The sequence below is a fragment of the Chelonia mydas genome, chromosome 4, assembly GCF_015237465.2.
Source record: "Chelonia mydas isolate rCheMyd1 chromosome 4, rCheMyd1.pri.v2, whole genome shotgun sequence".
Taxonomy (NCBI): Eukaryota; Metazoa; Chordata; order Testudines; family Cheloniidae; genus Chelonia; species Chelonia mydas.
The window spans coordinates 100,936,023-101,008,111 of record NC_057852.1 but is presented as its reverse complement, the minus strand read 5'-3'; the positions used below and the strand labels follow the sequence as shown (position 1 = coordinate 101,008,111).

At 40.2% G+C, this 72,089-nt stretch overlaps 1 long non-coding RNA gene across 1 annotated transcript; it reads right to left on the bottom strand.

The window, feature by feature from the left end:
• Positions 1–23,405: 23,405 nt before the first annotated feature.
• Positions 23,406–42,324, bottom strand: LOC122465544. The gene is made up of 3 exons (XR_006290471.1): positions 42,080–42,324; positions 38,983–38,985; positions 23,406–23,416 (listed from the first exon to the last, which is right to left on the bottom strand). It is a non-coding gene; the product is annotated as an uncharacterized LOC122465544 (long non-coding RNA).
• Positions 42,325–72,089: the final 29,765 nt, after the last annotated feature.

The following is a 72,089-nucleotide window of genomic DNA, read 5'->3' as shown; positions in this document are numbered from 1 at the left end:
GTTTCCCTACTGCTCACTCTAACTCATAATTTTAGTTTGTTTAAAGCCAGTGTTGTTAATATAGAATCCAATTCTGTCCTCATTGTAAGGCAGTACCATGCCCCGCAAATACCCCATTCAAATCAGTACTGTCCTATGGCTCCAATCAGGCCCTATTGTGCTAGGAGTTGTTCAGAGAAGAAAACACAGACACTATGTCAAAGAATTTACAGTGTAATTAAACAGTATAAATACAAGTAGCAGCAAACACCGAGGGCTACTGACACACCCTTTAAAAAGCAACAAGGTTTCCAACTTCTTATTGTAACAAGGTGACTTTAGCACCTGGATTAGTTATCACAAGCCCTAGAAATACACGTCAAATAACTCAAATTATGATAACCCTTTTCATTATCAAAAGAACAGTAACCTTACACTCAGTTCAGGGATCTGCTACTACTCAAACTGTAGATATTCAGTTGGCATGGATATGTGTTAAAATATGCATAGCTGCTGACAAAGCACATCTTTTTACTGAAGGATCAGCATAGGAAGATTGTTTAGGCTGAATGCATAACTGTCATAAATATAAAGGGAAGGGTAAACACCTTTAAATCCCTCCTGGCCAGAGGAAAAACCCTTTCACCTGTAAAGGGTTAAGAAGCTAAGATAACCTCACTGGCACCTGACCAAAATGACCAATGAGGAGAAAAGATACTTTCAAAGCTGGAGTGGGGGGAGAAACAAAGGGTTCTCTGTGTGTGTGATGCTTTTGCCGGGAACAGAAAAGGAATGGAGTCTTAGAACTTAGTAAGTAATCTAGCTAGATATGTGTTAGATTCTGTTTTGTTTAAATGGCTGATAAAATAAGCTGTGCTGAATGGAATGTATATTCCTGTTTTTGTGTCTTTTTGTAACTTAAGGTTTTGCCTAGAGGGATTCTCTATGTTTTGAATCTGATTACCCTGTAAGGTATTTACCATCCTGATTTTACAGAGGGGATTCTTTTACTTTTTCTTCAATTAAAATTCTTCTTTTAAGAACCTGATTGCTTTTTCCTTGTTCTTAAGATCCAAGGTTTTGGGTCTGTGTTCACCTGTGCAAATTGGTGAGGATTTTTAAGCCTTCCCCAGGAAAGGGGGTGTAGGGTTTGGGGAGGATTTTGGGGGGAAAGACGTTTCCAATCGGGCTCTTTCCCGGTTATATATTTGTTGGACGCTTGGTGGTGGCAGCAATAAAGTCCAAGGGCAAAAGGTAAAATAGTTTGTACCTTGGGGAAGTTTTAACCTAAGCTGGTAAAAATAAGCTTAGGGGGTTTTTCATGCAGGTCCCCACATCTGTACCCTAGAGTTCAGAGTGAGGAAGGAACCTTGACAAAAACTATTAGCAGCCAAGTTTCCTCAGCATGCAAAGTCAAAGTTAGCTATAGCTAATGCTAAAAACATTGCCCTATGCCAAACCTTTGAGCAACATCAGTTTGATTAGGTTAGGTCTCACAAGCTAAGGGTGGCAGAGCTGGACAAGTAGTTGAATGGAAGAACTGCAAGGAACAGAGGCATTTCTGAAAGTGGTGTTGCTGAGTCATCACTGATCCAATGTTCAAAAGTTTGCACTGAAGCAAATCTGGTTCTCTCATAGTTGAGGCTTATTGTTTATTCTCAGAGAAGTTTCGGGTTCGATGGGTTCATGCCCAGCCTCATGGTTTAGTGATCATTTACTGGTTTCTCAAAGCCATAAATGGGACATGCCTCATACCTGTTGCAAAATAGAAATCTAATAAATCTCGGATAAAATTATTCTGTGAGGTAAAATATAAAACAAGACAGTTCTAGAGGAAGCACAGATATTTATCATATTGTTTTCAGAGTCAGATGGACACACAGGATAAGAGACCAAAAAATCTGTTTTTTCTAACTAGATCAAAAAGCTGTACTAAAATGCAGCAGCCTGTATCCAAGGAGTTAAAGTGGATTCTGCAGAGCTGGACTAACTCTGCCATTTGTCTGGAACAGGCTCAGGCAATCAATGACAGAGAAAAATAGCTATCTGATTTCTAGCATGTGATTTGCCCCATGTGTTCTCTTTCAAGGAGCCATGCCTCCGCTGTTAATCAGCTACTTGATAAAGTTCACAGATGATACACAGACTGAGTAAGACGGCTTATGAAAAGCCTGTACCAACTGCTGATGAACACAAATAAAATTTGACCTAACAACTGTTGGTTCACAGCTGAAGTTTGAATATAAGAATGGACATACTAGATCAGACTAATCATCCATCTAACCAGTGTCCTGCCTTCCTACAGTGGTCAATACCATGTTCTTCAGAGCAGGCAATTATCGAATGATCCATCCCCTGTTGTCCACTCCAAGCTTCTAGCAATCAGAGGCTAGGGACACCCAAAGCTTGAGGTTGCATCCCAGACCATTTAGCTAATAGCCAGTGATGGATCTATGCTGCATGAACTTATCTAATACTTTTTTGAACCCCATTATAGTTTTGGGCCTTCAAAGCATCCCATGGCAATGAGTTGATTATGCATTGCATGAAGAAATACTTCCTTTTGTTTGTTTTAAACCCTCTGTTTATTAATTTCATTGGGTGACCCCTGGTTCTTATGATATGTTAAGGAATAAATAACACTCCCTTATTCACTTTCTCCATACCATTCACAATTTTATAAACCTCGATCATATCCCCTTTTTTCCCAATCTGAAAAGTCCCAGTCTTTTTAATCTCTCCTCATATGGAAGCTGTCCCATGCCCCTAATCATATTTATTCACCTTTTCTGTATCTTTTTAAATTCAAGTATACTGTTTTTTTGAGATTGGGTTACCAGAACTGCACAGTAATGGTAGTATATATATGTATGGCTCAGACCAGAGTTCATATGGCTCTAGAGGTGATCTATGCATTTATGAAAATATTCATCCTTGTGGTAACCTCCATTAAAACCAACAGAGTAAGACCAGAGATGACCTTCACCCACAGTTTGTATATCCCTTAGGTTATACCTATAATGTGCTTTGGGATCCTTAGAGATTAATTGTCCTTGTGCTAGGCCATGTTATTGTTTTAGTTTTATTAATCTGTTCTTGCTTATATGTGACTTCAAACAACATGTGGCAGTGGGAGAAAAAGAAAGGGTTATATTTGATTTGAGTTTGAGTTGAGTTTCATTTGAGTGGAGTTTTGTTTTCATTTGATGCAACTCTACCCTTCCCTACCATATAGTATTCACTTCCACCATTCACTCCACCAATAGTAGTATTTTGCTTTTGACAAGTTCAGGAAGAACCGGTGTGGATTCTTACTCAGTTCCTAGTGCCACATGGTGATGCTCCTTCAGCTGTCTATTCATAAGGATTCCTGGTAGATGTTGATGCCTACCTCATTTCTGAGAGGGTCTTCTGGTGTGAACAGACACACCCACCTTGCCCCTTCACAGGGCAGCAGAAGGTTGAAAATACCCTTGTTTCAGCCACTCTGATGGACACATACCACAATGCAAAAGTATAGTTCATTGTGGTAAGAGGGACCCAGCCACTGTGGAAGACCCTATTATATATTGAACACTTTGATTCTTACCAGGAAATTTCTTGAATAAAATGCTGGAGAGAGAGACCATCTGGCATCCTCTGAAGAAACAGGGGAATACTCTGAGACATAGATGTCACAGGCTTGTCTACACTTCCAGGGTAAGTTGACCTTATGCTACTCCAGCTATGTGAATAATGTAGCTGAAGTCGACGTAACTTAGGTTGACTTACTGTGGTGTCTACACCATGCTGTGTTGACAGGAGATGCTCTCCCATTGAGTACTGGGTCAACTAGAGAGCACGCTGTGGGGGATTAAGTGGATCTTCACTAAACCCACTAAATCGATCCCTGCTACATCGATTGCAGCAGCATTGATCCCCGGTAATTGTAGCATGGACACAGACTCCAGTCTACTCCAGTGGACTAGGAAGTACCCAGTTTCTGAGGAGATATGCTAATGACCACGGTTGCATTTGTCATATCAAAAAGCAGCAAGGGAACCAATAGAACCCTGATGCTGCAGAGCATGCTGGGAAAGGACAGCACCTCATCCTCCCATTGAAGATGTGGAAAAAAATCCTTTTATATCTTGTGTAGACAAATCTCCTGACACAGCAATTTCCACCTTGTCTGGTTTCAGTCTCTACCTGTTCATTCTATAACAAATTCCTCAGCTAGGTCATGAGAAAGCAGATACACATCAGAACTGAGTGTCAGCTGTATACTGTTGACACTCTGGTCTATAACACCTCAAAATCTCTCCCAGCAGGGTAACACACACATTGATCAGAAGAAATGATAAGATCGAACCCTGAAGTACCTTGCACTTGAAAGCCCACAAGCATGTAAGAGGCAAATATATATATATATATATATATATATATAAAACAACAACAAACAACCAAATACAGTTCAGAGTTTTTTGTTTGTTTTAAGAAACAAACAAAAAAAAATCTATGGGTATATTATACTACTGATCATTGTATGTTTTCTTAGTAGATTTGTGGATGGCTCTAAAGACACTTTTGCTCATGCTGTGCAAATTCGTGGACATTCTCTTCCTGCCTATCTTTTTCTCTAAATTATAGCTTGAAGGAAGCTTTAGAACAGCTCCTTGTACCTGTTAAATTGGCTCAATAACAATCAGTATCTCTCACTATACATTATTATTTATTTCTTTTCCATTGCCTAAGTTTTACTACTGTTTTAATTTTTTAGGTTAAGTTTGGAAGGTGCAATTTTATCTTTTCAGAGTTCATTCACTTAATAGTGGTTCCTTTGCATGGTTTACGATTTTTACTATTCTATTTTTATATGCAATTACTGTATCCTTTTTGAATGGGACATTTCAGTCATTTTTTAGTATCATGTTGACAGAGAATGTAGTGTGGTAATAATTTAGCTTTCAGTTTACCAAGAACAACAGAACCTGAGGGACATTCTTAATAAGCCAAAAGACAAACTATGCACGTACTACAATGACAAAATTGTCTTTCTTTATGAAATCACCGCAGTGCCAAGTATATTGATGAAACAAAAGAAGGGATGCATGCCCAAACTAAACATGTTACAGGCATTACAAATAGAAATTCAAAGGCGTAAATGGCAAATAATATATACAGTTATAATAGGCTGCATAGTGAATGCCAATAAAGTTAGACTTGTAAACAGCTGAATGAAAATATTCCAAAGACAAATTACCTGTAAAATAGAGAAACGCGCAGTGAATTTTATAATTCCCTGGCATTTCACTGTCTACTCAATATTTGCCAGTGGGAAAATCTAGTATCACTTGTGTGTGAGTGTGTTTTCCAAAGGAGCTCCCTAATTAGGGAACATAGCCAAAAATGGTTTATCTATAGTTAAATAGCCATATAACTATACTGATGATTCCACATATCAGAAATTAAGCTGGGTTGAGTTTCGTCTCATCTGATGTTTTATTTTCTACTGGTATCTGTGTCCTGAACTTGTAGATGGCTGGACATGATGAATGAAGTCTTTTCCATCGCTAACTTCTTTGATCTTATTTGAATGGGTAGCCATCACAGAACATCAGATGTTGCCAGAAATGTTGGCCATGACAGTGCTGGCTCAGCAACAGCTATTCTTCCTTCAAAGCCAGTAGCATACCAATAGCTCTGCATATGCTTAGGGGACACTGAACTGCTGGAATCATCATCATATTGATTCCAGGGTATTTCCATATGATTAATGATTTGTGAGTGTCTTCACAATACATAAGTACTAATAAAAGTAACATGCTAATAATGGTCAGACACATCAGATTTATTTTACTTTGATAAAAGCATCTAACCATGCTATAACTTGAGCCAATTTACCATGCTGGGAACGCATTTCTATAGGAATTAACTACCTCAAACCTCATCACTTTCCATTCTAAATTCACACTTCAGAAATTCACACATCTCTATGACCTTGCCTTCATTAATAAAGGTTAAAAACAAACAACTTCTTCCTTCCACCAGACATAGGAACTGAGATGAATCCATGACATGACAGATGCTAGTCATGTTGTCCAATGCATCACTGAAAGGCCCTCAGATTTTTAGTAATAATAATTGTTATGTTTATATTTTGTGACCTAAACACCACAGCCAGATTGGGTCTCATTCTTTCAGTCACTGCACAAACATGTAACAGGTGATGAGTGTGGAATATAAATAGAACAGAACATGAGATGCTTTGTAGTGTGCCAAGATAAAGTATAACTGCTACTACATCTTTTGGGCAATATTTCTGAAGTGTACTGGTCCTTTGTGAATTAAATGTATTTAATATCCATGCAATAAATATAATTTAATTTCTACTGTATCTTTTACTAACTTTATTTTTGTTCAAATAGCTGCCAGAGATAAATGTTATGTATTTTTAGTAAAATATATAAAGATTTTAATTGCTTCAGTGTATTGAACCAATTTGGATGCTCCCATTGTTCAGAGGCAGCTGCCTATCATTACTATATGTCGGATCAAATCCTCAGTTGTTGTAAACTGATGTAGCTCCCTTGAAACCAATGGTGCTGTGCTGATTTACAGTTCCGGACCATAAGATATAATTGCATTATCTTTTAGACTTCGTGAGTCATAGTGAAATAAATACACTCATAACCAAACTATTTATTTCATTTTCAAGCCACAAAATTGATTGTGAAATTTATGTGAAAAAATAGAAAAAAAATGCAGCATTTATTATTTCACAAACCGAAATTTCCAATAATCTCCTATTCTTAAAGGATAAGGTTTTCATAGTAATTCATTTGTAAATACAGTCAAGATTATCATCATGCTTTTCCTTGGAAGTTACTCTGAAGAAATCTACTTTAGTTGTGTACCTTAGAATAACCACCAGTTTAATGATTAACATGAAACTACAGCCTGCAAATCCATCCAAACCATTAAAACTGATGTTTACTGTGGGATGTGATTCAAACTCCAGCTGCATTCCCTAACATATACAGGATCTTGATCACATTTATAATGCACGAATAGAATAAAGCCAAAACCGGTTTTACACACACACTTGGTGCTTTAAAAGGGCTAATTTCATAAAGCTGAAAACAATTATGAGCCAAATGAGCTGGAAAGATTAATTTAACCAGGAAAATGTGAATGATAATTGGGAATTGATTACCACCACTTTAATAGTTTTTAAACTCAACATCCATAGTTCCACAACTGAAGGACACACTGGTTAAAAACATGACCTGATTGAGAGGGTAAGTGAAGTCAGCTATAAAAGATAAATTTTATTTTTAGATAGAATCAAAGAAAAGAGAAGTTGATAGTAATGATATAAATCAGAAGCTAGGAATTATAGAAAATCTATAAGGGAAGCAAAGGGATACAAATAGAAAACTATGGCCAGAAGAGTTAAGGATGATAAGTGGGGTGTGTGTGTGTGTGGGGGGGGGGGGTTTAAAAAAAGTACATTAGGAAGAAAAAGAATCCTAACAATGGTATTGATCCATTACTAGACAGAAATGGTAGAATTATCAATAATAATGCAGAAAAGGCAGAGTGTTCTGTATGGCGTGGGGAGACCAGATAATGTAGTCATATCATATGATAACACTTTGTCCGATCCACTAGTATCTCAATAGGATGTTAACAGCAACTACTGAAGTCAGACATTTTAAAATCAGCAGGTCTGGATAATCCGCATCCACAAGTGTTAAAGAAGTTGGTTTAGGATCTCGCTGGAACATTAATGTCGATCTATTAGAAGACTGGGCTAGCCCAAAAGTCTGGGAGAAAGCTAATTCTGTGCCAATGTTTAAAAAGGGTTAATGGGATGAGTCCAGTATGTATGGGCCTGTAAGTCTGACATTGATTCTAGGCAAGATAATGGGGGCTCAATTAATAAAGAATTAAAGGGGAGAACATTTAATAAATACCAATCAACATGGGTTTATGGAAAATAGATCCTGTCAAGCTAACTTGATACCTCTTTTTGAAGAGATTATATATTTGGTCGATAAAGGTACTAATACTGATATAATATACTTAGATTTCTGTAAGATATTGGACAGGTATTTTGATTAAAAAATTAGAATATAAAATGAACATGGCATATATTAAATGGATTGAAAACTGGCTAACTGATAAGTCTCAAAATGTAACTGTAAAAGGGGAATAATTATTGAGTGAATGTATTAGGGGCTTCTTGTCAGGATTGATTCTTGGCCCTAAACTATTTAACTTTGTTGTCAATGCTCTGAAGAAATCATAAAATCATCACTGCTAAAGTTTCCAGATAGCACAAAATTCGTGGGGGGAATAGTAAATATTGCAATTGACACATCACTGATGCAGAATGATCTGGATCACTTAGTAAGCTGGGTGAAAGCAAACAATGTGTGTTTTAACACAATTAAATGTACATATGTAGATCTAGGAACAAAGCAGGGATTTTGAAAAGACTTCAGGGTCACAGTGGATAATCAGCTGAACAACGAGCTCCCTATGTGATGCGTTGGCCAAAAGGGCTAATGCAATCCTTGGATATATTAACCAGTAAAATACAAGTAGGAGTACAGAGGTTATTTTACCTATGTATTTGGCACTGCTGGTGTCTACAATTCATTAAGGGTGTTGATAAATTGGTGTGAGTTCAGAGAAGAGCCACGAGAATGATTAAAGGATTAGAAAAAAATGCCTTCAGTGAAAGACCTAAGGACCTCAATCTAATTAGCTTAATAAGAGAAGGTTAAGGGGTGACTTAATAACAATCTCTAAGTACTTAAATGGAGAACAAATATTTAATAATGGGTTCTTCAGTTTAGTCAAGCAGTTGAAATTAGACAAATTCAGACTGGAAATAAGACAACTTTTTAACAGTGATGGTAATTAACCATTGGAAGAATTTACCAAGAGTTGTGAGGGAGACTCCTTCACTGGCAATTTTTAAAATCAAGATTGGATTTTTTTCTAAAAGATCTACTCTAGGTATTATTTTGGAGATGTTCCATGGCTCGTGTTATACAGAAGGTCAAACAAGACGATCACTCTGGTCCCTTCTGGCTTTGGAATTTATAAGTCTCTCAATTTTTACTTGCAAAATAAGTAAATATTAATATTTCAATAATTTTAAGTTACAATTTCATACTTTATGAAATATCAGTGATTTAAATCATACACCTGAGATCAACAGTATAGCACAAAGGGGGATTTTGGCATTGCGTGACTTAAGCAGCAATCTGCTAGGAGGTATTAGGACTGAGGTGCTTGAGCTCAAGCCCCGCTGTTGAAATTTAGGCACCTTGCAGACTTTAAAGGTGAAAACTTAGGAACCCAGTGAATTTAGGCATCTTTAGGGTTGGTGGCAGCCGAGAGGGGCTTTTGTGAATGCCTGGGAAATCTAAATGTTAGATTTATACGTCTGTAGTGCAGTTAGGCGCCTACATTCCTTTGTCAATTTAGCCATAGTTCCTACACCACCCAGCTCTAATACATTTAGCTTAATATGTTCAGGCCTGCAAATTGCATTTCTCAGTAAATTTTATATTCAGATATCGTAGCAGAGCAAATTGCACAATGAAATTATTTAAAATATATTATATGAGGGGTCAGTCCTGCAGTGTTGAGCACCCATACTCATCTTGGGCCAGATTCTGCAGTCACAGTGATGTAGTTCTCGAGTGCCTCCTTGGACTACAGTAGAGTTATTCTGGATTTACATTGGTGTAATGAGAGGAGAACCTGACATGTTGTATTCAATGGGAATTGAGTGTGTTCCCCATCTACTGAGAGGAGCTCAGCTATTTTCTGGCTAGGGTGTCTCTGGCCGCTATTGCTTCCGCCACTCGTCTGCAAATCTGCAGCCAACTCTGGTAGTAGCTGGGTCATATCTTTCACTAACAAACCAGGATGATTCAGCAAGGCAGTGTGTATGGGTTGGGGAACAATAGCATATCAGCAGTAGTTTCAACTGTTATAGACCTGCCAAAGCTATGGATATTAGCCTGTGATGTTTAAGATCCAACTTGTGAATCTAGGCTGAAAAATTGAAAACTTTGTTTTGACATTTCTGATTTTTTTTCCTCCATTTTGAGCAAAACAATTCACTTCAATCAACATGCATTCTAAAAATGTTTTGGTTGACCCAAACCTGCATTTTTTGATGAAAAAGAATGTTGTGTCTGAAAAATTTCACACACCTCTTATGCTCTTCCCTGAAGGAATTTACAATCTAGAAAAGAGACAGATAAAAGGTAAAAAACATTTTATCCTCACTTTTACAGATGTGGAACTGATACACAGTGATGTTAATTGACTTGCCTAAGGTGCCATAAATTGGTGGCAGAGCTGGGAAATATACTCTGATCTCCTGAGTCCCAAGCCAGAACTGTAAGTGAGACTACAAACTGTACATAAGTTTTTAAATACTTTTGTATCTATCTGGAAGTATACATCCATTGGTCATTACCATTGTCTCATTCACAAAATCTCTCTCTCTCTCTCTCTCTCTGAAGATAAAATTATATCGGTAAGATGAGAAAGAAAGCAACAACACAGGGAAGCTTTGTGGTTTCATTAGAAACAAATACAAAGTGACAATTTTCAAGAGGTCATAACAAGTAGGCTTGAAATTAGATGAAGGTTTCTAACCATCAGAGGAGTGAAGTTCTGGAACAGCCTTCCAAGGGGAGTCGTGGGGGCAAAAAACCTAATTTGTTTCAAGACTGAATTTTATACATTTTTTGAGGGGATGGCATGTGGCCCATATGCAACTGCTGGTAGCAAATTTATCCAATGGCTAGTGATGGGACACTAGATGGGGTGGGCTTTGACTTACTACAGAGAATTCTTTCCCAGGTGTGTGGCTGGAGGGGCTTTCCAACATGGGCAGGGTTTAACTGATTGCCATATTTGGGTCAGAAAGGAATTTCCCCCCAAATCAGATTGGCAGAGACCCTGCTTTGGAGGGTGGGTTTGCCTTCTGTTGAAGCATGGGGCATGAGTCACTTGCTATTTTAAACTAGACTAAATGGTGGATTGTCTAACCTGAAGTCTTTAAATCATGATCTGAGGACTTCAGTAACTCAGCTAGAGGTTAGGGGTCTATCACAGGAGTCGGTGGGTGAGGTTCTGTGGCATGCGATGTACAGGAGGTCAGACTAGATGATCATGACAGTCCCTTCTGGTCTTAAAGTCTGTGAATCTATGGGACTTCACACCAGGCTGGGCACCAGTGGCAGTTGTAGATTTGGTGAGCCACTGTCAAGAACCATGCTGTCCAGGGAGTGCAGCAAGCCAGAAAGGTTTTTCAGCTACTGGGAAGTTGGAGCAGCCTCAGATTCATGAACCCCATGTCCCACCTCTACAACAGAAGAATTCAAAAAATGCTCTGCAAGTGTCACAACCCCTGTGCTGTTTTTTCCCCAGGGAAGGGAGAAAAGAGCTCTAAGTTTAATACAAGAAAATACAGGATGCAGGGAGAGGTGACAAAAGGCATAGGGAAGGTAGGGAAGAATCCACAAAATAGGATCATGAGGTTATTTACACAGAATTATTTATTTATTCTCTGTCCACACCACACTTACCACTGTAGTATCTGAATACTTTTTTTTGTTTAAGTAAATTAAGACTGCTATAGTGTCTGTAAAACAGTTTGATTTCAAGCAAGAGATTTATTGGAAAGTGAATGTTGCATAGAATAGGGAATCAACTATAATAAATCAAGAGTAGGGGACATCAGAGAAGGCCTCAAAAGGAAGTGAAGAAAAATTGGTGGATTCTGTGCCCCAGTGAGATAAGATATAATCTGGGGTGAGATGTATCCGGCAGTAAAGATTTAGGGCAGGTCTTCACTATGTGGTTAACTCAACCTAAGATATGCAACTACAGCTACGTGAATAACGTAGCTGGAGTCAAAATAACTTAGGTCAACTTATCATGGTGTCTACACCACAACGGGTTAATGGGAGAAACTCTCCCGTTGACTTACCTTACGCTTCTCGTTCTGGTGGAGAACTGGAGTCTACAGGAGAGTGATCTGTGGTCGATTTAGCAGGCCTTCATTAAAACCACTAAATTGGCCCCCGGTGGATTGATCACACCTTCGATCCATGGCAAGTGTGGATATACCCTTAGCCCTGGTCTACACTAGGACTTTAGGTCGAATTTAGCAGCGTTAAATCGATGTAAACCCGTACCTGTCCACACGATGAAGCCATTTATTTCGACTTAAAGGGCTCTTAAAATCGATTTCCTTACTCCACCCCGACAAGTGGATTAGCGCTTAAATCGGCCTTGCCGGGTCGAATTTGGGGTACTGTGGACACAATTCGACGGTATTGGCCTCCGGGAGCTATCCCAGAGTGCTCCATTTTGACCGCTCTGGACAGCACTCTCAACTCAGATGCACTGGCCAGGTAGACAGGAAAAGAACCGCGAACTTTTGAATCTCATTTCCTGTTTGGCCAGCGTGGCAAGCTGCAGGTGACCATGCAGAGCTCATCAGCAGAGGTGACCATGATGGAGTCTCAGAATCGCAAAAGAGCTCCAGCATGGACCGAACGGGAGGTACGGGATCTGATCGCTGTATGGGGAGAGGAATCCGTGCTATCAGAACTCCGTTCCAGTTTTCGAAATGCCAAAACCTTTGTCAAAATCTCCCAGGGCATGAAGGACAGAGGCCATAACAGGGACCCGAAGCAGTGCCACGTGAAACTGAAGGAGCTGAGGCAAGCCTACCAGAAAACCAGAGAGGCGAACGGCCGCTCCGGGTCAGAGCCCCAAACATGCCGCTTCTATGATGAGCTGCATGCCATTTTAGGGGGTTCAGCCACCACTACCCCAGCCGTGTTGTTTGACTCCTTCAGTGGAGATGGAGGCAATACAGAAGCAGGTTTTAGGGACGAAGAAGATGAGGAGGAGGAGGAGGTTGTAGATAGCTCACAGCAAGCAAGCGGAGAAACCGGTTTTCCCGACAGCCAGGAACTGTTTCTTACCCTGGACCTGGAGCCAGTACCCCCCGAACCCACCCAAGGCTGCCTCCTGGACCCAGCAGGCGGAGAAGGGACCTCCGGTGAGTGTACCTTTTAAAATACTATACATAGTGTAAAAGCAAGCATGTGAAAGGATTACTTTGCCCTGGCATTCGCGGCTCTCCTGGATATACTCCCAAAGCCTTTGCAAAAGGTTTCTGGGGAGGGCAGACTTATTGCGTCCTTCATGGTAGGACACTTTACCACTCCAGGCCAGTAACGTACTCGGGAATCATTGTACAACAAAGCATTGCAGTGTATGTTTGCTGGCGTTCAAGCAACATCCGTTCTTTATCTCTCTGTGTTATCCTCAGGAGAGTGAGATATAATCCATGGTCACCTGGTTGAAATAGGGTGCTTTTCTTCAGGGGACACTCAGAGGAGCCCATTCCTGCTGGGCTGTTTGCCTGCGGCTGAACAGAAATGTTCCCCGCTGTTAGCCACAGGGAGGGGGGAGGGTGGAGGGGGTAGCCACGCGGTGGGGGGAGGCAAAATGCGACCTTGTAACGAAAGCACATGTGCTATGTATGTAATGTTAACAGCAAGGTTTACCCTGAAAGAGTGTAGCCAGTGTTTTATAAAATGTGTCTTTTTAAATACCGCTGTCCCTTTTTTTTTCTCCACCAGCTGCATGTGTTTCAACGATCACAGGATCTTCTCCTTCCCAGAGGCTAGTGAAGATTAGAAAGAAAAAAAAACGCACTCGAGATGAAATGTTCTCCGAGCTGATGCTGTCCTCCCACACTGACAGAGCACAGACGAATGCGTGGAGGCAAATAATGTCAGACTGCAGGAAAGCACAAAATGACCGGGAGGAGAGGTGGCGGGCTGAAGAGAGTAAGTGGCGGGCTGAAGAGAGGGCTGAAGCTCGAATGTGGCGGCAGCGTGATGAGAGGAGGCAGGATTCAATGCTGAGGCTGCTGGAGGACCAAACCAGTATGCTCCAGTGTATGGTTGAGCTGCAGCAAAGGCAGCTGGAGAACAGACTGCCACTACAGCCCCTGTGTAACCAACCGCCCTCCTCCCCAAGTTCCATAGCCTCCACACCCAGACGCCCAAGAACGCGGTGGGGGGCCTCCGGCCAACCAGCCACTCCACCACAGAGGATTGCCCAAAAAAAAGAAGGCTGTCATTCAATAAATTTTAAAGTTGTAAACTTTTAAAGTGCTGTGTGGCATTGTCCTTCCCTCCTCCACCACCCCTCCTGGGCTACCTTGGTAGTCATCCCCCTGTTTGTGTGATGAATGAATGAAGAATGCATGAATGTGAAGCAACAATGACTTTATTGCCTCTGCAAGCGGTGATCGAAGGGAGGAGGGGAGGGTGGTTAGCTTACAGGGAAGTAGAGTGAACCAAGGGGCGGGGGGTTTCATCAAGGAGAAACAAACAGAACTTTCACACCGTAGCCTGGCCAGTCACGAAACTGGTTTTCAAAGCCTCTCTGATGCGTACCGCGCCCTCCTGTGCTCTTCTAACCGTCCTGGTGTCTGGCTGCACGTAACCAGCAGCCAGGCGATTTGCCTCAACCTCCCACCCCGCCATAAACGTCTCCCCCTTACTCTCACAGATATTGTGGAGCACACAGCAAGCAGTAATAACAGTGGGAATATTGGTTTCGCTGAGGTCTAAGCGAGTCAGTAAACTGCGCCAGCGCGCCTTTAAACGTCCAAATGCACATTCTACCACCATTCTGCACTTGCTCAGCCTGTAGTTGAACAGCTCCTGACTACTGTCCAGGCTGCCTGTGTATGGCTTCATGAGCCATGGCATTAAGGGGTAGGCTGGGTCCCCAAGGATACATATAGGCATTTCAACATCCCCAACAGTTATTTTCTGGTCTGGGAATAAAGTCCCTTCTTGCAGCTTTTGAAACAGACCAGAGTTCCTGAAGATGCGAGCGTCATGTACCTTTCCCGGCCATCCCACGTTGATGTTGGTGAAACGTCCCTTGTGATCCACCAGAGCTTGCAGCACTATTGAAAAGTACCCCTTGCGGTTTATGTACTCGCCGGCTTGGTGCTCCGGTGCCAAGATAGGGATATGGGTTCCGTCTATGGCCCCACCACAGTTAGGGAATCCCATTGCAGCAAAGCCATCCACTATGACCTGCACATTTCCCAGGGTCACTACCCTTGATATCAGCAGATCTTTGATTGCGTGGGCTACTTGCATCACAGCAGCCCCAACAGTAGATTTGCCCACTCCAAATTGATTCCCAACTGACCGGTAGCTGTCTGGCGTTGCAAGCTTCCACAGGGCTATCGCCACTCGCTTCTCAACTGTGAGGGCTGCTCTCATCTTGGTATTCATGCGCTTCAGGGCAGGGGAAAGCAAGTCACAGAGTTCCATGAAAGTGCCCTTACGCATGCGAAAGTTTCGCAGCCACTGGGAATCGTCCCAGACCTGCAACACTATGCGGTCCCACCAGTCTGTGCTTGTTTCCCGAGCCCAGAATCGGCGTTCCACAGCATGAACCTGCCCCATTAGCACCATGATGCATGCATTGTCAGGGCCCATGCTTTCAGAGAAATCTGTGTCCATGTCCTGATCACTCACGTGACCGCGCTGACGTCGCCTCCTCGCCCGGTAGCGCTTTGCCAGGTTCTGGTGCTGCATATACTGCTGGATAATGCGTGTGGTGTTTAATGTGCTCCTAATTGCCAAAGTGAGCTGAGCGGACTCCATGCTTGCCTTGGTATGGCGTCCGCACAGAAAAAAGGCGCGGAATGATTGTCTGCCGTTGCTCTGACGGAGGGAGGGGTGACTGACGACACGGCTTACAGGGTTGGCTTCAGGGAGCTAAAATCCACAAAGGGGGTGGCTTTGAATCAAGGAGTAGTTCAGGCAGGAGTTCATGGAGGGTTCCAATAAGAAATGGTGCACCTAAGTTACTGTTCTTATTGGAACAAGGAGGTTAGCGTGGCCTCTGATTGATACATGGCTAGATTTAGCTCGCTGCACCTTCTCTGTGGGTGACTGCAGTGTGACCTAGAGGAATGAGTCCCCTAGACAGGGGAAGAGGCAAATGAGTACAAAACAAATCTGGTCTATTTCTTGTTTCGATCCACTCCATCTATCTTTTACATCTTTGGCTGGCAGCAGACGGTGCAGAAGGACTGCATGCCATCCACATCTCATGGCTGCTCGGCAGAAGATGGTACAGTACGACTGCTAGCCATCCTCATCTCTTGCCTGCCTGGCAGAAGATGGTACAGTACGATTGCTAGCCATCGTCATCTCTTGCCTGCCTGGCAGAAGACGGTACAATACGACTGCTAGCAATCCGTATTGCCTGCCTGATCACCATAAGACGGTTCAATAGGACTGACTGCAGGACTAAAGAGAATGACCTGGTCAAGTCACCAAAAATTTAGTCCCTGCGCCCATGTCTGCCCAGGCGCTCCCAGCCGACGTGGCCAGGAGCACCTCGGACACGACGAGGACGGGTAACAGTCATACTGCACCGTCTGCTGCCAGAAGGCAATGGGTTGCTGCTACTGTGTAGCAATGCCGTACCGCGTCTTCCAGCACCCAGGAGACATACGGTGACGGTTACCTGAGCGGGCTCCATACTTGCGGTGGTATGGCGTCCGCACAGGTAACTCAGGAAAAAAGGCGCGAAACGATTGTCTGCCCTTGCTTTCACAGAGGGAGGGAGGGAAGGGGGGACTGACGATATGTACCCAGAACCACCCGCGACAATGTTTCAGCCCCATCAGGCATTGGGATCTCAACCCAGAATTCCAATGGGCAGCGGAGACTGCTGGAACTGTGGGATAGCTACCCACAGTGCAATGCTCCGGAAGTCGACTCTAGCCTCGGTACTGTGGAAGCACTCCGCCGAGTTAATGCACTTCTGTGGGGACACACACACTCGAATATATAAAACCGATTTCTAAAAAACCGACTTCTATAAATTCGACCTTATTCCGTAGTGTAGACATACCCTTAGAAACTGATGTTGAAGGAGTTGTAGAGCTTGTGAAAGGATTCAAAGAGTAGGACAGGGCAGAATAGTGAAAACAAATTTGGAAGATCATAGCTGTATTAACCCCCATTACTTTTCTTGCCTCTTCAATCATTTGTTTGCGGTTTTTTAAAGCACCATCAAGTATTACTTACTATATTCCCTCTGTACATAACTAGGTATGGTGGAGCCAAACAGCCAGCTTGAGCCACAATTTTTATGGTACATCCCAGAGTCTTAATATTCCACCTGTCCTGCATGAAGGTAGGATAGATGTATAAGTGAGATTGCAGTTTGGTCCATGGTTTCTCTTTTATTAAATGGATAAGACAGAACATTTTAAAATCATCACTAAGTTCTACACTATTTTATTATCTACATGGCAACTCAACATCAAGCATCACATCCCCAGTTGATGTAAACCAGTATATCTCCATTGGTGTTAAGAGACCAATGTAAAACAGCTAGGGGTCTGTCCCTGATTCTGGAAAATGCAAGCATTCACTAAAAAGATGTCAGAGGATTAACATAATTTACCTTGATTTATGCTTCATTAGAAAGTTTAGGATTTAATTGAAAAGTTAAATGATGTATCTTTTTCCTGAAAACACATTTGTTGTTAATTATAGAATAAGAGACTTTTTTAAAGTCTGAAATGTTTGTGCCTTAGTGTATTAAAAAAGAGAAGACAGTGTAAGGGGGGCATTGGGTAGGAGGGGGCACATTTCTGAGTAGAAACTGGAGCCAAGGCTGTCTGATCAAACACAGTTTTACATATTTCTGCTGAAGCTGGACTACCCTAATAGCCCCCTACATTTCCTGAAAGTGTTATGTCCCTAGAACACTTTTGTGCAAAAATGGGAGTTCAAACAGCTAAAGTAACCCATAAGAAAGCCCTGTTCAGACATTTGAATTCTAGCCAGTCAGAACATTGTTGGGAAAATTCCATTTTGGTTCAAGTCCCTCTTCTGCTCGATTCAGTGTTGCCAGTTGCAATCCAGTGTCCTAACTACCAGGCCACACCTACACCTTCCAAATAGCTTTCCAGTCTGAAAATGGACATTTTGATACAATTTCATTTTCACAAGGACATTCAAAAGGTTTTGGTTTTGTTCCAATGCAGAACAACCACCATTTTGAAACACTGAAAGTTGCTGCCAAGTGGAATTGTTATCCTCCAGTAAACTCTAATCTGAATATAACACAGAGACATATACCAAGACTGCAGGGCGAAGCTGCAAAACTGGCCAGACTGTTTAAATGGTCCAGTAGATTGCAGAAATAGTAATCTGCATTTATTGTACCCAAGGTGGACGCTATGAAAGAGCCCCTCTCTGCACAAGTAGGATAACATGAAGGATCAAGGATCTGAAGCCGCCTTGCAATAGTAATGGATGAAATACCACCTTTATTAACTAAACACTAGATAAATGGAATGGAAAAGAACACTCAGGGTGGGATTCGCAAAAGTGCTTATTGTTGGCCTAACTGCTACCACTGAATTCAATGAGAGCTTGCCATTCACTTCAATGGGAGCAGAGTTAAGTGAATGCCAAGTGATCTGGAGAATCCCCCTCTGAATATACAAAGAAATGAGATGACTCAGGGCTAGATTGTGACCCCTTTACTTCCACTGGTGAGCAGCTGCTGACATGACTAATCCCACTGAGGTCAGCAGGACTGCTCTTGCAAATAAGGGATCACACGTGAGAAAATGAGAGCTGCTGTAACAACATTTGGTTTGTATAGTTCCCTGAAGGGCTCAGATCCCATTTTGGTTTTTGAAAATGTATTTTGGAAATCTGGCCTTTACAGACACAATTTTATCACATTTTAGATTCATCTGGCCCCCAAATAGTCAGCTCAAAGTCACATATATTCAATTTGTGTCAGACCTGCAAACAACCTGCAAAATTAGAGAGAAGGAACTAATTTTATAGGCTGACTGGAGATTCTGACAGAAGAATAATATCATTCTGTCATCAATGATTATCCATCTGATAAGGCCTTTAAAAGAAGATATTTTAATGCCATGGAGAAGCTAAGAAAAGAAATCAGATCAAGTTTCTGGTGTTTTAATTTCAAGGATAAGACCTTGTCATTCTGCAACAAGAAGAAATCTGAAGATATGTTCAACACAGCAGTGTGGAGGACAAGTATTTAATCCGAGAGCTGCTGAAAGCTGCAATAATTTCACAACTTTCCCTAGTGGATTTATCTTTATGTTTGACCTGGCATTCTCATTCATGTAGCCTCCTGGCTTTCTTGATGGCAAAGTTTAAAAACAAACACACACACAAGCAAACAAAAACTAAGCAACTCATTTTGGGATATATTATGAAAAGATTTTATGATGAACATTTTTTCTGGAGCTTACTGTTAAGATGAAGTATACCATTAATGCCAGGACATGTTATATTTTTCAGTAAATGACAGCTAGCAGATTAAAATGGCCAAGTGAGATAAGAAACTTAAACAATAAATTCAGACTTTATATAAACTATTTAAATAGAAATAGCTGTGCTAAAAACACAAATGCTTTACAAGAAATTGAATGTCCTTTTGGATGCAAAACTAATAAACAAGTAAATTCCTTTAAATGCAAGTAAGGTCAATTAGGCCCTGCAGATTCATTTAGTTTTGCTATATATCTCATCTATGTAGGCATGAAACAATTACCTTGGTTAACTGCATGAGTATACCATCCTCAAGAATATGGTCAGTAAGAAGCAGGATATTATACTGATAAATTTCCAAATATGTACTTATTCATGAGCAAAATTTAAAGTTAATTTTAAATGGAAAAAATCCTATAGTTTCAAAATAGAAAATACCAGAAGAGAGATGGGTACAGATTTCTTTCAAAATATCAGCTTCTGTAAGATATACTCACACCTAAGATTTAATAAAATAATCTTCCACTGTCTGCACACACAAAATGAATAAATAATTTGAAAAAAGGTACACGGAGATAAAGAAATTTAAGGGAGAAACAAACATTATCAGTAGAAAAGACATTTTATTCCAAAATTCTGCTTGGTTACATGGGTCAGACTCGTATTACCTTCAGTAAAAAGTAAGGTGCCACAAGTACTCCTTTTCTTTTTGCGGATACAGACGAACACGGCTGCTACTCTGAAACCTGTCATTACCTTCAGTAGGATTTGTGGCTAGGCGAAACAACAGAAGTATTTCCAATATTTTCTAGAAAGAAGCTTTATTTTGCAGTACTTTATTATTGTTGCTTGCCATATGCTTGCTTGCTTGAAGTTTATAATGTCATCTGTTTTGGGGACTGTGTATTGAGCCATGCAGCCTGCTTGGCTAGGCTGAGAGCTTACAAACCAGGTTCTAGCTTGCCACCCTTTCATCCCAAATCTCTTTGGGATACCTTGACAAGGGAGTGGGGCTAACTCATTGAGAGTAGGATTTTAAAAAGGAACAGGACCTGCAAATGGAGTTTTGTGAGGGAGCTTGGAGCGGGAGCTTGAGAGCCAGATATACATAACAAAGATACTCTAAACTTAAGCCAATAATTCCCACAAATAATAAACAAACTATGCAAGAGAAAAAGTGATGCAGGCCAAAGTCCAGCAGCAGTCAAGAGCTATCCAGTTTATTGTGCTGAATGAAGCATGTACAATTACCTTCCGTGTGAGCAGGTGGCATATATTGGGTGCAAGCATATCATGACCCACACAGACTGAGTAGGACTCTTGAGACCAGAGTGGCTGAACTGAAGGAGTAAGGGAGACAGAAAGGTATATAGACAAGATTTTCCGGGATACAGTAGAGCTGTCCCACCCTCTGTCAGACAGCCTGTGTGCTGTTGAGGAGGGTGAAAGTCTTGGGGAAGGAGAAAATCAAGCTGGAGTGGAGGGAAGCAATCCCATAGTTGGGACTCTCCTTCCAGACAATGTCATGGTCTCCTCTCCCTCTGATGATACTTCTCCAGGGGAGGCAACTCCTGTTATTAGGAAGAGACAAGTAATAGTAATAGGGGATTTGATTTATAGAAATATAGATAGTTGGTTTGTGATGACCAAGAGAACTTCATGGTGAATTGCTTGCTGGGTGCAAAGCTTGAGCACCTCTTGAGACATCCAGATAGACTTATGTGCCGGGGAGAAGCTAGTGGTTATAATATATGTAGGTCCCAATATGGAAAGGTAGGAGATGGGTCCTAGAGGCAAACTTTAGGCGGCTAGGTAAGAGATTAAAGTCCAGGTCCTCCATGATATCATTCTGTGAAAGGCTTTCAGTTCCACACACAGGGCCACTTAGATGGGCAAAACTGTGATGTCTCAATTTGTCTATGAGATTATGGTGTTGAGAAGAGGGTTTTAGGTTTATTAGGAACTGGGGAACCTTTTGGAAAAGGAGGAGCCTATATAGGAAGCATGGGCTCCACCTAAACCAAAACAGAAGCAGATCACTGGCATGTAAAATTGAAATGGTCATAGAAGAGTTTTTAAACTAAGGGCTGGGGGAAAGTCAACAGGTGTGAAGGAGCACACAGTTAGGACAGAGATCCCTTAGGGGAGGGGAGGATTTATTCAAGGGGATATGCTATATGCTAGTAAAAAGGAAAGGATAGACGCTGATAAAATATAAGAGAAACAGTGGAACGAAAGAGTCCCATTCAATTACATCACATGAACAGACACCCAAATCATGATAAATTTTATAAGTCTATAAGATAAGATGGGTGAATTTGAGTGCCTGGTATTAAATGAGAATATTCATATAATAGGCATCACAAATGTGGAACAATAATAATCAATGGGACACCGTAATAACAGGGTACATAATACATAGGAATGACAGTAATTTGCACTGGAGGGGGAGTAGCACTATATATGTGAGAGAAAGCACTGAATCAACTATAGTAAAAAATCTTCAATGAATCAAACTGTACTAGAGAATCTCTATTGTTAGGAATTCCATGCTTGAATAATAAGAGCATAGCAGTCGATATACTACGGGCTACCTGACCAGAATGACAATGGTGATTATGAAATGCGCAGGGAAATTAGGTTGCAAAAACCCCACACCAATAATGGAGGATTTCAGCTAGCCCTATATTGACTGGGTACATGTCACCTCAGGATGGGATGAAGAGAGAAATTTTCTAGATACCATTAATGACTACTACTTAGAGCAGCTAGTCCTGTAATCCACAAGGGGAGAAGCAATTCTTGATTTAATCATAAGTGGAGCACAGGATCTTGTCAAACAGGTGAATATATCTGAACTACTCAGTAATAGCAACAATGTTATTAAATTTAAAATCCTTGGGGGGGGGGGATACCAAGAAACCCCATATCAGTTAACTTCAAGAAGGGGAACTACACAAAAATTAGTCTAACCAGAAATGAAAAGGAACAATCACAAGAATGAAATGCCTGCAAACTGCATAAAAACTATTTAAAACCACCATAATATATGTTCAAACTAAATTTATACCACAAATAAATAATAATATGTTGTCCAAAAATTCAACTATGGCTAAACAGCAGAGTAAAAGTGGCAAAAAGCCATCCTTAAAAATTGAAAGTCAAATCGTGCTGAAGAAAATAGAAATGACATAAAATCTGGCAAGCCAAATGTAAAGTCTAATTAGGCAGGCCAAAAAAAAATGTAAAGAGCAACTAGCAAAAGACACAAAATTAACAGTATTAAAAAAAAAAAATCAGAATCAGGAAGTTAGATAAACAGTCAGTGGGGTACAGGCCAATTGAGACGCTAAAGAAGCACTTAAGACAAGACCATTACAAAGAAGCTAAGTGAATTCTCTGCCTTGTTCTTCACTGCAGAAGGTGTGAGGGAGATCCTCAGATTTCTCAGTTCAATTGAATGGCTCAGGAGTGGGGAACTGTCCCAGAATGAGGTGTCAATAGAGATGGTTTGGGAACAAACTGATAAATTAAACAGTAATAAGTCACCAAGATCAGATGGTATTCAACCAAGATCTTCTGAAGGAACTCAACTATGACATTGCAGAACTACTAACTGTGGTTATGTAACCTATTGCTTAAACCAGCCTCTGTATCAGATGACTGGAGGATAGAGAAAAAAAGGCTCCAGAGGTTCTTCACTGGATTGGCATTGCAGCATCTGCCATAAGTCATTTACAACAAACATGAAATCAACATCATCTCTGCATGAAAACCAAGTTCAGTATTTATTTGAGCTGTATCCTCTCCATGCTTCTAAATGGTTGTGAAACATGGATACTGTTTCCACTGGAGGCTTTCCACACAAAATGCCAACTTTGCATACTGGGAATAAAGTGGAAAAAATTCATTCATAACACAGATGTTTACAGTCACTCTGGCTACAGGCTATTAGGTCCATTGTCCGCAGACAGCATCTTACATTTTTCAGACATGTCACCAGAATGCCATTTACCAGGTGGCTTGTAACATCCCCCAGGATAAAATTCCACCAACCAAGAGTATAGGCATCCCAAAGGCAGAGGCCCTATGACATGGATGCATCAAGTCTGTTCTGACGTTGGATTCTTGGCCCTTCAAGCCCCTGTGGCCACACAGGAATGGACCAAATGGTGAAGAATCATTGTGGCCAACTGTTTAGCAAAGTGGTGAAAATGAAGACGAAGAAAGGGAGATGATCCTAGCAAGTACAAGCCAGTAAGACTAACTTCAGAACCAGGAAAATGGGTTGAATACTATTGTAAAGAACAGAATTATCAGAAATAGATTAATATAATATGGTGGAGAAGAGTTATCACAGAATTCTTTAAGCTTGTCAACAAGCATGTGAGCAAGGGTAATAAGAACACAGGAAAATAAGAATGGCCATTTTAGGTCAGACCAATGGTCCATCTAGCCCAGTATCCTGTCTTCCTACAGTGGCCATTAACAGATGTATCAAAAGTAATGAACAAATCAGAGCAAATATCAAGTGATTCATCCCCTGTTGTCCAGTCCCAGCACTGTCAGAGGCTTAGGGACACGCAGAGCATGGAGGTGCATCCCTGATCATCTCGGTTAACAGCCATTAATAGATCTATCCTCCATGAACATATATAGAATTCTCTTTTAAACCCATTATAGCTTTGGCCTTCACACTATCCCCTGGAAACGAGTTCCAGTTGATATAGTGGACTTTCAGAAAGCCTATGACAAGGCCCCACATCAAAGACTCTTAAGCAAAGTAAGTAGTCATGGGATAAGGGGGAAGGTCCTCTGATGGATCAGTAACTGGTTAAAAGATAGGAAACAGAGTAGAAATAGATGGTCAGTTTTCACAATGGAAAGTGTAAAATAGTGAGGTTCCCCAGGCACCTTTACTGGGACCTATGCTGTTCTACATATTCATAACTGATCTGGAAAAAGATGTAAACAGCGAGGGCATAAAGTTTGCAGATGATACAAAATTACTCAAGATATTAAGTCCAAAACTGACTGAAGAGTTACAAAGGGATCTCTAAACTGAGTGACTGAGCAACAAAATGGCAGATGAAATTCAATGTTGATCAGTTCAAAGTAATACATATTGGAAAATATAATCCCAATTATACATACAAAACTATGGTGTTTAAATTAGCTGCTACCACTCAAGAAAGACATCTTGGACTCATTGTGGATACTACTCTGAAAAACATCTGCTCAATGTGCAGCAACAATCAATCATGCTAACAGTATGTTAGGAATCATTATGAAAGGGAAAAATAAAACAGAAAATACCATAATGACACTATATAAATCCATGTTATGCCTACACCTTGAATACTGTGTGTAGTTCCAGTCTCCCCATCTCAAAAGAGATATTAGAATTGGTTAAAAGTAAAGAAAAGGACAACAAAAATGATTGGAGTATAGAACAGCTTACTTAGGAGAAATTAAAAAGACTTGTACTGTTAATTTGAAAGAAGAGATGACTAAAGGATGATGTGATAAAGATATATAAAATCATGAATGGTCTCTTACCCCTACACATAACACAAGAACCAGGGGTCACCCAATTAAATTAGTAGCCAGCAGGTTTAAAACAAGCATAAGGAGGTACTTCTTCTAACAATGCACTGTAAACCTGTGGAACTCATTGCCAGATGATATCGAGGGCCAAAATTATAACTGGGTTCAAACAAAAAATTAGATAAATTCATGGAGGCTAGATTCATCAACGTCTAGTAGCCAAGATGGGTCAGGGATGCAACCCCATGCAGCAGCTGGGACTAGACAACGGGGATGGATCTCTCAATAACTGCCCCTTTCTGTTCATTCCCTCTGAAGCATCTGGTATTGGCTACAGTCAAGACAGGATACTAGCTAGATGGACCATTGGTCTGACCCAGTATGGCTGTTCTTATGTTGTATCTGCTCCATTCAGGAAAGTTTTCAGATAGATCCAAGGAAAAATATGAACAACAAAGCATTAACTTCTACACTTTTTTCCCCATGCTTGCCGACTGTGATTAAATCAAGGAAATGTCTTTAAAGACTTTCTAGTAGGAGGGCTACATTTGAATTTTCAGCCATGTTTTAACATGTGTTAATACTTAAACATGATTCTAAATTCCAATATAAAAACCAACATTTGTTCCAGGCCACAAGCTTTATTCCTGTTTGTGTTTAAACCTGACTAGCAACATAAATGTGTCTCCTAGCTATGGTAGAATTTAGTTGCATTCATTAACTGAGGTTAATGAATACATATTAAAATACAGCCAAACATTCTAGTTTTGACATGTAGTAGGGCTACCCCTACTACATCTCCTCATTCCACCTAAATACACAGTGTGATAGGTATTGACACAAACAGTTATATCTTTGAGGCTATTGTATCAACTTTATAAATGTTATCTGTCTCTGAGCCAGGGATTGAGTGCTGGCAGGTTGGGGGAGGTTACAAGGTCCATCCAGAAATTAAAGTCAGTGGGTGGTGATTACTTCAGACCCTGGGATAGGTAAAGAACTCCAGAGAAGTACCATCGACCGGGGTGACATATATACTGGTTCAGACTGGATTCATAAAACCCAGATGCAAAGAAAGAGCTTGGGAAACAAATGGCCAGGCTGAACTGACTGAAGGGGCCCCTCCTTCTTGACCTGAAATGAACCTTTAACCAAGGGGGCAAACCTTACAAAAGAGGTTTGAAGGAATGTGACCTACCAGACCCACATGTGGAAGATGGATAATCTCTGTTAAATCTTTTATTGTTTTGTATGTTCTCTGTAATTTTTTTGTTCTAAAATAAATGTATTGTGACATGTGAAAGTTGGTCTCTGGATAACCACTGTGTTAGCTGCTGGGAGAGAGTGAAACTGCAGGTGCTAAGCTGAGGTCAGATCTGCTGGGATAATCACAATGAATTTCAGGGGAGCTGCAAGCCAAAAACCCTAGTTTGGGGAGATAGAATCCTGAGATTCTGCCTATCATAAGCTGCCAGCTAGAGGCCTGAGATCTAAGGGGGATCCCTTGAGCAGACTATGGAGGAGGTCAGAGGTGCACTTTCCCCAAAACAGTGACACAGATCCTATCTATGCAGTATACTGGATCTCTGGGTCCTGGGAAATCTAAATCAGGACACTGATGGTCAAGAGTGAGTTGAATAAAAATTATGGCTGTCAAGCGATTACAAATATTAATCATGATTAATTGCACTGATAATAGAATTCAATTTATGGAATTTTTTACATTTTCAAATATATTCATTTCAATTACAACACAGAATACAATATGTACAGTGCTCACTTTTGTTTTTTACAGTGCAAATATTTATAATAAAAAATTAATAGTATTTCAATTTACCTAATACAAATACTGTAGTTCAATCTCTATCATGAAAGTTGAACTTACAAATGTAGAATTATGTACAAAAAATAAAATATGTAAATAAATATCAAAAATAAAACAATGTAAAAATGTAATACCTACAAGTACATTCAGTCCTATTTCTTGTTCAGCCAATCACTCAGACAAACAAGTTTGTTAACATTTGCAGGAGATAATGCTGCCCACTTCTTGTTCACAATGTCACCTGAAAGTGAGAACAAGTGTTCATATGACACTGTTGTAGCCAGCATTGCAAGATATTTACGTGCCAGATGTGCTAAGGATTCATATGTCCCTTCATGCTTCAACCACTATTCCAAAGGATGTGTGTCCATGCTGTTGACGGGTTCTGCTCGATAATGATCCAAAGCAGTGCAGACTGACATGTTCATTTTCATCATCTGAGTCAGATGCCACCAGCAGAAGGTTGATTTTCTTTTTTGGTGGTTCGGGTTCTGTAGTTTCTGCATCTCGGTGTTTCTCTTTTAAGACTTTTGAAAGCATGCTCCACACCTCGTCCCTCTCAGATTTTGGAAGGTACTTCAGATTTGTAAACCTAGGTTGAGTGCTGTAGCTATCTTTAGAAATCTCACATTGGTACCTTTTTTGCGTTTCGTCAAATCTGCAGCAAAAGTGTTCTTAAAATGAACATATGCTGAGTCATCATCCAAGTCTACTATGACATGAAATATATGGCAGAATGTGGGTAAACCAGAGCCAGAGACATATAATTCTCCCCCAAGGAGTTCAGTCACCAATTTAATTAATGCATTTTTTTAAACGAGTGTATCAGCATGGAAGCATGTCCTCTGGAATGGTGGCCAAAGCATGAAGGGGCATACGAATGTTTATCATATGTGAACATAAATACCTGGCAGTGACGGCTGCAAAAGTCCCATGTGAATGCCTGTTCTCATTTTCTGGTGACATTGTAATTAAGAAGTGGGCAACATTATCCCCGTAAATGTAAACAAACTTGGTTGTCTTAGCTATTGGCTGAACGAGAAATAGGACTGAGTGGACTTGTAGGATCTAAAGTTCTGCATTCTTTGGTTTTGAGTGCAGTTATGTAACAAAAACATCTACATTTGTAAGCTGCACTTTCATGATAAAGAGATTGCACTACAGTACTTGTCTGAGATGAACTGAAAAATACTATTTGTTTTGTTTATCATTTTTACAGTGCAGATGTTTTAATCAAAAATAATACAAAGTGAGCACTGTGCACTTTGTATTCTGTGTTGCAATTGAAATCAATATATTTGAAACTAGAAAAACATCCAAAAATATTTAATAAATTTCAACTGGTATTCTATTGTTTAACAGTGTGATTAAACCTCGATTTATCGTGATTAATTTTTTTGAGATAATTGCATGAGTTAACTGGGATTTATTGACAGCCCTACTAAAAATGTGCTTTATTAACTATGTCAATACTGGCTATATATTTATACAGCACTAAGCTCAATGTCCAAAATGAAACCACATCATGTCTGGTAATTTGGGTGTAAAACATGGGATGAATTATCCGGATACAGACAGCTGTTTGATGGTCTATATTCAGGAATATGGATGAAAAATCCTCAGGACATTCAACAACAATTCTATACAGTTGATCTCATGGGCCTGTGTGTATGGGAAGGGAAGGAGGTAAGAATGATGTTGTACTGGATCCTCCCTCTCACTTTAAACATAAAATTTAATTTAATGATATGTGACTACACTGATTTTGGGGGAGGTGAGGGTTAGGGGAAACAATCATAACAACCACTGTTTCTGGGCTGATCCCTTCTATATAACAGGGGTGGCCAAACTTAGTGACCGTCTGAGCCACAGATCACAACCTTCAGAAGTTCAAAAGCCACACCTGCTGGAGCTTGGGGTTCTGCCCTGTGGTGAGGTGGTAAGGCTAGGAGTTTATGCCGTCCGGGGAAGAGGGGCTCAGGGCTTCTGCCCTGTGGGAGGCACCTGCCAGGGCTCGAGGCTTCAGTCCTGACGGAAGGGGAGTTTCTGAGGGAAGAGCAGTCATGGAGCTAAAACCCCAAGCCCCCCTTCCTTGCTAGGTAGAAGCCCCTAGCCCCACCAGAAGCCCCGAGTCCCTCCCCCAGTCTGGTAGGCGGAGAATGGGAGGGGGCTCCATGAGCCCCACTTTAACTGTAGAAGAATGATATGTGGCTTGTGAACTGCAGTTTGACCGCCCCTGCTATATAACTTTGGGGAGAAATGTGAGGCATTCACAAGGACCTGCACTGAAAATTGGTATTTATAATGGAAATGCTGATACAAAATTAGCTGTAGCAGATGTCCTGTTTGCTGGTACTCTTATTATAAAGAATCATATTACCCCATGGATCACTAGCCTTTAAAACATGACATGAGTAATTACATATTTGGGGCGTTCTAGTTAACGTATTCATCTAGGCAAGCCACAAAACATGATAAACATCTTAGTTCCAAAAATTCCATTCCAAAGTCATCTTCAAATTACATTAGGTGGACCAAATTCAATCCTGGTGTAATTGCTTACAATTAGACTGACTGCAATGAAGTTGCATCTCCTTACTCCAGGACTGAATTTGTTACAATTTCTTTTAAAATATATATTTTTAAAATTCATATGCTCTATCCCCATGGTAAAGTTTATTTAAGGAAACCTACATTTAGTGGGTGACATGGAAATTTGGAGATATTTCTTTTTGTTGTAGAGGAAGAAAGTAATCCTTGTTTGAAATGTCAGATATAATGAAAAGTTGTAGAGTAAAGCAGGAATCAGCCTTTTAGAGTAGTAATAGTTGGAACCCTTTTCTTTGCATCATTATTAATGGGAATTTGATTAAACTGATCTCAGCATTGTATTAGTGGAATGCCAATTTTTAAGGAGAGAGGGGCTAAATTTATATCTAGCAACACTAGAGTCCACATGGTATACATACTCCAGTTATGCCAATCTCTCAACAACTGAGATAAGTACACTTTGATATTAAAACCAGAAATGCTCAGACATGTAAAACAGAGTCTTTCACATTTTTAGATGGCTATGTATAAGCAGAAGATAAGTAATATTATGGTTAAGTTGGAGACTTGAATTCCATCATAAGTTGATTTTTGGCCCACCCTTCACTAAAGTGTTAAAGTTACCCTCTCTAGTTTATGTTTTGCAGGTGCCTTCTGTGACCAGTAGACAACTTTTGTTCATATTTGAGGAGTTTTAGAAGTAATTTGTGAGGCATTTAACTAAAGACTGTATGGTAATGTATGTGCATGATGGGATAGTGTTCAAATTGGGTGGCTATTGGGTTACATATGCTGTGTTAATTTCAGAGTTTCCTGAATTTTGAATGCTTCATTCTGCAACCTTAGTGTAGGATTTTAAAAATGTAGATGTCCTAGGTTTAACTCATTATTTGCCTAGACATTTTAGCTAGCCAGCTCCAGAATGTCAAAAAATGAAATGGTGTTAACTTCATAAATCTCATTTCATAAGGCAGTCCTCCTTTTGTATAATCTAGAATGATTTTAGGCTAAGATTTTCAAAAGTAACTAATGCTTTTAGATGCCTCACTGTTTGAATGCCCAACTTGAGACATCCTAAAGGGGCCTGATTTTCAAAAACTAGGCCTCTGTAAGATGTCTCCAGTAAGATAGCCAAATCACTAGTTACTTTTGAAATGGTGCCCTTACATTTTTATAATTGGGTCCAATCACAACCAATAATCAGCATGTCTTTGTATCAACTTTGTACCAAATTTTAATCTTCTACCCCATACTGCTGAGGCATTACAAGTTTTTTTTTTTTTTTTTAAAAAGACAAAGACAACATTTCCATTTATAATGAGAAAAGTATGTTTTCATCATTCCTTTTGTTCCCCATAATGGCATAATGCTTTAACTCAAACTTCCAAAAACAAATCACCCTCCAGAAGACTTAAAACATTTCATCCTGAAAGGTGTGCATTAAAAGAAATGCTTAGGCAATCTTAAACACAGCTGTTGCTAAAAGTTCCAGCTATAATATAGCAAACCCCTGGTTTTCAAAACTATGTAACTGTTTATATATCCTGCCCACATTGAAGTCAGTGGGAATTTTGACTATGTTAATAAATTAAAAAAACAGAAGCATGGAAATAGATTCAAATTATAAATCAACAAGCAACAAGTTTCAGAATTATATAGCTCCTTTAAAATGTGCCCTGCTCATGGCTGCTAAGTGAAAATGGACTTTTTCAGATTATTCATAATTCTTATGAATTATAATTTATTCAGATTAATAAATATTAATTTTTCACGATTTTTGTATGTTAAACTTCCATAATTTTATATTCTAACCAAAATCATTTTCATGTTGTGTATCTATATATTCCATGCCCTACATCTATTGAAACAGGAAAAAAAAAGTTCAATTGCAGTTAATGAGTTAATTTCCCCTTCACCCAATCCTTGAGGGGCCATTTAGGGATCTGGGGCAAAAATTGGGGATTGGTCCTGCTTTGAGCAGGGGGTTGGACTAGATGAGCTCTTGAGGTCCCTTCCAACCCTGATATCTGTGATTCTATGAAGGGAGTTTTTCCTCCAAAAAATAAATTTCTTTGTCTCATACCCTATAAAAGGAAAAAAAAGAGGGTTTGGGAGTTAGTTTGGGAATGAACACTATCAACATTCCACCGGGTACAGAGGAAGGAACTATACTACCTTGTCTTCAATATCGACATGGGGTTGAAAATGTATGTTTTCATTCTGTATCCTGTACAGTACTATATTAATCTTTGATTGATAATCTTTGATTAAATAAAGCCATTTGAGCTGCTTATTCAACATTTTTCATTGTTATTAAATTGCAATACACAACAAGATCAAAATTAAAGGTGATATTTTGCCCTTCGACATCAATAGAAATAACATGGGAAAAAAAAACATGTTCTAAACAGATAAAACAATAAGAATCAGTAATAAAGAATATAGCCAAAAGCAGCATTGAAAATTGTTGACAAGTTAACAAAATGAGTAAATACACCTCAGCACAGACAGATATTTAAATAATCATTTTTGTAGCTTGTATTTTTCTGCTTGTTTCAAATACTGCATGACTTAGCCAAGCATATTCACTGTAGTGTTTTAGCAAGTTTGAAATTCCTGGGTTTGGAGAGGCTTTGTTTCGAGTGTTTTGGGGCTGCACAATGCCTCATCTTTTTTCTGGGACATAAAAGCCATAGCATGATGTCCACAGATTTTATAGGTTTCTCCCAAGCTAATGTACTTTCAACGATTATTAGAATGGAAAATTGCCCAATGTGCTATGACAGACATGTAATCAACCATTTAACCGTTAATGTTAGGGATGAGAGAATCTGAATAAATGCATTTGAAATGGGTTTTTTTACCCATAAAAGCTTATGTCCAAAAAAATCTGTTTGTCTTTAAGGTGTCACCAGATTCCTGGTTGTTTTTGTGGATACAGACTAATACAGCTATCCTTCGGATACTTGAATAAAGTTCTGATCCTTATTAATAAGGACTCAGAAACCAAACAAGTGCCAATAGGTGACACAAGTAACCTTTATAGCATTGTTACAGAGCTATACAGTGTCCCAAAGGTAAAAGAAAATAAGGTTTCATTCTCCATCCTATCACTGTTTGTCTAGCTATTTTCACCTGTTAATATTTGACCCCTTTTCACTCACCAAAACACTGGTTTGGGGGGCTTAGCTTTGTTTTAGGGATATAACTTAAAGAATGAAGGATTGAGTATGGACTTTCAGGTTCCAAAACATTTATTAGATTTAGGGCTAAATTCAGCAAGGGCAGCAGAGGGACCTGTAAATTACAGCTCCTGGTATATCCACTAAGCCTATTGTGCCAAAGAATAAATCCAGCTGGGAAGCTGCTATTTCTAGCTCAGCCTTGAGCTCAGGTGTTCTCAAAGGGAGAGCTCTAAGTTATTCTGGGACTTTCTATTCCATTCAGGTTCTCACATTGCTTTCACCACCATAGTATCCGAGCCTCTTCCAATAGTGCACTAAGCAATGTGACTACAGAAGTCCACCAGTGGAAGTTAAATTAGAGCATATGGCTTGGCCTTATCCCCTTATTCATTCACATCCCCTTGTCCATTTCTTGGGGTGTGCTGTCCTCTGACAGACTGCACCTTGGAAGTGGAACTAATCCATTTTGCTTTACCACCTCTGATTTGTCTCTGGGCAGTCAGGCCCAGTTTATATCAGCATAACCTACCATAAACCTTTCCGCTGTGTAAGTTCTGACATGGGAGATGTAGTCTGGCCAGAGCGAATCTGTCCTTTAGAAAAGAAAGGGGCACTCAAACTACAACGCCCTGGAGGCGCTGCAGCAGCATTTCTGAATAAAAATTTCACTTTTTGATTTTTCACTGAAATGTTGACATTCTCCATAGAAAAAAATCTCCAAAAATTATTTATATATATGTCAATTTTCAGCAGAAAAAAGTTTGATCCATCTCTCTTATTAGAGATGGGTGAATAAGTTTCTAACACACAATTTTTAACGGAATTGGCTCTGAATTGTTCAGTATTTTCTGTACTTTTTCATTCAAAATTATCCACCAAGTAATTTGTCTGTAGATCATTCAAGAACTGTTCATTGTGACTAGTCACTACTCAGTATTCAATCTTGATTGATTCAGAATGGAGATTGTGTGTATCTCTTTTCCCTCATTCAGTGAGCTCAGATTCAAATATTTTGTGCAAATTGCTCGTGAATTCAATATCCACTTTTCTGGGCGTATGCTGCAATATTTGCTAAAATTTCACCATTTACACAAACATTCCTGCTGGTTTGTTTAAAAAATTGAAATTCAATTATGGCAGTCTTATCTCACCCAGAGGCTGTACAGCTGTAAGCACACTGAAATAAATTATCGGTCCCCGCAATAGCACAGCAATACATATTTACAGCTGAACTTCTACTCTTGTGGCTACAGAATGACACCACCAAAAGTGGCTGTGACAGCTGAAAGAGTAGCAGAAATGAGGCTGCCCAATGCTACATAAGTTTACAAAGTTGAGAAAATTTTAAAAAGTACTGCCCCAAGGCAGCATGGGAAACAGCTTCTGATTTTTTTTTTAAAGCTAGATTTCCATTCTGTGATTAACTTCTGGCCTCTTTCACTGTACCCTGTTAGGATATAGATATTCAGGCCTGTCTGTAAAGGCCTATACTCTAAGAATTTAGGTGTATTCTTATCACTTAGCTAGTTATAGAGGTATAAAAGAAAGAATCAAAACCACTGTTTGCCGGTGTAACGTCCTACTCTTACTGTGACAGCGTGAGGCCCTGTGCTTAGGCTAAGGCCTTTGGCTAAGCAGCAGAGGCTGCCATAAGCTGGGAAAAAAGAAAAGGAGGACTTGTGGCACCTTAGAGACTAACCAATTTATTTGAGCATGAGCTTTCGTGAGCTGTAGCCTACAGCTCACGAAAGCTCATGCTCAAATAAATTGGTTAGTCTCTAAGGTGCCACAAGTCCTCCTTTTCTTTTTGCGAATACAGACTAACACGGCTGTTACTCTGAAACCTGTCTATAAGCTGGGAAGCGAACAGTCACATCCTCACATCCCGAACTAGTCACATTGAAATAAGGTGCTATTGGGCTGTTAGGAATACAATCCTGTCCTGATAATGCCTATCGCCTCCAGAGAAAGGGAAGTGCCTAGAAAATGTAAAAGGAAACTTAGTTTGATAGCATCCTGTCTGGCAAGAACTCACTTATCAATAGCTGGGATGTGAAATCCTCATTTCTGTGTTTGTTCTATCACTGTAGTCCCCATTTCCCTATTGTTTGTCTGTATAATCTGTGCTTCTGTGATTGTTTCTATCTGCTGTATAATTAATTTTGCTGGGTGTAAATTAATTAAGGTAAGGCTCTGTGGTGTCAGAGCTGGGAAGGGGGACACTAAGGAAGGAAACTGGAATCATGCTCACTGGAAGTTCACCCCAATAAACATCGACTAGTTTGCACCTCTGGACTTTGGGTATTGTTGCTCTCTGTTCATGCGAGGACGACCAGGGAAGTAAGTGGGTGAAGGAATAACCCCCCTAACATACTCCTTTTCCTCTCTCTTGATGTGTGACATACAGCTCCTGTTTAAGCCTCAATGGGATATTATCTGTTGTTGATAAAAAGTAAACATAGTTCTAGGAACTTTTTCCCCAACATCATACAGAGGAAGTGTCAAATTTCCCAATAACCTGCTTCTGCAGATCCTTACCTCACAATTAGTGTCATTGAGGTGAATGGGAGTAGTCACATGAAAAGGGACTACTTACAGGAATTAGGGTTTGGAGGATGTCATGTCAAAATATTAAGCTAAGGTGCTACCTTTGGCATGTGGGCCGCCAGGGTAAGCCCCCTGGAGGACCGAGCCAGTTTGTTTTCCTGCCACTTCTACAGGTTTGGCTGAGTGCAGCTCCCAGTGGCCATGGTTCGCCGCTCCAGGCCAATGGGGGCTGCGGGAAGCGGCAGCCAGCACATCCCTCGGCCCGTGCCACTTCCAGCAGCTCCCATTGGCCTGGAGCAGTGAACCGTGGCCAGTGGGAGTCGCGATCGACTGAACCTGTGGACGCGGCAGGTAAACAAACTGGCCCGGCCCACCAGTGGACTTACCCTGGTGGGCCGCGTGCCAAAGGTTTCCGATTGCTGATTTATAAACAGTGCAATATAAACACTATTTAGTGTTTGTCTTTCTTTCTGAAATATGTAACTTAAATTCTCCCTTGACTCACAATATTTTAATGCTAGTTTTAGATCTACTAAAATATTTAGTATTATCGATCAATATCTTACTTTGGTAAGTTTCTTCATATAAAAAGAACTCTATTAAATACATTCCTCCAGTATCAAGTATCAGAGGGGTAGCCATGTTAGTCTGGATCTGTAAAAGCCGCAAAGAGTCCTGTGGCACCTTATGGACTAACAGATGTATTGGAGCATAAGCTTTCGTGCATCCGACAAAGTGGGCATTCACCCACGAAAGCTTATGCTCCAATATGTCTGTTAATCTATAAGGTGCCACAGGATGCTATGTCTCTAATAAACACTTCAAATTATAACCCCCCATCTTGCAATCAACTCCACATGCCCATGAAATCAAACTGGGCTCCATAAAGCTCCAGGGATCCTTCTGCACAGATCTGATTTCAGGACTGAGACCATACAGCTAAAATTCAGTTCAAATTCTTTTTAGAAGTTATCATTATAGCCACTTAACTTTTAGGACAGCCCATTACATTCTGGTATACTTGAAATACAAAATCTGAAGCAGCTCCCAGGGAATATTCCTGTGTGTACACTGAGAAAAAAAAATACATCTTCAAAGGGGTTGTAAAATGTTCTTGGACAGATTGTGAAACTCTTTACCCTGAAGTCAAGACTATTTCAGTAAATAACCTTCACTGACATTACTCTGGTATTCAAAATCTGGCCCTGTGTTCCTCATCTAATATATTTGACACAGGAACGCTTAAAACTTTTTCCACACAGGCTATTTTCAACAGCTTTTTTAAAAAAGGTTATCAGAGAAGATCTGAAAGTGCAATCAAAATAAATATTCACCTTATTGTTATTCTGGGTGTTGGGCAATCACATCACCTTGTTGATACTATTGGGCATGAAGGCCATGTTCCATTCAGGGTAAACAAGGGAACAATTAAATCCCCCATGGTTTACTGATAGCTGAAACAACAGAAAGCCACTGCCCAAAGACTAGATCTCATGCAAGCCTGGGCAATGTCTAGGCCATACAATCCAAAAGGTTTCCCATAGGGTTGAAAGCAAACCTATAGGCAGGGAAGTGAATTGATTGTAGCTATGTGTTTGTGAGAGAAGAAAGGAGAAACATCACAGAAGCAGACAGAAAGGGCGGGGGGGCGAGAAGGCAGTCAGAGAAATACTTGCGTCATAACTCTGACAGAGTGCTGGCTACACTGAGAGAAAAGAAACTGCCTCCTATTTGATTCTTGCTCTGTTCAGGGAAACAGGACATTATGTACATATTCTTTGCAAATAAACGGAAGTTCATCAAAGAAATATCTGACACTGTCATCAGCTTCTCCTCCTAATGGAAACAACCTGGCAAGGCCCAAAACTTGACTAACCACTTTGGCCAAAAGGGGCAATAGTATTATCTATTTATATATCATTGAGGCATTAAGGCACACAAACTATATTTATTAGTGGTTTAGTTACAATATATATACACATTGATTTATATAAGCCATATCCATAGCAAGTGTAAATCTACACCAATGCTAAATCTACATCCAGATAAGGATATTGGCCCACTTATTTTAAAAAGGGAAGACCAAATGTGGTATGCTGCTTCTACACAGACAAATGAACTGTGCATGAAAGTTACCACATATTATTCATTATTTTTCTACACCACAAATTTCCTAGGGCAACTCAAAGTTCACATAGAGTGGGATTTTCTGAAGTGCTCAGCAAAAAGCAGGACCAATCCCCAATTAAGTCAATGAAAGTTTTACCATTTACTTCAGTGGAAGTAGAACTACATCAGTGCTGAGTGCTTTTGAAACACTCCCTCCCATAAAGATGCACAAGGTATTTGTTTGGAGGATTTACCACCTCATCGTCAGATGATGCAACAAAATGTGCACCAAGCAATATAGTGGGCATGGCTGTGGTGGTGACAAGAAGACTGATCAGAGAAATAAGATTGCTGAGTGAAAAAAAAAAACACAGCTTGACAGCATGGTTGATTTTGTTTTTTTAAATGTTTTAGTTTGACTACAAATTAAACACATGTATTCTTGTGGGTTGGGCAAAACATCATTGAAGCTAGTGCCCTTAGCTCTACCCTTCATTTAAAATAGCTGTAAGAAACAGTTAATCTCCTTCATGAAACAGTAGCAGCCTCTACCCCAAACACAGGCACAACATTGCCCCAAACAAAGGCACTTGTGAGGCCACTCAGGAATTTAAACTACTAGAGAGAGGGGTTTGGCTGGCTGTTTTTAGTGGAGAAGGTATGAGTGTGAGTGTGAGTGAGAAGCAGGAGAACCATCACAAATATACAGAGAAAAAGGAGAAACTCAGACACAACCTGAACAAGTGTTGAGTGCATGGCTCTTAGAAAAGCCGAGAGAGTAAGTGAGCTTGTAAGCTGAATATTGGCTACAGGCTCTTGGAGCTCCAAGCAAGGAAACTATGTCCTGTTTGATTCCTCCCATGTTCAGGGAAACAGGACTTTGTACATTCTTTGTAAGTAAACAGGCTTGTATTAAAGTTACCTGATTCCATCATCAGTTTATTCTCCTAATGGAAACCACCTGCAAGCCATTTGGCTAACTCCTTGAGTCAAAAAGGGAAACAGTATAATACATGAATATCTTGTGACTCAGTTTTTGTGGAGGTCAAGGCAGAAGTGAGTCTTAACCAGGAATTTCAACAAGGGGAAAGTGGTATCTTATCAAGCCAATTTGGAGAGGTTATCCCATTCCCAAGGGGCATTGTGGAAAAAAGTGCAGAGATGGTTGTGAAAGAAGTCAGACAAACTGGCACATTATCAGAACACTATCATCATTATTAGAAACATATGGGTATGTCTACACTGGAAAGTTTCTGCATCACAAGTGTCAAGGTTCCTCCCCCACTCTGAACTCTAGGGTACAGATGTGGGGACCTGCATGAAAACCTCCTAAGCTTACTTTTATCAGCTTAGGTTAAAACTTCCCCAAGATACAAATTAATTTTATCCTTTGTCCTTGGAATATCCACTGCCACCACCAAACTCTAACTGGGTTTACTGGGAAACGCAATTTGGACACGTCTTTCCCCCCAAAATCCTCCCAACCCTTGCACCCCACTTCCTGGGAAAGATTTGGTAAAAATCCTCACCAAATTTGCATAGGTGACCACAAACCCAAACCCTTGGATCTGAGAACAATGAAAAAGCATTCAGTTTTCTTACAAGAAGACTTAATAGAAATAGATAGAAGTAAAGGAATCACCCCTGTAAAATCAGGATGGTAGATACCTTACAGGGTAATTAGATTCAAAACATAGAGAATCCCTCTAGGCAAAATCTTAAGTAGAAAAAAGACACACAGACAGAAATAGTTATTCTATTCAGCACAATTCTTTTCTCAGCCATTTAAAGAAATCATAATCTAACGCATACCTAGCTAGATTACTTACTAAAAGTTCTAAGACTCCATTCCTGGTCTATCCCCGGCAAAAGCAGCATACCAACAGACACACAGACCCTTTGTTTCTCTCCCTCCTCCCAGCTTTTGAAAGTATCTTGTCTCCTCATTGGTCATTTTGGTCAGGTGCCAGCGAGGTTACCTTTAGCTTCTTAACCCTTTACAGGTGAGAGGATTTTTCCTCTGGCCAGGAGGGATTTTAAAGGGGTTTACCCTTCCCTTTATATTTATGACAACAAGTTATACCACTTTTATTAAAATGCTGAAATTAAACTGCTGTTGCATGTCCATACTGAGCTCCTTGTGACTGTGAAGCGCATCCACATTAGCAGCTCTTGCAACGGCAAAGAAAGCAATGCATTGTGGTAGCTATTCCACTGTGCAACTGGCTACAGGATGATTTGGGAAGGGTTTGCAATACCTCATGGAGCAGGCACAGCACCACATGATTCAGGTTTCCCAGTCCCATTGTTTCATGAGCATCCTACTACATGCCAGCTGCTTTTCAACTGAAATGTGTGTGTGTGTGGGGGGGGAGAGAGTGTGTTTTGGGGGACAGAGAGAATGTGTCAGCATGCTGTCTTGTAAATTCAGACAGTGGCAGGAAGCAATCAGTCCTGAAGCAGGGGGAGGGGGAAACCCCAACATTGGCCCCTTGCCTCCCTCCCTGGACTCTCTGCACAGCAATCTCTCTCTCTCACACTCACACACACACACACACACACACACACACACACCCCTGCCTCTGTGTTCAACAGCACAAGCATTCCACATTAATGGCTTGCTTTGTGTCCCAGAGCAGATCAGCAGAGCACACAACAGCTGTCAGAAACCGTGCTTTGAAAGGGGAGGGGTGCATGTCTGCAGGGCAGCTGAATTCAAAACAATGAGCACAGTGGTCTCTTGATGCATTATGGGACAGCTCCAGAGGCCAATTACAGCACAGAAAGTAATCAAGTGTCTACACTGTCAGTAGAGTGCTGGAGCCTCTGCGCTGTAAGGTTTACGACTCTTGTCAAGGTAGTTTTTTTGCAGCACTGCAACCGAGGAGTTTATGCACACAAAGTGGCCTGGCAGTGTGTCCACGTCTGCAGTTTGCGCGCAGAAAACTGCTTTACTCCACAGAAACTTGCCAGTGTAGACAAACCCTATGAAGTTTCTGGATGTGCTCTTAACCGGCGTGAGGGTTAATATAAAACGGATGTTAATGGACTAGGGAATTATGAGAAAAAACAAGTGCTGTGTATTGGCATACAATAAGTTTAAAAAAATTACATGACATCAAATGTTCATATGTGGAAAAATGTGCATATGTCCACGTTAAAGACATTTTACACTGTTGTAGATAGTTCTGTAAAGCTAGGGAAAAGATTTGTTATAATTAAAACTTTGGTTACTAGAAGGTAACAAACAGAAAACCATTGCATGAGACTGTAGTTTAATAACGGCTGAAAGGTTGTGCACTTAGTGTGCATTGATAAATTGAAACCTGCCTCTGAACTATGACCTACATTCAAACAATAGCAATCTCATCTAGCCACTACCCGGGAGTTGCCATGATTAAAGGAAAAAGGTTGTTTGGACTCTGAATATTCTAGTTTAAATGACTGAGTGGAATAGTTTTATTACCAAAGGACTGCTCACAAAAAAAAAAAAAAAAGATATTCTGCAGTTCAATTTTCTTTCAGTTGGGTTCACTCCCTTTCCATCCTTGGGCACATGTAATTTTTTTTTTTAAATGCATCACCACCTATGTATATAAACGATAGAATCCATCTCTTTCATACACAGATGATCACATACAAAAAAATTCATGGTTATGTGCATGGAGGCTGTTGAAAAATCAGACCTTTAGATATTCAATCCATAATCAGAGGGTCTATTCCTGGGTGTACTATTGATCAAAATTGTTCTATATCTTGCATTTTGTCCTCTTCTTTCAACTACATATTATTTTTCCATTTATCCTATTTTTTCCCTCTTCAATTTCTCCATTTTTTCCAGCTAATCGCCTTCTTCTTTTACAGAGATGACTTAATTTATAACTTTTTCTAGTAGCCATCTCCTAATCATGATTTGGCAATTAATCTTCAGGTTATTAATGACTCTAGATGCATATAATTTTAATTAAAACTTGTACTCTGGTGTGCAGAGAACTTTAAGAATTGGAAACAGAATTTTAATGAAGTACTGGTGTTGCTGATGTGCCAATATGATTTTGATTATGATTCCTGGACTGATTTTGTATTCTATGGAATAATTAGAAATGAATTTGATTCATCACATTCTGTGATATCTAAAGTAAATAATAAAATCATGCACACAGCTTTGGCACTAGAAAGTGCATTTTCTAAGTGAAGGGAATTTTAAATCATTTTTACTATAAAAAAAGAAAGTATTCTTTTTCTTTTGTAGAAAAAAAATGAAAAGTTTTTTCCATTGAAGATTTTCCTGACTCATTATTTCCAACAAACAATTAAAGGTTCATATAAAAATTACCTCAGATGTATGCTATCCTCCATAATTATAATTATTATTTAGGGCTTGTAATTTTTTGGTTTATCGTTTTGTTTTTTGTTGGGGTTTTTTGTTTGTTTTTTTACTTTAAAAAGCTCTCATTGGTAAACCATCTTGTGATGTTGTGGCTTTATAATGTTCCAGCCTTTGTGTGTGAAGTTTAGTCTTAATTACACTCTGACATTTTCCCTAATCATACTTTAGAGGAATAATCGTATTGTAGATTTAATTCCTAGATTTAATTCCTAGATTTAACTAATATATTAGGATACATTTCTAGAGGAAAATTGTATTTGCTGTGTAGTACATAATCAGAACAGACACTAGAATCTGCAGTGAAATGTTCTGCACAAATCATCCTCTGCGATGCTATAGGATTGCCAGAATCTGTTAGGGTACATCCCACCCCTGTGAATGTGGGCCAACAGACTAGGGCTAATACTATGGCATTAAACATAGGTGTGTAGTCAGAGCTTTTAAGTTGTGGGTTGGGCTAGATCTCAGGCACCGAAGCCCTTCCTTCTCCATAAGCTTTAGGGCCAAAACTGCAACAAGCTATTTTTAACACCTGTGGCAAGATGGCCGATTTTAGTCTGGTGGGTCCTGCGCTTTTCTTGGCAGGGAGCTAAGATGCTACCCTTTGTCCCTGCTCTTGGGTGCCCACTACTAGCCCGGGAAGGTGGTAGAGGAAGGAAGCAGGGGAGGGGTCTGGGTTTGCTCCTCGCTCTAAGTCCCAGCCCCTCTCAACCCCTGTGGGTTTCTTACCCTCGTCCCCCTTAGGTGGGATTACCCTCGGTCCTTAGTTGCTGGGGGAGAAGGAGTCTCCCTCTCCTGCTGGGGCAGGGTCTCCTTTAATTCAATTCTCAGACCCTCCAAATCTCTCAACACACCTCCAAGCTCCAGTCAGTCAGTCCTCTGTCTGCCTGCCTGACGCAGGGGGTTTTCTTAGGTTCCTAACAGGGCCTTAATTGACTGCAGGTGCTCCAATTAACCTGCAGCCACCTTCCCTTGTCTACAGGGAACCACGCCTTAATTAGCCTTGAGTTTATCTATCTAGCACTCTCCCACTGCTCCCTGGCCCTCCTGTATCACACACCGTAGCACAAGCCCTAGTCTCTTGACCTGATCTTGTGTGCTTGCTGCCGCAGGCTGTGCAGGCATATCCTCAGAGGGATGTATCCGCCATATAGAAAATCAGTCACTGCTGTATATACCTCTAAACCTCCAAACTTAAAAAAAAAAATAATGAACCCAAGTGTTTTGGGGATCAATGGCAGGGATTAATGAACCAGACAAACTATCGAAATTAATGAGAGAGGCTTAATTTCTTTTGCCTCTAAGAAGAAATAGTTGTTTCAGATTTTTGAATCTGATATACCTATGAGATTAGGCAAGTATAACATTGCTGTTGTGACAAATGGGCCTTTTTGCTGTCAATCAACATTATGTGGTGATGTTTAGAGAACCTTAGATTAGAAGCAACCTTGACCATGAGGTAAGATCACTAGGATAAGCACTATGCCTTATTCTGTATTTTGTAAGCACTGACTACTTTTACAGTGTTACGTAAACGCCAGTAGAACAATTATGGAGGTAACTTGCAAGTTTCAGGGACCTGAAGAAGAGCTCTGTGTAAACTTATTTCGCTCACCAACAGAAGTTGCTCCAATAAGAGATTGCCTCACCCACCTTGTCTCTCTACGTTTCAGGGAGTCAGTCATCTCACAAAGCAATATTCAGAGTGTATCCCAAAAGAGAATACATGTATTATCTTAAAGGCCTAGAAATAAACCTTAAGATATCATCTGAACTGCTCTTTGAGACCAGGCCAGGCATAAAGAAAGAATGTCTGTATTGAAATCCCTGAAGAGCTCTTAAATATTTTAAGGAAAAAAGGCATTTATATTAATATATTAATAATGATAAGACTATTTAATCAGAAATAAGGAAGAAAGTTTACTGTAATGGGGGCGGAGAGGAATCTTCATTTTATCAGTTCTTTTTAAGGATACAAAAGCACAAATATGTGGCAGGTTAAAAACCAAATACATTTGTTTAAAGAGAACAGGGAAATAATATACCATAATTGCAATGGAAGAATTCAAAACTACAGTTCAAGCACTTGAATGAGATTAGCACTAGGCTTAGATGGATCGCCCTGTTAGTTTTATAGCAGGCTTTTCAAGCACAACAGCTCTCGTCTAATAATCACTTATAAAGAGGCATTCCAGTTTCATACACTGTGGGAGGAAGACAGAAAAAAGAGAGGAAGTGGAATTAACCATAATCGCCCTTATTCATAAAAAGGAATGAAAACTTGGCTTTGTTCTAACAAGGGTCTTATTTCTTCATTAAATATAGATGTGAAGATCTTTCTTTAGTTTTTGAACACAAGTTGGAAAGAATTATTATAGTCCTTTACAAAAACAGATGAAGTACCGTTTATTAAGAGATTTATGAATGGTTTGGAAGTGTAAGAAATATGTGCCCTACAGAAACCTTATCATTAGATATCTTTGATAGGGTTGAAAGGCCTTATTTGTACTTCACTCAGTCTAGATTTGTCTTTGGTATCCTTTCAATCAATGAATACCACTGCTATACACAATCCTAAGGCAGTAATTGCCACACACAGTCACTTTTCAGCCTAGGGAAAAAAACCACTAGGAAGGGTGTGCCTTGTTGCTTCTATTAGCATCTGCAAATGAACTTTTCGGAAACCCTGTACCATGTAGCAGATGAATGATGTTGCTCATATTTTCCCAGGTTTAAAAAAAAGTGTAAATGTTCTTTGTTCAAATCATAGAGCACTATACATCACATCTAAATATAGGATATAAAATTAAATGTATCCCCTATTATAACAGAATGATAAGGGACAAGTTTTTTCCTTAAATTGTATTAATGTATCTCCTGGACCATTCTGGTAGCCAGGGGCACAATTTTGTCCTTAACATTTCAGATTAAATGGAGACTCTGTCTCCTGATCCACAGAAGCAGCTTTCATTTTCAAAGAGCAAGTGTTCACTCCCTACTGCTCACAGAATATAGGCTTGGTTGTTTCACAGCCACTGCTTTCCAGGGTTGGGGCCCATGTGTCAGCTTATCCTGATTGCCACATATAACAAGCGAGTCTTGGGGAAGAATATTAGAGTCACATGGAGGTGGGTTTTCCCATCTAGCTGAATGGTTGATTGGTATTACAGGAATTGCCATGTTGTTCCCAGCCCAATGTACCCATCACACTGTGATATGGCTCACAAAGAACTCAAGATCATTTCTGACCTGTTGAAAAACAATACAAGTTTAACTATCCTGAAGATAGTCACTATTTGTAGGGTAGTTCAGCTCCCTCTTCTCCATGGCAAATAGTGACTGAAACCAGCATGGGGATCTATACATGTATTGCACACTTCTTGCATGAGCTTTCCATGCAGCAGCATGCAAGAGGCAATGGGTGAGCTGTGGGAAAGACATGACCAGAGTATCTCCTACTGGGCATATCTCCTCTCTTTTAGGAGATGTGTAAGAACCCATGGAATATACATCAGCCTCCCAATCACACACAAGGCTGAATTAGCCTCCATGGAACCCTATGTCCTGCAGAACTAATTTCTCCTCTTTGGCACTGACATACCAGCCTGGCTACTCAGACTGGGTGCTGGAATCAGGCATTGACTCAGACGGGAATGCTAAGGAATCATATGGAAGATTCAGTTGTGGAAACCATAGTTAAGAGATACGTCTGAATGTGATGCCATTTTATACATCTAGAGTTAATATTCAGAGAAAGGGAAACCCACTTAAAGTTGGACATCCGGTGAATCTTTACAAGATAAATGTTGGCTTTATGTGCATCAACACAGAAAACATCTCTATTCAATTAGCCTAATCTACCAGATTAGCAGATCTTTTCTATTGTACATAGATTGTCTTTTATTACTCCACTAGGTTAAGAACTGCATGAGAAATACAGTCAGGTAAATATTTAATTATATTCCTTTCCAAATATAATATAAATAAAGAAATATTCAACCACAGTTTGGGTGGCCAATTTAAAGTTGACTGGTCAAATATATTATACTGCAGTTGTATTTTAATTCTCCATTGTTTGCAAAAGGTTTTTAGAATTTTTCTTATAAAATAATGTTCTATCTAAGGTTAGACACAGGATAATCTGCATGAATGATCTTTCTGCATGAGAAAAAGATTCCCTTTGAATTAAGTGACAGCATAGAATCTGTAATGGATTTAATTCCTTTGTTACCCTGGATTGATACTAGAAATGTTGTCATTGGCCAGTTCCCAACTATTGAGTACATAGCTAAGGCTATTTAATATGTACCTGAAATGGAGCACTACAGACTCACCACTGTGGCACCTCCTGCTGGTTGCTCCAGGAATTAGCTCTGTTTTAGCCATGGAGCGCCCTCTGCTAGTGGTGTCCCACCCGTTGCTCTGCTCTCTGGTGCTGTCTCGGACCCACGTTGTTCCCTGGCTTGCAGTCTCCTCTTCTGGACACAGCCCTCCAGCTGTGCCCCTGCTCTTCTCCCCTGTTCTCCCCTGTTCCGGGGATGTATAAGCAGTCCTCAGTCTGCACCTGCCTTCCTGGCCAGTTGCAGCCCCAAAGTCTAGCCCCTTGCCTCAGGGGCAAGCCACAGTCTGTATCAGGCCATGCTCCCCCATGGCCAGGTGCAGTATAAGGGGGGAGGGAGGGACCCAGGCCCACCCACTACTCTGGGTCCCGGCCCAGGGACCCTCTGGCTGCAGCCATGTCCTGCCCTCCTTCTCTCCCTGTTACTGCTTGTGCTCCCTGGGCCACTTCCCTTTAGCTCTTACACCTTCTTGGCCCTTTCTTTCAGGGGCCTCACGCTGACATGTATCAGGCTGGAGCTTTCCCTCTGCTCCCCTAAGCCTGCCCAGTGCTGCTCTATCTAAGGTGCTATCCCTGGGAGCCAGTCCTCCCCCCTTGCTTATCAGGGAGAGACTCCAGTCTCTGCTGCTCTGCAGCCTTTATATAGGGCCCAGCCTGTCCCTGATTGGCTGCCTTTCTGACCTTCTCTCATTGGCTGGATTCTGCACAGCCACTCCAAGGGCTGCTATTAACCCCTCCTCTTCCAAAGTGGGGCAACTGCCCCACTATAGTACCATGTTCAAGATTTTTTAAAATAGGTACCTAAACATCCTGTTGTCCATATTTAAGTGACAGTATTTTCACTGGTAGTTACTTGGTCCTTGAAACTTGTGTGTGAAATTGGAACTCTGAAGGAGTACTCTGAGTTAGCTCAAGAGGGCTGCTGCTTCAAAATGAGTCATGTTTTATGCACAACATAAAATAATCCAGACTGAAAGTACGTTTATCTAAGGTGCTTGTATGGCCGCAATTCCATAACATCTGAACATGTCATTGTGATGGGTTACCTCCCACTCTGGGGTGTCACGTGATGTACTGGGGTACCACTGAGTCTGCCTGTTCCACCAGCCTGGGCTCCCTTACACTGTTCTGCTGAGCCAGGCCCTCAAGCCTCCTCCAGCACACATACACAGGTAGGGACACACCCAGCTGCAAAAAGACACAGATACTGAAATCTGCTCTGCATGGGAAAACTCAGCTAGGGCGTCTTTGTCTCCTAGATGTTTCCAGCAGTTATCCTGGGCAGGGATTCAGTGAAGAATGACCTTGAGTAAGTCACTTCCCGGCCTTAAATAGGTTTTACATATGGCGGGAACCCTTTGTTTTCCAGTGTGGTTAGCCCCCCAGTGGAAAAAATACTGGTATTCTATTATGGAGTCCAGTATCGGGTGATTTTGATCACATGACCCTGCAGCATGTGAGTCAGCCAAGAGTCAGAAGCCATTTGTAATATCCCAGGAAGGTAGGAGATTAGCATTTTCAAAGACCTATTGTTTTTCCTAATGGCCCATCCAGACTGATTGCATTCTGTCTGGTGGGCATTCCCCACGTGCAAACACTTTCGTAGTACAGATGTTTAGTCAATATTCCTAACTTTAGATAAAACATGATGCATGCATACAAACAGGATAATCATATTCAGTAAATCATAACATTTAAATGAGATCTCATATGCCTTATCTTGCACAAGAATATATCATAGTTATGCTATAATCATATTATGACAATATTTCTATGAAGAATATGGGTCATAGTGGCACACTCATATTTAATGTATTTATCTTCACAACACCCCTGTGAAGGCAGGAATTACTATTAGCCCATTCTACAGATGGGGAGCTGCAGATAAACAGGAGAGTCTCTGGAAAAGCAGGGATTAGAATCCAGCTCTCTGAACTCCCATGATAACTTCTTAAGCCATTAGCCATCCCTCCTCTCTGTTTGCTCTTTGTCTAAGGACAGGCATAACAAACAATTCTGGCAAAAACAACAAACAGTTCAGAGAAAGAAAGCAACAATGAAGAGGTTTCCCAGTTAAAAGGCGCGGGGGAGACAACTAGAAGATGCAAAATGGCTACTTGTGAAAACTGACAGGTTTACAATGAAATGAGAACATTTCAAAGAGATGAGAAGGAATAAGATCAGTGTTTTAATGAAAATGTTACTGAGAACAGTGGAGAAAATAACTTTTTCCTGATAGAGGTAGAAAAAATGTGAAATATGCAATACAACCTCCCCCCCCCCAAACAAACAGCCATACAGCTACATGTGCCCTAAGGTAGGAAGTAAAAATATATCTTCCCCAGACCCTGTCAGTTGCAGAAGATACTGATGCCAAATTAACCAAACAGACCATAGTTCAAGAATTTGCAAAAATGAGACTGCCATTTTGCATATAATTTAAAACTGCTTCCTTACTGCATCTCCCCGCCACAACTGTATTCTTCAAACTTGTAGTGAAGTGGGAAATTTTTAAAGGGTCAAATCTGGAAATAAAAATGATCCCTCCTTACTTGTGTTTACAACACTCGCTTTGCTTATCCCATACCTCCCAAATAATCACACTGTCATGTCTTTCTCGCTCTCTGGGTCTTCTTCTGTGTAGTTCCCTCCTTCTGTTGGCCCCTGTCTGACCTTTGGCACGCCTCCTCCTTCTTATCTTTGGAGAGTGCCCTCAGAATGCACATCTTACGCTTAGATGACAGAAAATCTTTAACAATACAAAGAAACAGAACTAACAAGGCTTGTGCTAAATTTTGTTATTCAATCAGAGTGCTTTTCATGGCGTCTCAGCCATTTCCCGCATTATATGTTGCCTGTGCAGGCTTTTCTCAGCAGAAGCTTTTACTTCATTCCGTCTGTGAAGCGTGTAGTAGCCTGTTTTTGTTACTATCCAAATAATGAAAAAAATATGATACTGAAATAACAAATAGTTAATATTGAACAATGAGCTCACTTTTCCCTGTATCAGTGGTTATACAGTTAATATGCAAGAGTTTGACTGTAGAGTCAGCTAAGGTAGTCCAACATTTTATTTAGGCTCCATTTTATTTAGGCCCAATCTGCAGGAGTGCTCGAACTATTTTTACCGTGAGGGTGCTGATGGAAACAATGTATTTGGTGTTTGTTACGACTACTTCAAGCCAGGGGGTGCGGCAGCACCCCTAGTTCCAGCACCACTGAAGATATGTGTTTATTTGGGTTTTTGTAAGTTTCTCTCTTTTAATTACATACTACTTTTACATTTCATAAGATACTTTTTATTGATATTCGGAATCCTGAGTTAGTTCTGTATTGATTAAACACATTTTAAAGCAGCTCAAGTTTCAGGCATTAACTTAATTAAGTTAATTAAGTCACCTAAGAAATTGCAGGAAAATATCATGTAATTAAATGTCATTTTATATAGAGCGGTTGTGCCATCCTCCTTTCCCCTCCACACATACTTACTTTATGTCTGCTTAAGCATGGTCTTGGATGAGCAATTAAAGGACTAAACTGAGGCAATTACTATAAAATACTCTTCTGCACAAGAAAAAAAAAAGGTCTGTTTACTGCATGCTTCTATTTTCCTGCATTGGTAGAAACTGATAATAGATTTGCCTATGGCATTTTTCCACATATCCATTAATGAACAATGCAGGGTTTGATGTGAATATCTGGTATCCTTCCTATCTTCAAATGCCCAACTTAATATTGAATGTCCTGAGTTTTTCCTTCTTCTAATTGTAGCATTTAATTGCTTTAGCATTTGCCACCAAATTATTCACCACTGAATAGTGATATTATCCTGTTGTTTCTTTAAGCTATCCTGCATTATTGAACATGGTATCTGGGTTGCTTTAATACACAGTAGTTTTGATCTTAGTGGAATCAATTTGCCAAAGATTTTGCTTTCATCCTAATGTCCTTGTAAAAGCTTCCACTTATTTTTAAATCTTTGGCTTGTTTGAATACCTTGAAGGAGATTGCCAAGCACTAGTTATGTCAGGGTTTTGTTTTATTTCACAGTGTATTAAAAAGCATGACAGCTTAGTGTATTATTCTTTGTCTTCTCTCATAACCAACTAATGAATGACAAAAATAACAAAAGCAATAACATTCTGCAGGTATTACCTCCATGAGCACATTAGACGTATTTTTATAGTATTACAAACAGCAAATTTTAGGGACAATTTTAAAAGATTTTCTATAAATCCTAGCATTCAATACATCATTACAACCACATTAATGTGGGTTATAGGCATATTTTAATTATTAAGCTAATTTTCTTTTTGAAAAGCTTGATATAGCTGTTACTAATAGGTTTTTATTGTTTGCTTGTTTTTTTTTAATTGCAAAGCACCAGAACCGCACCAAGAGAAGAATCACACCTGTACAATTCATAGAGGAGTAAGTCAGTGATTTTTAATTAAAACAAAAACAAACAAACAAACAACAAAACTTCTAAACCTCACATTTGTCACAAAACACATGCTCCTCATAAAACACTCACAACCTCAGGTATGCCCTTTCCATTGAATGATCCCTAAAGGAGCCTTTTAAGTCAGGGTTTAAAAATGTAAAATATTTTGCTCTAGACTTAAGGTTCTGCTAATCTTCTTACATGGCAGAGCAGGAGCAGATGGCTCATCTGTTGGGCCCCACAGGCATCCATGATACCCCCTCTTCTCTTTAATATTTACATGACCCCACGGGGAAAGAATGAGACACCAGTATGAGGATGAGACAACTCTCTCTCTCATTCCATCAATTGAGAACCACCTCCACTACTAGTGTGTCAGACTGCCCATGGGATGTCAATTTTTTGGATGAAGAGAAGCTGTCTCAAGATGAATTCAGGCAAAACCAACATGATGCTGGTTGGAAAGGGGAAATGCTTTTAATAACTGACCAAGGTGTTGTGCCCACCTTCCACTGAGGGCACACAGTCTCCATTTATTGAAGTGCTGTGAATCCTCAGGGTCCTGTCTGACTCTAGCATCAGATTTCAAAGATATCTTTGTTCACCTTCAGTTTGCTAGGAACTTTCCTCCCTTCCTCCCAGACAAAGACCTGACCTCAGTAATCCTTGTACTTATCTTCAGGCTGGTTTTCTGTAATTCACTGTATTTGAAGCTGAATGTGAAGGTGATGCACAGACCCCAACTAGTGCAGAATTTAGCTGCCTACCTCCTCCATGGCTCAGACTGTTGTGATCCTATGAGGCCTGTATTCAAGAACCTTCCCTGATACTGTTGGAAATGGCCCACCTTGATTATCACTACAAAAGGTTTATTTTTTCTCTCCTGCTTGTAATAGCTCACCTTACCTGATCAATTTGTTAGTCTCTAAGGTGCCACAAGTACTCCTTTTCTTTTTGCGGATACAGACTAACACGGATGCTACTCTGAATCTTGTTACAGTGGGTATGGTAACACCTATTGTTTCATGTTCTCTGTGTATATAAAATCTCTCCACTGTATTTTCCACTCCATGCATCCAATGAAGTGAGCTGTAGCTCACGAAAGCTTATGCTGAAATAAATTTGTTAGTCTCTAAGGTTCCACAAGTACTCCTTTTGTTTTAACTTATTACTAGTTTCTAATTCTGAGATCCTTTTTTGATGACTAATTGGCAGAGTTGGGATACTCCAGTCTAGAATTTAACCATGTCCACCAGAAGTTAAAGTGTTCTCTGTCTAAGCCTGAATTATTGTGAGGTACGTCAGGGATACCTTTAACCTGCTAATTCATTTAGATCAGGGATGGGAAACCATTTTTTTATCACGGTCCATTGACCCACAGAAAAAATCAATTGTGGGCCACACACAGCCCCACGTGGCGGGGGAGAGGGGAGGTCAGGGCATTGAGGCTCAGGGATTCCCCCCACAGCAGGGTGAGCCGGCGCTCTCGTGGCTCCAGCCTCACAGGTGGATACCGAGGCTTGGGGTTTCCAGCCCACAGCGCCGAGACTTGCCATGGGCTGGATGAAATTAAGCAATGGGCGGTGCCCCACCCCTGATTTAGATAAAGTAATTAGTGAATCATCAGCAGCAGCAGATTCACATAGCTATGATGTAGCCATGGTGGCACATAGAATGGACTTCCATTTTGAATGGTCCCCCACAGGTCTTCATTCTTTGGCGAGAGTCAATATGGTTGATATGGTGGGGGGGATTTGGTGGTGGTTGGGAGGGGGGGATTTGTTAGATTCTTCCAGTTGCATCTTACAACCTCACTCATAGTTGTCCGCTGCCTTGTGCTCTGCTTCCTTCTGCCTCCATTTGATAAAACTTCAGTACATTCTTCTGAATGTTTAACAGGATCCTAATTTCAGTCATCTTGTTTTCAGCTGGTGCAAGACTGTAACTTGCCAGGATTGTCTAAGTAGCTCCACATTTGTAACAAAATCAAATCAATGGATGTTAAGAATAAGCTGTAACTTTTGACACTGAAAACTGTTTAGTTTCCTCTCTTCAGCTGTTTTTACCAGCCATGTTTCTGCTTCATATAACAGAGTTGTCATCTCTATGGCATCAAACACTCATATCTTAGTTGTCATGCAAGCATCCCACTGGCCAAACAGAGGCCTTTGAAGATACTGAAATGCCACTGATGCAAGACTAATCCAAAGTGTGACTTCTTTGGATATAGAACCTCCTGCTGTCAACAGACTACCCAGATAGATAAAACTATTCAACCGTTCAATATTATTGCCATCTACATGCAGTGTTGGCAGGTTGTTCATTTCTGTTTTATAGGAGACATTCATAGCTTTGGTTTTATAACCACTGATTCACCTGTAATAGTTCTATGTAAAACTGAAGCTAGCATCATAGAAGATTGAGCACTGGCTTGCAAAAAATGACAACTTGATTCAAGAGCTGATCACAAAAAGCTATTTTTACCTCTATTTTCTCCAGTTATTTCTATTCTCACCTTCCTTTATGGGTTGCTATAATCATATAATTTAGTCTCCATCCAGAGCTGTGGGTAAATGTCCTCTGGAGTCAATGCAATTCTCATTTCCTAAGTTAGCTGGTTATAGACTGCAAGTCAGCTCCACACTCTACGTGGTATCAAATCTTTGTGAAATAACCAATCTCCATTGACCAATTAAAAAAAAAAAAAGCTGAGCCTGTTTCATAGAGGTAGAGCTCTCAAAACAGAGTTACTGTCAACCAAAGTATTTCTAAGCAATTTTTGTAAGCACATTTGCTAAAAAGGTATAGCCATTGGGTCTGATTACAGCTGTGTGAGAAATTCTGCAGAGCCAGTGAAACTATAGAAATATGTTTTTGCCAGTTTTACAAAAAGGCAATATGTTATTCCTGGTTTTTCCAAATGAGAACTAATATAATTTGCTCCAAGTGAAAAGCTGCTTTTGCTGGCTGGTGAAAATTACCATGCACTTTTGCAAACCATTACCTTAGTTATTTATTCAATGGCTGCTATCAATACTGGCCACACTGTTAAAATATAAAATATCCAATTAACTTTTAAATAGCATTTGGTGCCTTACCTGATGTTTTCCTCTATTTCCATTCATCTCTACCTACCCTAAATTGCCAGGGTTATCTAATGATGGACAGTTTGTTCTCAGCAATTAATAGTTTACAGGACTATTTGGTTGCATACAAGACAGATTCTACAAGGCTTTGCGCCCTCAGCTTAAATAAATTTTATTATTGTCAGAGAACCATACCCCATCATGCTGCTCTGGCAGAAGTTTTAATAAAGTTTTTCTACTGTTTAAAAAAATAAGGCCTTAATTTCTGTGGCCTTGGTCTAATTATTTAACCTTGCCACCTTAGTTGTCCTTTGTGTAAGCAAGGAGATTAACACTTAAGCACCTGCTTTATTTTGAAATCAGTGGGACTGTTCACATTGTTATAATTAAGCACATGCTTTACTGAATCAATGTATAAAAGCAGATATTGTTTTTCTTCACCTTCTTAAGTGTTAATACAGATGTCAGATACACTGGTGCCTATCTTGTAAAATTAAAAAAAAAATCGGACAATATGTAATCGCATATCTAAGGAAGGATCAATTATTAACCTCTACATTGATATTCAGGACTTGTTAAATATTAGAAATAGGTTTTTTTTTTATGAGTAGTAACATCGTAACCCCTAGGAACTCCAAATCAAGTGCCAGGGTAGGCTTATTATGGTAGGTACTATACAGACAATACCAAAGAAGCCATGCAAGGGTGGTTTTGACTTGTGAAAACCTTTAAAAATTGATACACTACGTTTGGTTGACATTCCAGTCTCTTGGGCTGCAGGATTTTTTTGTTTAGTTTTTCTTTTCTTTTCTTTTCTTTTTTGGTCTCAAAACTTCCTTTCCTTCATACTCTCAAAATTTCTAATGGTATCTTATGCATGATAGACAATTAAACTTTAGGTTTCAGAGTAACAGCCGTGTTAGTCTGTATTCGCAAAAAGAAAAGGAGAACTTGTGGCACTTTAGAGACTAACCAATTTATTTGAGCATAAGCTTTCGTGAGCTACAGCTCACTTCATCGGATGCATCCGATGAAGTGAGCTGTAGCTCACGAAAGCTTATGCTTAAATAAATTGGTTAGTCTCTAAATTAAACTTTAGAAGCTCTGTTACTTTCCAGTATGTTTCATTTTAGCATGAACTCACCCTGCCTACATCTTTGTAAATTTTTCAATCTCTTACAACTCTGGGTTCAAAATACATTTACCCTTTGATGTTCATATTCAAATGGAGGCAGAGATGAAGGACAGAAGGGTGCAGAGTTACAGAAACAGAACAGTATTGTAAGATGTAAGAAATTAGGACAGTATGATAGGCAGGGAAGCAATTAGGACTGCAATTCAGAGACAGGAAGATGATGGTACAGAGGGCAAGAGATAGCATATGACAGATGAAGAATGAGCTGGGTTATTATATATAAAAGAAAGATCGAGCAATAGGATAGAGAAGGATGGAATAGATGAACATCAGCTGACTCAGATGAAGGTATCAGCATCCCAAAGGTGATGCAAGGCTAAACTAGGAAGGAAGTACAGTGTAGTAGGTAGAGGCTTTCTGTTATATAATGAGAAAGAAAGACCAGTTTAGGTGGAAAATAAAGTTTAATTTTGTCTCTGAGCCAGGCAGTTTGACTTCTGTCTATCCACTTAATGGTATTCGGACTCCACAGCATCCGTTTTTCCCCCCTTCATACCTATTATGTTTTATGTGCTGCTAAGTTAATATACCTTCATGCTCCTCATCATTTCCAGTGATAGCTGATCTAATCTAGTAATCTTTCCTTCTGAGGGGACTGGTAACAAGTGCACTGGCAGAATATGGTTTTACTCAGTGCTTCATGTAAAGCCTTGTTATTCTCAACTGTCTTTGATTGATTGTAGCTGTGAGGAGCAAGAGATTCTAAAATTATTTAGGTCCAATTACCTGTGCGTTGGGAGTCATTTTTTAAAAAAAATTAGGAGATTCTGTTTCATCATAACCTTCAACACTGCAAGGATATTACCCTGCCAGGATCAAAGACTGTTAGGAAGCTTAGTATGATGTAACCAAAATAACGAGCAAAGCTTGATGTTTCAGGGCTCAATCCTGCAGTCTCACTTGCAATAGTTTGCAAGATTGGACCCCCAATCATGGTAAAGATGTATTTTTAATTAATATTATTGGAATATAGCATGTAGGAGTATATAGAGCAAAATCAGCAGGTTTCCTTATTATGAAAAAGGATTGCATTATTTATATTATAGTAGTACGTTGTAAATCCTAACTGAAATCCACTGTAATAGATACGGAACATACACCCAGTGAGTCCCTGGCCAAAAGAAATTATGATCTAAAACAATACAGAGGTAGAGTGAAATGACTTCAAGGTCACACAGCAGATCAATAGCAGAGTCAAGATTAGAAATGAGATCTCCTGACTCCCAGCCCAATGCCCTATAGACTGGACAACATTACTGTTGTAGGTTTCAGAGTAGCAGCCGTGTTAGTCTGTATTCGCAAAAAGAAAAGGAGTACTTGTGGCACCTTAGAGACTAACCAATTTATTTGAGCATAAGCTTTCGTGAGCTACAGCTCACTTCATCAGATGCATTCAGTGGAAAACTGTAGTAGGAGATTAAAAAAAACACTATAATTTTATGGAAATTAATAACTGACTCAGAGCAGGGACAGGAGCAAAAACACAATGGCTCTGATCACCTGCCCCTAAATACCTATTAAATTACAACTAATGGGTCATTAACTTGTGCAGAGTGGCCCTGACCATGCAAAATTGCCCACCTCAAACCCTGACAGGTTTTAGCAGCATGTTGAGAGCTCCAAAGCTGTCAGGATGGCCTCCTTTACTGGTGCCGATGCCAGGATTATTATAGTCACCGTTTCTAATTTATATAACAGTGCCCCACAGACCAGGCAAGACACAAACCTCATCTTTAGGAGAACTAGGTGTCTCTTTTTCTATCTGACTTTTCTGGTAGTTGTTAAGGTTGCAGAGTTACCTCTTGGGCAGGGGTTAAACTTTTTTTTTGCTGGCCCTTCCCCCTGAAAATAAATATTTCAGGCTGTGATGATTTCCCCCTCCCCCTCCAAAAAAAGTTAAAACAAATTACTGTATATACTCATAGGAACACTAAATAAGGCATGCAATCATTATCCCTGCAGTCAAAGGTGCGGAAGCGTTTCAGACATTGTAAAGTAGGGTTACCATATTTCAAATTCCCAAAAGTGGACACTTACGGAGGGAGGGAGAGCTGGAGGGGCTGGTAGCATACCATGCAACCCTTACTTCTGTGCTGCTGCTGGCACCGGTGCTGCCTTCAGAGCTTGGTGCCTGGTCAGCAGCCACCGCTCTCTAGTTGTCCGGCTCTGAAGGCAGTGCCGCCACCAACAGCAGCACGCAAGTAAGGGTGGCAATTCTGTAACATCTTGCAATCCCCCTGCGATAGCCTTGCAACCCCTTTTTGGGTCGGGACCCCCAGTTTGAGAAACACTGCTCCAGGGGATGAAATTTATCCTTGGTTCTTCTTAAGCATACGTTGAAGACTGAGTATTTAGTTTCTCAGTGCAAAATACTCTGAGAAGTGAGAAAAGGGAAAAATACAACCCCCAACGTCACTGACAGATTGGGAGCCACAACACTAGTTGTACATGTTTTGTGTTGCTCAGTTCACATATTCGTGTTTATGTATGTCTGGACTCAATCTGAGCCAGTTCCCTTATCCCACACTGCAAAGACTTTCATTGTTTGGGGATAAAATGAGGGTGTAATCAGACAGTAACAATCACTTCCCCCACAAAATATACCTCAGATTTTTGAAAGGAGGGGTGAAATGCTTGACTACCAGTACAATAGAATCTCAGACAGAAACACTGCTAGACTGGGCACTAAGAAAGGACTTTAATTTTAGCAATGCTTTTTAGAAAAATGCTGTAACAGTCAACGTTTTATTTTTTAACAGTTAGGTAGGTTGTTTTGCAAGAGTATTTTTTATAACTCTGAAAGCTTCCATTACTGTGCATAGAGTTACATGAAGTTCAAATAGAAAAGGAGTACTTGTGGCACCTTAGAGATACAAATTTATCTGAGCATAACCTTTCGTGAGCTGCAGCTCACTTCATCGGATGAAGTGAGCTGCAGCTCATGAAAGCTTATGCTCAAATAAATTTGTTATTCTCTAAAGTGCCACAAGTATTCCTTTTCTTTTTGCAAATACAGACTAACATGCTGCTCTGAAACATGTAGTTCAAATGTTACATTAGGTTATATCACATTAAAATGTGCTATTGTATCAGAAATCATCTCCTGTATGCTTTTATTTGGTTGCTATCTGACAGAATCCAAATACCTTCAGAGAAACTAGATTCATGTACAGATCAAATCCATATTAGGTATTTGTTAATCCACATTTTTTAACCTGTAGTGTTGAGAGTTTAGTTCAAAGATTTCTTTTCTGTTAGAAGAGTCCACAGTATCACTGACAGGAAGAGCCAGGCAAGGAGCTGCATTCTTTACATGCCTTTAGGTGTGTAACAAAGCACCCATTACCACTGTATCTATCTCAGTTATAGAGTTTAGGAGAAGACTGCATGGGAGGGGAAGATTTCATTATCTCTTAAAAAAAATAAAGATTGTGGGTGTCATCTTGGGCTGAATTGTTGCTTTACACAGGCATAAGCAGTCATGGAGCTCTTATTTTCTTTATGTTGTATATTTTTTCCTTTGGCTTCAAGCTATTAACGCTGAATGTTATGCTGTTGTTCTAATTATTTGTTCCTTCCTTACAAATTGGGTGTTTTAAAAAATAACAACAAACTCATCTTCTTTCTCACCATGTTGGTCTTGATGTAAACTGAAAAAAGAAAAAAAAAAAAGACTTCCATTGACTGGATAGGGCCCAGATTCACTTTTATGTAGTTGTGCTTTAGGATAAAGTTAAGATAAATATTGATTATGTATCTTGCTTCCTCATCAGTTGTCTTGGCTCACCTTTATAAGCAGGGATGTGCTGGCTGCCCCTTCCCGCAGCTCCCATTGGTCGGGAATGGTGAACTGTGGCCACTGGGAGCTGCGGGGGGCCATGCCTGTGGACAGTCAATGTAAACCAAATGTCTTGCAGCCCGCCAGCGGATTACCCTGATGGGCCGCGTGCTGAAGGTTGCTGACCCCTGACCTACGGGATAACAGGATTATAAGGAATAACTAGCAAGGATTTGTCAAGAACAAATCATGTTAAACCAACCTAATGTCCTTCTTTAATAGGGTTACTGCCCTAGTGGATGTGGGGAACCAGTAGACATGATTTATTTTGATTTTAGTAAGGCTTGTGACACAGTCCCACATGACATTCTCATAAGCAACTAGGGAAATGAGGTTAGATGAAATTACTGTAAAGTGAGTGTACAACTGGTTGAATGACTATACTTAAAGAATAGTTATTAATGGTTTGCTGGTGGGATTCCACAAAAGTCAATCTGGGTCTGGAACTAGTCAATATTTTCATTAGTAATTTGGATAATGGCATAAAGAATGCTTTGCAGAAATTTGCAGATGACACCAAGCTGGGAGGGATTGCAAGCACTTTGGAGGACAGGATTATAATTCAAAATGATCTTCACAAATTGAAAAACTGGTCTCAATTCAGCAATGATAAGTGCAAAATATCGCATTTAGGAAGGAAAAAATTAAATGTACAACTACAAGATGGGGAATAACTGGCTAGGTGACAGTATTGCTGAAAGATGTCTGGGGGTTAATATTGCATCACAAATTGAATCTGATTCAGTGTGATGCAGTTGTGAAAAAAAATTACATCCTGCTGGGGTTTATTAATAGGAATGTTGTATGTACGATAAAGGTGGTAATTGCCCTGCTGAGAACTGGAGTACTAAGTCCAATTCTGGGCAAACACTTTAAGAAGAGATGTGGAAAAAATGAAGACAGTCCAGAGGAGAGCAGCAAAAATAAGTTTAGAAAAACTGATTATATTTAGTCTTGAGAAAAGACTATTTAGGGAGGTCTTGATAACAGTCTTCAAATGTTAAGGGATGGTATAAAGAGGACTGTGATCAGTTGTTTTCCATGTCCACTGGAGATAGGAAAAGAAGCAATGGGCTTAATTTCCAACAAGGGAGATTTAGGTTAGACATTAGAAAACTTTATAATTTTAAGGGTAGTTAAGTACAGGAATAGCTTCCAAGTTGTGGAATCCCCATCACTGAAGGCTTTTAAGAATAGATTTGACAAACACCTGTTAGGGATGGTTTACATAGTCCTGCCTCAGCTCAGGGAGCTGGACTCTATGAGTTCTAGGTCCATTTCTGCCTTACATTTCTATGATTAATGTTACAGATGGCACTAAAACAAGTGAAGTGGTTATGAGTTACAAGAAAGTAGCTGTTTTATAGGATATTCCTAGCAGATCAGGCAAACAAATTCAGAGGAGGAGTTTGAAATTTAATGTGTAAAGTGATGCATTTTGGAAGAAATTATGCACAAGCTAAGCATAGTTTAAATGGCATTGAATCAATTAGTATGCATATTAGATAGCACAGTGAAAAACATTAATAGGCTCATATAGTATGTTATGGGCAAGAAACTCAGAAATGGGCATTTTAGGCACATAAATAAGTACCCTGAATTTCAAAGGCACTGTGCATCCCACAACTGCCACTGAAGTCACTTCTCTACCCTGCTACAAGGGAGGTCTATTATTCCTGTCCTGATATCATTTCAGTACCAAATTTGAATGCAGACCAGAAGTCAGCCTGTCCTATAGCTTCATTTATTGTGGTAATGTCAGCAATAATATTTCCCCCAAATCCCATATTTTGAAACATGATTTTTACATTTAACCAAATGCCTACAGGTCAGCAATGCTCCCTAATGGCTTCAATGTGGCAAGTTTATAAAAGGAAGGGTGGAATTTTTGTAGCACATTCAGGTTTGTTTGTTTATTTATATTGATTTATTTTCTTTAACAAAAAGGAGAGAATAATCACAAAAAAAAGACAAAAGAACAACAACAACAAAGAATAAAGGAATAGTAATGGAGGGAAAGGAAATGAGGGAAGGGAGGCAAGGAGAGGAAAGAAGAGTGACATTTTGGTATTAATCAGAAGTTTCTAAAGTTAGCCCAATTCTTTTCAAAATTTTCTGGGGTCCCTCTTCTCTGAAACGTTGCCTTTAATAGGAAGGTCATCCACATCACTGTGCCAAGCTTCTATTCCAAAAACACAGTTCTGAGAAGTAATTTTTAAGGAGACATCCACAATCAAATTAATCCTCCTACCTATTTCTAGCCAAGAGGATTATATCCAGTTATAGTCCCAGAACCACTCTGGCTCACATGTTTTGGGAGACCCACATCTCCAGCAGCAGTCTGTTTAGGCAAAGCCTATCCAGTGTAATCTATGTGGGGCCCAGTATAAATGAAATACAATTTTCTGAAATCCTCACATGCATGGGCTAGTACTGGTCACATTTCAAACACGGACATATCAGTTGGCTGATGCAGGATATTGGGTCGCTCACCTTCAAGTACTCTTACTGCCAGACTAACTGAATTTTGTTATTGAATCTTGGTTTTATTTTTAAGGGGGATTATTTCCTTCTTAATATAAACCACTTTGAAAGGATGTTTATATGAGTCAGGATGTGGGTGGGGTACTCAGCCTGAAGGTTGAGCTTGGCCTTGGCCTCTTTGACCATCCTGAAATATTATGTGTATTATAAGTTGCAAGTTATTGTTTAGTTTGATTATTCCTTTTTTTTCCAAATTTGTATGATGTTTAATGTCCCCGTCCCCAGGACTTTTGTTTTTCTTCCTGTTTTCCTCTTTGTCAAGGTTCCTTCCCCACTCTGAACTCTAGGGTACAGATGTGGGGACCTGCATGAAAGACCCCCTAAGCTTATTCTTACCAGCTTAGGTTAAAAACTTCCTCAAGGTACAAACTTTGCCTTGTCCTTGAACCCTATGCTGCCACCAGCAAGCATGTTAAACAAAGAACAGGGAAAGAGCCCACTTGGAGACGTCTTCCCCCCAAGCCCTACACCCCCTGTCCTGGGGGAAGACTTGATAAAAATCCTCACCAATGTGCATAGGTGAACACAGACCCAAACCCTTGGATCTTAAGAACAATGAAAAATTAATCAGGTTCTTAAAAGAAGAATTTTAATTAAAGAAAAGGTAAAAGAATCACCTCAGTAAAATCAGGATGGTAAATACCTTACAAGGTAATCAGATTCAAAACATAGAGAATCCCTCTAGGCAAAAGCTTAAGTTACAAAAAGACACAAAAACACAGGAATATACATTCCATTCAGCACAGCTATTTTACCAGCCATTAAACAAAAGGAAATCTAACGCATTTCTAGCTAGATTACTTACTAACTTAAGGAGTTATGAAGAGCATTCCTGATCTGTTCCCGGCAAAAGCATCACACAAACAGACAGACCCTTTGTTTCCCCCCCTTCCAGCTTTGAAAGTATCTTGTTTCCTCATTGGCCATTTTGGTCAGGTGCCAGCAAGGTTATCTTAGCTTCTTAATCCTTTACAGGTGAAAGGGTTTTGCCTCTGGCCAGGAGGGATTTTATAGTTCTATATACAGAAAGGTGGTATGTCTGACCCTGTGCTAAGGGCCCCAGATTTTGACAAACCATTCCTAGTAACCACAGATGCGTCCGAGCGTGGTGTGGGAGCAGTTTTAATGCAGGAAGGACCGGATCAAGAATTCCATCCTGTAGTGTTTCTCAGCAAGAAGCTGTCTGAGAGGGAAAGCAACTGGTCAGTCAGTGAAAAAAAATGTTACGCCATTGTCTACGCTCTGGAGAAGTTATGCCCATACGTTTGGGGACGGCATTTCCACCTGCAAACCGACCATGCTGTGCTACAGTGGCTTCATACCACCACAGGAAATAACAAAAAACATATTCAGTGGAGTTTAGCTCTCCAAGATTTTGATTTCGACATCCAACACATCTCAGGAGCTTCTAACAAAGTGGCTGATACACTCTTCCGTGAAAGTTTCCCAGAATAAACTGGTTAAAATTGTCCTTGAGATGTGGAAAATATTGTTTTCTTTATACACTTGGTAGTATATTTAGAGGTGCATGTGTCTTATTAACTCTGTTTTCTCCTAGAGCTCCAGGAAGAAATCACAGCCTATCTGTGATTTGGGGGGCGTGTCATACAGAAAGGTGGTTATCCTTCCCTTTATATTTATGACACTCTTTTATTCCTGTTCTGACCCAGACCCCATTCTTCCACTAGAGACTGGTTTCTTGGCACTGAATTGTTAAAGACTTAGAACCATGATGGTAATTTGTTTAAGTCCACAGTCTGCTCCCCTTGGGGGTGCTGTATAGGGGAGGACTAGAGAAGGATATCTGAACTAATGTTCTACCATATTCCTAGCACATTCATGTTCTGCTGCAGTATTCTGTACCTTTAGTGACATATTTCACTAAACTGAGTAGGTTGTACCCCTCACTTAAGGGGGCTTCTCAGTTGCTAGAGGTTGTGTGTGTTTATTTTTAAGAGGTGTAGGTGTAGGGGAGCAGGACAAATTTATTGCATTGGCCAGTAGTGATTAATGTGGCACAACGTGTTTGGCAGTTTCTCCTCCGCATTTCCTGTTCTTGAAAATGCCCCTTGTTCTCTCAGAGCATTCTGCAGGCTGCACAAGAATAGACAAGTAGAGAGCATAAGGGAGAAAAAAGGCCCGCACTGTTCATCCAGCCAGAGAGAGAGGCAGTGGCTCCCTTGTGGCTCTTCCTTCCCCAAAGCTTCCCCCTTGGATTGGGAAGGAAAGATCAAGACAACCTCTGAAAACTCCCACACATGGACCATGGATGAGAGCAGAGCTTCACCCTCATCTTGGCTGGGAAGGAAAGGCAGTATCCTCACCCCCATGCCTGAGCTTCCCCATCTGCTTAGGAGAGCAGGCAAACACTAATCCCACCTAAATCATCGTATTTTGATAAGGGAGAAAGGCAGGTTCCCTATGGATGGGCCAAAGAGAAGAACACATTTGAATCCTTCCTTCATTGCGACTGAGAGACAGATTGTTTCCTATGTACTTATATTCCAACCAGGAGAAAGGAAAAGTAGAAGAGAAGTAGAGAGATGCAACAGAGGAGAGCATTTTTAGGTGTATATTATTTTATATACACTTGTGTATTTAGCTTACTTAGCTATACCTTGAGTGTGAATTTACAATGCCACAAACATGGAATGAGGAGCAAGAACCTGTTCTGGTGAGTCTGGACCCTCCATTTAGTAATCCACCACTGATCTGCCAGGGGCACAGAAATGGCAGTAGGAGCTCGGAGGCGACTTCATATTCACAGCAGGGCCTCTAGAATGCTAAGCCTTCCCTTGACACATGGCACAAAGTATTGCATCCATCTCTCCCATTCAGGGCACATCTGCACTGGAGCTGTAATTTCCAGGTTGGGTAGACATACCTGTGCTAGCACACTAAAAATAGAAACATAGCCATGGGTGTGGGGGGGTTAGCTGCCTGAGAACGTTACCTAGGATTTCAAATAGGATTGTTCTCAGGGTGGCTAGCTGGTTCTGCCACTCATGCTGCTGCAGCTATACTTTTCTACTTTTAGCATGGTACCTCAATGAGAGCTAGATGGTATGTCTACCCAACCTGGAAATTATACCCCCAGCTCCTGAATGTGAGCAATTTCCTTCAGTTGTGTTCTCACTCAGTTGACTAAAGTTCAAATATTGTTAGTGTTCCTAACTTTTTTCCCATGTGAAAATCTCTCCGTTTATTAATCAGTGTAACCCTTCCATTGAATTCTGCGTGTGGAGTCCATCTAGCCGTTTTCACATCTATTTGAGTGCTGCGTTTTTCATTTTGGTGTCTGACTGAGCTGAAAGCTGTGTGAAGCATGATGTAGCCCAACAGCTTCCTATTGGTTACACAGATGAAAAGGCTCAAGAGCACAAATTAATCCTTTCAAGGTGATTTGTACCATCACTACATTGGCTCAGATTCTTACCCTCTACATTTTATTTATTTATGGTTAACTAATAAAAGACTCCTTTTCTAAATTCCAACTACCTAAACAAGTAACTTTTCCACAAAAGTAAATACTCTGAATACAGAAACTTCACTACCCCACAATCACATCACAACATAACCTGTAAAATCAGTTAAAATCCTTAACAAAACCACTCTTTTTTTCCGCTGCCAAGCAAAATAAAAACAAAGCTCCTTAAACCCACCCCTTCCCTGAAAAACTTGCAGCATTGCCCAAAAGTCAATGGCTCTGACCTAGCAAATCCAGTAAAAGAGTGGGGAAGAGGAGCTTGCTGTGCCATTGATTTGGCACAAAGACCTTGGACAAGTCACCTACCTTCTCTGTGTACATTTTGTTGCCTGATTTTAGGAGGTTAATGTTATTGTTTTGGATAATATCGGTTATAGGCTCACCAATTAATCTGATCAGAAGATAATAAGGTTCTTGTCCCAGAATCACACTACACAGAGTTTGCAAGGACACTCGGGGGTATTACAAGGACACTCACACTAAGCCTTAAAGGCTTTTATTGAGATAAATGGAATAGTACTCAAATAGTAATCATATGGTAAAATAATCAGAGTTACAAATGCAATAATATAGTTCTAGGGATATATGTGATATTATATACTATAAAGTTTGATTAATATACTCACACACTTCCTTGATGACCTGATGATAAGAGACAAAGGACCAGCCTCGCCTCTGGCATGCCAAAAGTTTCAGGTCCAGGTTCCTCAATTCTTGAGTGAGAGGTGCAGAGCTTAGGAGGAGCTAAAGAGCTATCAAAGCTAACTTAGAGTTTTACTTAACTAACTGACTTAAACTTACCATTCAGAACTAACAGACTAATAAAAAAAGAAGCCTGAAACTTGAAGCATGAAACTTAGAAACCCTGAAACTTAGAAACTTAGAAGCCTCCTTGGAATGGTGGGTCACCCCTCTTATAGAACTTGAGTATTTAGGCCCTCTTTCTATGTCCAAACTTAGTTTCCTCACTCACAAAATGTTTGGGTACACTTACTCCATAGGCTGGTATGTTGGTATGTATTGATGACATATACATACATATTAATGATATTTGATCATTCTCACATCTGCTATTTTTGTCCTACCTGGTTATTTTGTTTCTTTCATTGTGGTGTACCTGTTAAATTTAAGGGTAGGAGCTTAGGAAGCCCCCTATGCCAATCTGCTTGTAAGTATCCTTTATGTATATAAGTTAAAAGTTGCAACTGTATATGGACCATATGCATTAGCTCATTACCACCTAGCTAGGTGAAAAGATCCCGAACATATGTATGCTAACTTTGCTATCTGGGTTAAAGGTCCCAGACATATGTATGCTAACTTTGCCTTAGCTCAACATACAGAATGTGGCCTATAGGTCTCTTGCATTACAGACTATAATATATAATCAAATCCATAAAAAATCCATAAGAAAAGATATATAGGCAAGCAAGCAAGCAGGCTAGCCCTATAGGCTACAATTTTCCTTTCTGTAAAAATGGGGATAGTTACTTATTTCATAGAGAGGGTTTCAGGATTAAGGTGTATAGAAATCTTTAAATTGTACAGTCCTATATGCATACTAAGATTTACAATCACAAATGTATTGATATGAATACTTTCTGAAGTATTTATGAGCAGATATTGTAAATTATGACAGGCCCTCAAAAGCTTCACTTACTACACTTTTTAGAAATCTGCAGTGTGGACCTAAGAGCAGAATTCTGTTTTTAAAAATCTTGTATGGATCATATGCTAGGGTTGCCAGGCATCGGTTTTCAACCGGACCGCCCGCTCGAAAAAGGATCCTGGTGGCTCCGGTCAGTACCACTGATTGAGCCTTTAAAAGTCCGGTCAGTGGCGCAGCAGGGCTAAGGTAGAGTCCCTACCTGCCCTGGATCCACGCAGCTCCCGGAAGTCCGGCATTTCTTTCCAGCTCCTGGGTGGAGACCCGGCCATGGGGGCTCTGTACTCTGCCCCTGCCCTGAGCGCTAGCTCCACAGCTCGCATTGCCCAGGAACCGCGGCAAATGAAAGCTGTGGGAGCAGTGTCTGTGGACAGGAACATTGCCTGTGGATGGGGGCAGCGTGTGTGGACAGGGATAGCATGCAGAGCTGCCTGGCCATGCCTCTGCCTAGGAGCTGAACATGTTGCTTCTTTCAGGAGCTGCCTGAGATAAACACTACCCATAGCCTGCACCCTGAACTTCTTCCTGCCCCCAAACCCAGATTAGAATGCTCTTCCACACCCTAACTCCCTTCCAGAGCCTGCACCCCTCACCACCTCCTACACCCCAACCCCCTCCCACACCCAAACTCCCTCCTAGAGCCCGCACTCCCTCCCACACTCCAAACCCTTCAGCTCCAGCCCCACACCAGAGCCCACTTCCCCAGATGGAGCTCTCACCCCCCTCCCTGCACCCCAACCCACTGCCCCAGCCGGAGGCTCCCCCCCCACACACCCAGCCCGGAGCCCTCTCCCACACTCTGAACCTCTCATTTCTGGCCCCTCCTCAGAGCCCTCACCGCCTCCCACACCCCGACTTGCCCAGTAAAAATGATTGATGGGGGGGGAGCACAAGCAATGGAGGTAAGGGGTATGGAGTGAGTGGGGGCGGGGCATCAGAGAGGGATGTGGCAGGGGCAGGGCCTCAGGAAGGGGCAGGGCCTCAGGAAGGGGCCGCACAGGGGTGTTTGGTTTTCTGCAATTGGAAAGTTGGCAACCCTAATCTGTGCAACTGTGGTACTTCCATTGAGTAACTATGCTATGAGTTAATCTGGTGCTTTGGATCCAATAAGATCAGAGTTGAAGAATGTGTTGAAATACTCATGATGGACACTTAACAGGCAATGAACGGTGGAATTATGACATATATTAAAATATGCATGCATCTGAAAAGAAGCTAGAAATCTAATTGTTGGGCTAGACATTTTAGATCAATTTGTATCATGTACTCAGACAGAATTCACAGATTCATTCTGTTGCAACTTAAATACCTAGCACCCATGCTTAGAAGCCCTTACTTTTATAAGTAATCTGATAGACATCAACTACTTGAATGAATAAAGGGATGAATAACTGGATACCTATGGACCCAACCCTGCAGTTCTTAGGTCAGAAATACTATTAATGCTAATAGTTTTTGCTGGTGTAAGACTACAGAATGTGACCATATGTTACTTTATTTTACCTTTTTAGGCTGCTTACGCTTTTTTTTTTCCTTCCTGTTTGTGAAGGCTTATTTTCCCCCACCCTGTTATTATACTCTATGTTGCTTACATTTGTAAAAGAGAACATTTGTACTAGGGAGAGAGGTAATTTCAAAAGAAAATCTTTTCCATTGCAACTTCTTATAAGATTTCCCCCCCTAAGCCTGGGACTCAGAAAGATAACTTCTGCTACATTTTGTAAATTTGAAGATTAAGCTGGAAGATATTCCAGGCGCTATGTGAACAAATGCCCTTTAATCTTGAACAGAAAAAATGTGGAAGCAATATTGTCATTTAATATAGCTGTGAATTCATTGCTTTAACCCTTTGGCTGCAAGAGTCAGCATTTCACAAGATAACCTATTAATGTCCTATTGTAAGCACTGATACATGTCTCAAGTCAGCAAAAAAATAGCCACACAAAGTTGTGTCAAATCAGTTAATATATTATTTATGCTGGTGGAGTGGACTAGCGGAGCAAGCACTGGACAGGGACTGAAAACATCTGGGTTCTAACCTCAGCTCAACAACTGACCTTCAGTGTGACCTAGGGCAAGTCACGTCACCACCTATGCCTCAGTTTCCCCATCTGAAAAATTGGGATTATATAAAGTGCTTTGCTATCTACGGATGAAAAATGTTACCTAATAACTGGGCATTATTATTAAAGAAACTAATCAATTTTCTGCCCAGTTACTAATTTAATAAGATAATTACCATCATTCTGATGTATTCACACCACTATATAGTACTTCAGACTGTGTCTTCATTAACTCTATCGACCCCATATCCCAGGGTTATAAAGTGTGTCCTTAGCCTGCAATGTTATATATATGGAACTATACCTGCAGTGAGCCCCAGCGAAATCAATGGAAAAGAACATTTTCAGTGTACGGTATCAGTCTTATTTTCAGAGGTGCTGAGCACCCATACCATCAGCTGGAGTCAGTTGGAGGTGAGGAGCTCAGCATCTCTGGAAATCAGGGTTTATGGATGGGATTTTCAAAAGAACTCAGTGGTGGCTTAACTATTCCCATTGAAGTAGATGGGAAAATTCACACTAACTATAGTGGGAGCAAAATTAGACCAACATAGGGCACTCTTGAAAATGCATTCTATATTTTAACTCAGGCCCAGATCTGCTTCCCCTACCGATATCAATTGGAGGTTTTGCCATTTACTTCAGTGCAGCACCAGGTTTGAGCCCCTGTGGATGGTTAGGGTGACAATCTCTATAGTAGGGTGCTTGATCATTAGCAGAACAAGCTGTTCTAGTTGCAGACCTGAGTGGACAAGAGTAATTGGACACAGGTGATTGGGAGATAGGATTAAGGAGGGAAATGGGTCAGCAGGTTGGAAATGGAATGTATGCACTCGTTAAGATGGGGGGAACACCCAGGGAACCATTTACAATGGACGAGATAGCCATGAATAAACTATGCCTAGAACATAAGATGAGGTAAAGAGTAAGCCACGCATGGACAGAGTGTGCTGTACAGGGACTGGTTCCTACAAAGTGGCCAAGCCAATCCCAAAATGTGTGATGCAATGTATAGTAAATACAATTTAATGTGTAACTGTATATAAAGAAAAAGGATTTTTGTATAACTTTGGATATGTGGTATGCCATGTACTCACCCCCTGATCAACTCAAGTGTAGTTTGATTGTACTCCAATAAAGAATCCTCAGTGAGAAGTGAGGAGTGGAGGTGAGTTCTTGTGAACCAACTGGAGGGCTCAGAAGCCACCTCAACATACCCCTGGGGGATAAGGTCTCAGAGGCTACCTCAACACTAGTGAAAGATTCAATAGCAAGGGGGATAAACTTTAATTTTTCGTCTGCTAGTTGCAAGGGTTTGAAAGATGATATGATGGCACTGACATGGACATGCCAAAGTAGTAATAATTCATTTAATAAATTTTGTTCCAAATATCAGATTTCAGAATAGCAAAGAGATAAAGCTATTCGACCCCAAGCAAGCTTTCTCTGAATCAAGAAAGAGAGTTGCTGTGAACCTGCCATTGGATTATTGTGGAGGCTGATTGTTTTCCTGGTGTTGGCAAATAGCCTCAGATCTGTGAATAAAGAAAAAGATAAATATTGTTTCAGATCCAAGGCAAGAAATTTAGTTTTCATACAAAGATGAGATGGGTCTAATATAGTCCTAGAGGTAAATCACAGAAGCATTAAGAACTGGATTAGGTTCAAGATAGTTTTGACACCAAATCAAGGCTTAAATTTGGATTAGCAGTACCTTCGATCTTGTGAGCTCTTTTCATGATTTCCTGCCCCAAAGTGGCAAAAATGTAATAAAAGCTACTGATCCTATGAAATTGTTGGCTATCTCGAATGATGAAATCTCCCGAGAACTGGTGTGAGATTTCAGCCATGTTCACCGTGGAACAAGAAAATATTCCCTTCTGCTTTTATATAAGCAATCTGAAAGCAAAACTGAAGTACATAAAGTCAAAAATTCTTGGATTCAAGATCCCAATTTTGGTCAATCTCTAATTTCTTCATTTTCTCCCAGGTAAACCTTTTTGGAAGAACAAGGTTTTCAGAAACATTCATAGCTCTTTGGAGAAGGAGACTGTACTGAGAATCCTAATAACAAATGGTTGCAGCAGTGGGGAGAAATTAGTTTCTGAAAAACCTTCAAGTCTTTGTTTTCCCAGCAAGGATTTGTGGTAATCCAAGGTATCTGACTGTGTGTGACAGCATATTTTGGGCAGCTGTTTGGAGAAAGCTCTCTAAAATCCTGATGAGAGCTGTTGTGAAAAATTGCTTAAATAAGTCACTGATGCCCAGAGGGACATTTATTATTTCATCACCGTTATTTATTAAAATGGGGATTGTTGTGGCAGCTTTTTCATCACTCATTTTATACACCAGGAGTCTGCTGGCACAGTCACACAATTCATAATGTTGTTTTACTCTGGACATTAGAAATTCAATTTTTCCAGAGAGACTGGAATTTATTGGCACTTGAACTTGGCAAGGGAGTTCATTCAGGAGGGACATATAATGGATTAGGGGTCATATTTGTGCAGTTCAAGTTCTTTTCAGGTATTTGCTTTGGTAATTTATCCATCCCTCACCCCTTCATATTCCCATCCTCCCCCTGCCCCCCTCCGCTACCACTAGAGTTCTTACCTTCTCTTTTCGGAGGCATATTTGCTACATTCCCTTTTCAAGGCCATACTTATAGGATAATTGCTGCATTGCTAAGTATTGTTTTAGGAAAGGAACAATTCTATCCTTTGTAGTCCACACAAAGTAAGATTCCTGAGGATAAATGTGTTAAACCTCCTTCTTTTACTTTATTTTTTTAACTTGACATAAGGGTCAGTAAATAAGTATGTGACTATGAATGAGATCTGGGAGGAAAGAGCATATTACATATTCAGGCATCTCAGAAAGCATCTATTTATGTTTAAGGACTAAGGACTTGATCCAACTACCATTAAATCTATGGGAGTCTTTGTTGACTTAAATGAGAATTGGATTGTTCCCTCTATAAGGATTCTATGAGACTGAAGACAAAGTTCCAGTCCCTCCCTAGTCTATCTTGGAGACCATAGGCTCTCATTAGAGCATCTGGTTGTCTTGGGACATCAGCAGTGATGAGTTATTTAGATTTCTTTCAGAATAACAGGAATGCCAAGGTACCCGGACTGAATGACAGCTTAATTTGTGTCTGACTCCTTCCCTCCAATTTCTTCTAAGTTTTTCTTTCTTATTCATAAACTACATTTTGCTATTTCTCTTTTTCCCTAAACTGAGTAGAAAACCCAGAGAGAATCAGATGAATGTACATGGCCAGAAGACAACAAAAGGCTCCAAGGAGAGATTTTACTAAATCACAGCTACTAACTGGCCTTTCATTAGGTTACCCTTTTATGCTAGCTAGATAAAAATGCAGTCACCTGGACTTGCACCTCACACCTCACGGTTGTCCAAGAAGTAATTTAGGACACAATTTGTCCCTTCTTCTCTAACCAGTTATGTTGCTGCAGCAACATCTTACATGGAACTAAACAACACTTAAAGCAAATGTAGAAATCGAAACAACGTAGCAGACACAGGCATTAATTATACTGTAGCAATGAATAGACTCATCCACACTTTGAAACATAGCTGAGGTTAACATTTTGGGTTTTCTTTCAATGTTTTTCATATATTTGCTGACTTAAAAAACTGCACTTCCTATTATTTTAGATACAGGAAGTGTGAAATCTAATCCCCATTGGAGTAAAAGAGAGATTTATCACTAATTTCAGTGGTGCCAAGGTTTCACCCTAACATTATCTGCAGTACAGGAACTAATTGTGTTCTCCAGGTGTTTATTTACTGTCAAAATATTCAGTATTGTGAACACATTTCTCTGCCTAGTTAATTGCTTCTTTGCTGGAAAAAACTG